A 61,072-nucleotide genomic window follows, 5' to 3' on the forward strand; every position below is an offset into this window, starting at 1 on the left:
ATTTTCATTTGAAGGAGAAAGCTCTAGATCGCATCAAGTGGAGGAACTGTTTTGGAAGAGACTGTGGACATGTCGTCTTGACAGATTACAGATGAATGAATGAATGCAATGAATGGAAAATTTCAATTTTGTATACATATCACTACTCCAGAAGTAATGTGTGTAACTGAAGTTTCTGTACTGCTAATCGCGTTGGTAGTCTTCGGCAAGACGTGCCGTGTCATGAGTGAATAAGTCACGAATGTCAGGAATCCGATTTACGTATAGCTATAATAAAAAATGCAGGGTGAAGAACAGATCTCTGAGGGACACCACAGAATATATGATGTATGGGAGAAATTGCAGTGTTCTCAGGTGTGTAACCTGTATGACTTCTTTTATTATATGAAGCTAGAGGTTGAATTATATTGCCTCGAACGTTACATGTAAAACAAAATTCAGTGTGAAACTATCATGTCACATTCCTTAGAAAACCTTTGAAATATCCCAACATAGGCCAGTGAGGGCCTCTTTACATTGAAAAGCATCACGAATTTCATGTGTCATTCTTATGGGTTGTGAACTGTTGTTGAAGGAAGCCAAACTGCTGTGCGGACTCTGTTTCTTCGCGGACGTGTTTGCGTTCCGGTGTTCTCCCAGTTAAGCTACGTGAAATTGTCGCGTTTGTTTTCCTCCACGTGACAGTTACATTACTCCAGATCAGGATAGAATAAGAGTTAATGTTTATGTAACGTACTTACAACCAGGCAGAAGCGTATGCCATTAAGGCATGCGCAGTTGAGAATTAGATAGAAACTACAAAAATAGGAACATCTATATTCTATCAGATAGTAAAGCTGCAATAATAGCACTTGGTACACACCAAATCACTTCAAAATTGGTTTCGGATTGCTACCAATCCCTCACACAACTGGCCACACATAACAGAGTTCAACTGATATGGTTGCTAGGTTATGAGGGTATTGCAGGGAATGAAACCGCAGATGAACTGGCAAGAACAGACATGAACAGCCATTTATAGGACCTGAACCAGCTTGCGGCATCTCAACTGGAGTTGCCAAGAAAGCGATCAGGGACTGGACTAAGAGAAATCACACACACACACACACACACAAAACTGGGAATCCACAACTGGACTCAAACAGGCAAAAAGATTTATAACAGGACCCTCTGCCAAAAGAACGAGGGACCTGTTAAAATTAAACAGAAACCAACTAAGATGTGTGATAGGATATTACCTAAAAGGACACCTTTTCAAACTGGGACTGACAGACGAACCAATTTGTGAAAGGTGCCTACAAGAAGATGAATCAGCCACACACATCTTATGTGACTGTGAGGCTACAGCTTACCTAAGATATCGCCACACGGGTCAGTTCTTCATGGAACCAAGTGACTTTTATGTCGCCCCAATAAATAAAGTCCTACATTTCATTGGAATTGTGGGATTAATAAAGGGTTAATCCAAAGGGGAAGCACAATAGATCATTGAAGGTCGCAGTACTAGGGCCGGTTTGTAGGGCTCACCCCTCATACTCAATGTACTTACAATCCGTAAAGAAATAGACAGCCTTACCGGAAAGGGCTTGCCTGTCCATTTGTTTCCTAGTTTGATTTTAAAATCATTTAAAACGTGCATGTATTTTAACAAGAAACATTTTAAGCAACATGGAATTTCTGAGAAATTCGAACTAGTACGATATGACGAATTAGAAAGGCGATTGGCTTTATAAGCATACGCTTTGCAGCTATTTTTCTCATTCAGTCGTGTTCTCAGTTTATGTATCTGTTTATCAGTTTCCCTCAGTGCGTTTCCGAAAAATGTAGCCTATCAGAGGCATTTCAATGCAGCTGGAATTTCAGGCTCTTACGTAAGGTCTACATATTGTAGCGTATAGAGCCGTTGCTAAGCAGTGAATCTATAAACATCGGCCTTGCTAGGTAACGTCCGCAAAATACACGCATGCAACAATGTAAGTACGGCGTTTTCTATGCGGTCTGCGCCGCGACTTTTTCTATGCCACGTCGTGGCAAACACTCCTCTACAACAATAGAGATTGTTTTCTATGCGGTCGATGCGGAGGATATATAATAAAAGTTACAGACAGAAGAGAGCCTCGAATCTGAGACAGTAAAATATGGTCATGTGTTCCACGGGACTCGTACTTGAGAATGACTGCGCTGGCGAGGACCAGCAGCAATTGTAAATGACAGACCCATCCTCTCCACAGAGAGGATGTTACATAAGGACTATAACTGCAAATGTTCAGTTAGAGAATAAGAATTCTGGTCGTGCGTCGCAAGGGGCTTGTCACCAAGACGAACTAACTGGCGGTAAACCGCCAGTCGTAAACTAACCCTGACTTTGGCTCTTACTCTGAAATCATGACGTTGAACATATTCGCATCATAGAACAAGGCGAAGCCAAGCATAGAGGCTTAAAATTGGCTTCTGTTAAGCTTACGACCGTACAAGTGCTGCCGTTGTTAACATATGATGAGCAAGATAGATACGATGTCCTTGATTGAGGACATAGATAGGAATTACGCAAAAAATACCTATAATCTATCAGATAGTCAAGCTGCAATTAAGGCTCTTGGCAACCACCAGATTACCTCAGAACTGGTCTGGGACTGCTATCAATCCCTCACACAACGGGTCGAACATAACAGGGTTCAACTGATATGGGTGTCTGGTCATAGGGTATTTCTGGTAATGTAATGGAAGGTGAACTGGTAAGGATTGGATCTGAACATCCGCTCATGGGACCTGAACCAGCTTGCAGCATTTTTTTTAATTTGCTTAGAAGGGGGTGGAGTCCAGCTGGGTCCACTCGGAACGGCGGCCACTGATTGGTCTATTGAACCTGCCCGGGTGATTATGATGATGGAGAATTTGGTGGAATGAAGATTGGCAGGGTAAACCGAAGTATCGGAGAAAACCCGCCCCAGCGCCACTTTGTCCACCACAAATCCCACTTGACCATACCCGGAATCGAACCCGGGCCGCCGCGGTGGGAAGCCAGCAACTAATCGCTTCAGCTATGGCGCAGCCTTTGCGGCATCTTAGTAGAAGATGCCAAGAAAGCGATCAGGGACTGGACAAACAGAAATTATCAAAAATATTGCGAATCCTTAACTGGACTCAAACAGGCAAAAGGTCTTATACGAGGGTTCTGTCAGAAGAGCGAAGGATTTTTGAAGTTAAACACAGACCAATTAAGATGGGTGGTAGGACTATTTATAGGACACTGTCACCTAAGAGAACACATCTTCAAATTTGGACTTACAGATAACCCTATTTGTGAAAAGTAAGCAAGGGCCACACATATCCTATGTGACTGTGAGACCATAGCATACTTAAGATTATTCATTTGGGCCAGTCCTTTATGGAACCAAGTGACCACTATAACGCCTCTATACACAAAGCCCTACATCTCATTCAAACTGCAGGATTGATAAAGGGGTAACTAGATAGTAGATCATCGAAGGTATCAGTGCATGGGTGAGATAACTGTGGTGCATCCTTTATGCATGCATGCGCTCATTCATTCAGTCCTGCCCTAACGCCATCAACATACTAATTTAGTGCAAAATCTCATTTCAAATTGCTGGTTTGAGAAGGTTTTCCTTACCTACTTTGACACTGATATCTCTGAACAACATTTTCGTATTGTATTTAGGGAATTTATCGAATACACATTCTAGTTCTTCGTTGAAGCTGTCCTACATATCATAAAATTTATTTCGGTCTTAAATACGACTTATTATATACTCAACCTTCTTCCACATTACATGGTTCGGGTATATACTGACATCATCAAGTATCTTCTATCTTGCTAAAATTGTTGCACTGTGTGTGAAAATTTCGTATTGCGTGTGAACGCGATATTTCCTGATTAAAGTAAATTTATCTTAATTAAAACAAATTAATTAACATCCCAATATTTTCATTATGGTCGTCGTCCTCTTTTCTTACGCCGTCTCAGCTGGTCTCAACTACCACCATACTATGACAGGGTCAGTGTTATTATCTTCCATTGCAGAAGGTGAATGCACGAAATTAAAAAATACAATCATACATTTCGTCGGACGAACACACCTACTTAAGATGGTGTGAGCAACCACTCATTTATAAGTTTCCTCAGTGTGCGCCTGCTAACCTGGAAACCAGTTGCGATTTTTCTCGGAAATTGCTGTTGCGTTGCAGTTGCCAGTTTCTTGGTGTGCCCTCGCCATGACAGAAATTAATACCAGGAATCTTCTGGAGGTAAAGGGCAGCCAGCTCGTAAGGCTGACAACCTTAGCGGCATATGTGAGCCGACTGTCTAGAAAATGTAGTATCCTCTACGTCCCACCAACCTATACGTCTCCACGGCCTGTTGCAGGGTCAGCTTTATCATTTTTAACTACGACCACAACAAATAACCTGACAACACCTAAAAACCTGCTTCTACTTTTAAACCTATTTAGAACAAACTCCCTAAATCAAAGCATAATTCGAGTAGTTAATTTAAAATTTTAAAATTAAATTGTGTTTTAACGACAAAACTACATTAATAACTCTATTAATATTAAATCCGAAGTATATGTTAGTATCAAAATCTTAAACTTAATTAAAAACCACATAGTATTGGAGTATTTTTGTGAGTATTCGTTAATTATATTTAACAAAATGGTAGTATTAGCTATCAAAATGAAATAAATTGTAATAAAAGTGGGTCAATATTAAAAACAAAAGTCAAGAACTAAAACTGAATTCTTGTAAATGTGCTTGATGATGATCTCGTGAAGGTCCAAACATGTCCCGCAACACCTTGGCCAGTAAACGAATGTTGATACGTCAGTATGGTCTTGTTTGTGGATGTTATTGTTGTCTGGGCGGCCAATTAACGGCATTAAATTCACTTTATTTATTAATAAATAAACAGGGCGGACGTTTAGCCAAGCAGCTTCTAGCAGATAATGAATGACGACCACTAACCTTTGCTGAGTACAAACCGACAATCGCACCACACCGCTCGTAGAACACTAAACGATTCGCACTTCCTTCGCCGACTTCTTGCTACTGACTGGCACTCCTATCCAGAGGACACTTTCAAGCTCTTGTTCATTCGATTGCGTCACCAAGTAACAACAGGGAACACAAACTTCTATATGAGCACTCACGATTGAAGCTGAAAAGCCCATGTGACATGTAACTAATTACTCGTACAATTTTACAGTGCTGGTTGGGATTATCGTAGTATCGACCTAATTATATTGTTATATGGATACTGTTAATGAAAAAAAATTAAAAATTCGCTAAGTGGGGGCTGAAGTCCAACTGGATCCACTCGGCATGGCGGCCACTGATTGGCCTATTGTAGCCTGTCCCGAGTGATCATGATGATGACGAATTTGGTGGAATAAAGATTGGCAGGGGAAACTGAAGTACTCTGAGAAGGAATCCAGCGACTAACCGCTTCAGCTATGGCGAGGCCTATACTGTTGATATATCACGCTATTAGGATTACTGCTTGTGGTAACATACAGTGCAGAATGTCTTCGATGCAACAGGGTGAAACATTTTACGTTTCATTAAGTCATCTATCACATGAACTCAAAATTCCTCGAATAATTACACTATCATAGGTTGTGGTTTATAGTTTCTGCGGCTTTGCTACATTCACACATTTATGTAAGTCGAATAATACACTCTGGTAGAAAACTGAAGTGGGGATTCGTTGCGCTGACCACGTGACTCTCTATACGCAAAAGTTGGCACTAACTTCGCCGACAAGCGGTGGTCGCTCGGTCGGTATAGTTCGCTTGCGGACTACAACCATGGAGTTTTCTTTTAGGCAAAAGTGTCCACTTCTTATTCTATTTATTGAGATGATAAATTTTCTTCGAAACTTGAATCTCCGGAACCAAGGTTTCCCCTTGTTTTGGTAGTAGTTCTCAAAAGTACTTACATCCGTTCTGTTTTCCTGATTCTCTGTACCAGTCCTCGGCTGCTGTTCTCAGTTTGGTGTACCAATAGCTCTTCAAGTCTGTGACAGGAATCAAGTACTGCACTTCAACTTTTCGAATACTCTCCTTTGCTGACGAATTTGCTGTTTCATTAAGTACAATACCCATGTGTGCTGGGATCCATACACATTTAATATCTGTATTTAAGTATCCTGCTGCAAACCTAATTAAAACGTCTATGTATGTATAACACAGTCCGTCAATAATACAGGAAATTGTTCCTTTTTCTTCCACTTACAGTTTTAACACAATATGTTTCGGCCCTAGATGGCCATCTTCAGGGGTCTTAATCTATTAAACTTTCTACACTGCATTATTATGCGTTAAATTTTTATTTTATGATATTAAATGATCTACTGCGTGTGATTTTAGCGCATAATAATGCGGTGTAGCAATTTTAATATACGTATTAAGACACCTGAAGATGTTCATTTAGGGCCGAAACATTTTTTGTTAATATTGTAAATAGAAGAAAAAGAAAATGTTTAATATCCTTTTTATATTTCTTCAGTGTCAGTAGTTTCTCTTTTATATTGAGGATTAATATTGGGTGTTTTTTTTTGTTAAGAATCTCTAGTTAAGGCACATGAGTACAATTCTAGAGTCGGAACATATTGTCACGTTTTGTGGTCGTGACTAATAAATGGGATTTGGATTGGATGATTGGACGACGGTAGGGTCAAGAATTTTCTCTTCTCCACGTCGTCCAGACCGGTTCTGGGGCCAACCCAGCCTCCTATCCAATGGGTACCGGAGTTCTTTCCCAGCGGATAAAGCGACAAGGGTGCGAAGCTGACCGTGCAACTCCAGCTAGTGCCGAGGTCAAGAAAATGTGGATCTATACAGCCACTGCCCCATACGCCTTCATGTCGTAGTGCTTAATCAGATAAGCACAGGGACAACTTTACCTTTTACCTTTTATACCCGCAGGAGTATCGTAGAGTCCGCTCCCATCCATGTGGCTCGAATGTATACAATAATTGCCATAGGTTAAACTGTACTAAAATGGATTCATATTAAAGAAAACACAGCCCAAGAACTCAGATTGAATTAAGCGGCCTCCGTAGTCTATGGGTAACGTTCCCGCCTCATGACTCAAGGTACGCGGGTTCAAACCCGGCGGAGGTCGTGGAATTTTTAAGGGCGGAAAAATTCAGGGAACAAGTCCTCCGGGAGGGACTTTAAGCCGTGGGTCCCGTGTCGTAGCTTTACGGCACATAAAAATCCTCATGTCTCCAAAGGAGGCGACTGAGCTAAATTAAGGATATTTCCCGCCCAACAGTAGTCTCTAACGCCTCTGGTAGATGGGGAAGCATCGAGATACCTCTGAGACAGTAGAGGCCGACCTTGCTGGCTGAGTAGGGACTGATGGTAAGCACCACTACCGGTAGGGTATAGAGGCTGGTAGAAGATCATAAGGGGACGCACAATAGATCAAACTGGTAGCGGTGCATGGGGAAACCCACCCCCTCCAATAACAACAATAACAACAACAGATTGAATTATTGTAAATTCGCCTGATGATGACCTCGTGAAAGTCGAAATATGTAGCGAAGCAACTTTGCCCAGTAAACGAATGCTGGTTTCTCCGAGAGAATGAAGCTGTTAAGAGTGAATCGTAGGAGTACATTAAAATACTTCCCCAAAAAATTGCATAGGGTTATTGTCCTTAACTTATCAGTGGTATAGTTTAGGCACCGGTAGGATATACTCTATTCCCTCTTACTATACAGACCCGTGAAAGTAATTCTAGGATCACGATTTCGATTTATTTCCTCGGGTTTGTGTCTGAATTACAGGACGATCTTTCGGCCATACTTCGGATTTGGCTAACCTGCCCTTGTTTTTAGTTGCCTTTAAATATAATAAATGAGAGTCCTTGAAACAGTTGCAATAGTCGCCTTCGTGTGCATTACATTTTCTACCTAAGTATTGTATCGACACATCAGGAACTAATTAGTGTCGATTATCCAGTTATTGCAATTTCACAACAGCTACTGCTAGGAAATGTGGAGCAGGCTTATCTAATAGAGGCTTAAGAATGAACTGGCAGGCCTGAGCTGTTAAGGCGTCCTCAGCACTTTCTGCGGAAACTTGCCGTAATAACTTATGGAGATCAGGAAAGGTACAGGTAAAGTTGTCCCTGTGCTTAACTAATTAAGCACTACGCCATGAAGGCGCATGGGGGAGTGAATGTACAGATCCACATTTTCTTGACCTCGGCAGTAGATGGAGGTGAGTGGTCAGCTTCATGCCCCTGCCACTTTACCCCTGGGGAAAGAGGTTGGATGGGCCGCAGAGCCTGAGTGGAAAACATGGAGAATTGAAAATTCTTGCCCCCACCGGGACCCGAGTTGCGATTCCTTGGTCGTCCAGCCCGTAGCCAGTCGCTATACCGACTGAGCTATTCCGCTCCTCATGGAAATCAGTCTGCTCCTAAATTATATTTCTTGTATTACGCCTCCTAATTTCCATCTGATTACAGGGGCCGGCTATATTTACAAGATCAGATTATATTAATTATATCAAGCCTGTCTCCTGTACCTTACTATGTCCGAGCATAAGCAAAAAAACTGCCGTTATCCCCGTGCTGCTGTTTCCCAATACACAGAACATGTAAAATTTATGTTTCCGTTTTCTTTACAAAGCTTCATTACCCAGAGTTATATAAAGAAGCGTGTAATTTTTTCTTAACACAGCTGTAATAAACATATCTTCCTTTCGCGAACAAATGTTAGCTTAAATATATATGTCTGCACCCTCTTTAGAAGCCACCACTTTGTAACTTTCGTTCGGCAAAAAGTAAGGTAAAGTACAATATGTGTATGTATGTAGGCAGCTCTATATATTTGTATATTTTTACGTATAATTAAGTATGGGCATTTTTTCATGAGTTTCACAGAGCAAATTTGCACAAGCGCCAACACTTCTGACGTCTATCAAATGTTCCGCAATATTAAAATATTATAATACATATGCATTATTATAAGGCGTATATACATTAATATTTTAATAGTTTTATATAACATCTTAACGACCAATGTGTGGTGTTAAATTGTGAATAAATATTTCCTGTTGCATTATAGACTGAACATTGTATACACTATAAATGGAACCTCAAAGCAACAGGATGCTTAAATATAACATTACTTCTGACTTCAGTTCCAGTCTCGGTCGAAACACAGACTATCCTGAGACATTTGGTGGTTTTCTCAGTCTCTTCAGGGAAATGCTGGATTAGTATTTCAAATTAGACCACGACCGCTCCCTTGCATATCCTAATTCATTATTCGTTACCACCCAACCTTTTCTATTTTATGTAGTCTGAGGATCCAGTGCTGATGTTGATATTTTGTTAAGGGGAACAGACACCTAAATCTCTTAACTGTATTTCTCTTGAAATTAAGATATGGATGACTAATGACCTTACGACGCCGGTCACGGTAGCCGAGCGGTCTAAGGCGTGCACTGTCTTCGCTCGCTCGGAAGCCGGGATCGTCGGTTCGAATCCCACTCAGGGCATGGATATTTGTGTGCGTTTTTCTGTGTTTGTCTACAGGTAGAGGCCTTATGACGAGCTGATCACCCGCCCAAGGAGTCATACCGTATGTGTAAGATCTAGAAAAAAACGAAGTGAACGTAGTTCATGGAGGTAGGCCTAGGCCCACTGGGGCTGTAGTGCCAAGAAAAAAAAAATGATCTTACGATAGGGATTCGTGATAAAACTTCGTTAATTATACAGATATGTATCCTGTAAAAAATCTAGCAGGAAAGACACAAATTACGTCAATATAATTAAGATAACGGTTATGTTAAGAAGGTTCCTGCAGAACAACTGATTGTATTGAAACCCTTGCATGACAAGCTAAGAGGAATACCGGTAAGTTGCAACACTCAAGAGCCTCAAAAGTAAACGCTCGTTGATAGTTCTGATATGTCTACGTGACTGATCACTCGCTGCCAGTATAGGAGCCAGTGAGGTGAATGATGTCATAACAAGGAAACTGGAAACCGCAACGCAACCGCAATTTCCGAGAAAAATCGCAACTGGTTTCCAGGTTAGCAGGCGCACACTGAGGAAATTTATAATTGAGTAGTTGCTCACGCCATCTTAAGTAGGTGTGTTCGTCCGACGTAATGTATGATTGTATTTTTTAATTTCGTGCATTCACCTTCTGCAATGGAAGATAATAACACTGACCCTGTCATAGTATGGTGGTAGTGGAGACCAGATGAGACGGCGTGAGAAAAGAGGACGACGACAATGAGGAAAATATTGGGATGTTAATTAATTTGTTGTAATTAAGATCAATTTACTTTAATCAGGAAATATCGCGTTCACACGCAATACGAAATTTTCACATACAGTGCAACAATTTTAGCAAGATAGAAGATACCTGATGATGACCGTATATACCAGAACCATGTAATGTGGAAGAAGGTTGAGTATGTTATAAGTCGTATTTAAGACCGAAATATATGTGAAATAAGCGATATATTAATGCAACAGGATGCTCAAATGCAATATTAGGAAAAGAAAACATTGAGTGCATCCGTTCTTCTGTGACATTTTAAACTGATGCGCGTATGTTGTTTCGAAAGAACATAACTTGGATCCATACTCCTTCGTCTCATGAGAAATTCTCTCCCAAGTCAAATCTATTTTTTCCTGACTATCACAGTCTGTGTTTTGTCATACACATATACTGGGCTCCCGCTCAGTTAACTGCACGAAAACAAAATTAGCAGCTTCGTCAAATTTTCGTGCATCTTAATAAACAAATGGATCATCGAAGCGCGTTATAGAACAGCTGACACTAGGAAACCACGCGGCAACACAATTGTGAGAAATTGACATGCTCCGTTGCCTGGAAGTTGAGTTTCTCAGTCTTTCCACGAGTTGCGTTGCCGTTTCCTCGATTTACGCTTCTCCAATCAGTAACATGTGTTCAGCTCAGGCTGATAACAAATCTCGGAATTGTGGTTCCGTTGCGGTTGCCAGTTTCCTTGACGCGCCCTCGCCCTAGGAGGCTGAGTCGACCTCAAGGCCAAAGTCCGGCAATTTAAAAAATCAAGTGACCTAATCGGGAATCGAACCCGCGACCTCCGGCTTGTAGCATAGCTCCTTAACCAACTACGCTACTGTGGATAGAAGATGGACCTTAGTGGAATAACATGGGGCGATGCTGAGTGGATGAATCTCACTAGAATAGAGACCGGTGATGGGTTCTTGTGAGCACGGTACCTAACTTCTGATAAAAGGCAAGAAATTTATTGACTAGCTGAGCAATATATATTACGCAAGGACGCCATGTAATAGTTTCTTATTTACTGGGAATGCAGCAGTTGGGACGGAGTCTAGAATTCATTCGTGAAGGGGTTAGATAGTTTGTGCACACACAAGAAATAATTATTATCCTATAGGTTTCTTCCAACAGCTTCAAAGAAAAAATGAATATATCATGAACACAACTTTTCATGCAGAGAACGCAAAAAAATGGCCATATGAGCACTAACCGATTGCTTAACAAGTATGTGTCAATTGTCACGGTTAACAGACAATAGGAAAGAGATAACAGTGCAATATTCAGTGAACCTGCTTCGAAAGGTGACTTTCTGCCCTCTCCTTGGGGGAAGTATCCACTTACCGTGTACGTATGTGTTAGTTGCGCAATTGGCCAGGGGTGTCCTGGCTGCAAAAACAGTTGTAATCCGAAAGGCCCTGGTTCGAATCGCCGCCAGTTCCTGGCGACTTTCTTTTGCATCTATAATGAACAGACCTTAAAGATGGCCTTAGCCAAAGCTGATAATTCGTTGCGGAATTAACGAAGATACATTACCAAGGTACCATCTGTAGTTGACAGTGACGATGTATAACGCTAATGACTTGTACATTAATTCCGAGGAACGCAGTTCAACTGATAGGAGAAATTCCTGTCTAATGCGATCCAAATAATCACCGCAGTAGAAACAAATCCAGCCGATGGAATCATATCAGATCAGAGTCAGAGTTACTTTATGACAGGCGGTTTACCGCCAATCAGTTCGTCTTGGCGACAAGCCCCTTGAGACCGACGATCAGAATTTTTTTTACAACAGAACACTTGCGGTTATAGTCCTTATGAAGAGACGGGCAGTTAAAAGTGGTCGTCCAGAATGGCTACTACACGAAAGAAAGAGTAGAACAGCTAAACATCCTCTCCTCTTTCTTTCGTGTAGTAGCCACTCTGGACGACCACTTTTAACCGCCCGTCCCTTCACGCCTGCGATGAAGTAACCTCGGTTGTAGCTGTGAACGTCACGTGGTCTTAGAACCACGTCAAAGGACTTGAGGGCAGGAAAAATGGAACGATGTTCAGGGTGTGGGCATGAGATTCTCTTCAGAGCTTAACGGGCCTCGCTCCGACAAAAGAAGGTTTACGGAAGAAGTCGCTGGATCACACTTTACCGATGAAATGATGTACTTGATTTATTTGACAGCACTACACTATTCTACGAGTCTTTATGTCACAGATGCAACTGTTGTGGTACGCAAGTACACAGAACACCCAATAGTCACAATGAATACAATAATTGTTATAGATACCGCACATTGAATGCTATTATGCTGGTGATGCTATTGTATTAGTACAGTGCTATTGCTATTGACTTTTTTTTTTACTGCTAGTGGGGTGGGACTAAGTCCCTTGTACTGCGGCCACATCTGGCCTATTGTACCAGCCCCAGATGATAGGTGAGGGTGATTGTGGAGCAATTGGTGGAATGAAGACTGGCAGGGGAAACCGAAGTACTCGGAGAAAACCTGCCCCAGCGCCACTTTGTCCACCACAAATCCCAGTTGACCAGACACGGAATCGAACCCGGGCAGCCGCGGTGGGAAGCCAGCGACTAACCGTTTGAGCTATGGCGCGGCCCTGCTATTGACTTACTATATGTGCTCAATCCAAAATTAGTCCTTTAAATATTCTTGGATGACGCAATACTTCCAGAATTTTCTGCGTCGAGAATTTTCTTGAAGCTTCTACACTGTTCTACAGATTGAGAATGTTCTGGAAATTTCTTTAATTGGGCTAGTGGGAGGAGTAAGCCATTCACATGCCGCACCGGCTATCAAAGATCAACCTAGTAGCTCTTACCTAAACATTCCTCGTCGCATATTCTTAGAACAGTTAATGCAAAACTGAATAGAAGTCACCTTTAGTACAAGACTGGTATTAAGTCCTAATTATTAATATTTATGAATTAGGCCGGTAGGTAATGATCGTTTACAGATGGGTCTGTCGTTTGCAATTACTGCTGATCCTAGCCAGCGCAGTTATTCTCAGGTTCGAGTCCCGCGAGACTCATGACCACATTTTACTGTCTCAGATTCGAGACGTCCCCAACCTTGAGGGCCTGGTCCCCGTATTTATATCCCCCAGGAACAGGGTGGGTCGGTTATACCCCCAGGCAACTGGTTACCTTTTCGTCGCCTCGTACGTCTCGCAGGGCTACGGTTTACGTATTCGAACCCGCCTCCACACGAGATGTCTCGCCTCCCTGAACTGTCAATTCTGTGTCTGAGGCTTATAATATGACCGACGGTCAGTCGGCCAGCGTGTCATAGAATAAGCAACTGTCAGTTGCGGGTGGGGCACTCTCTCTGACGAGAGGACAGGTCTGTCATTTACAATTGCTGCTAGCCCTCGCCATAGCAGTCATTCTCGGGCCCGAGCCCCATGAGACCCGCGGCCATATATTTCTGTCTCAGATTCGAGACTTCCCTTTTAGTTGCCTCCTACGACTCGCTGGGCTACGGTGGAGGTATTCGATCCCAGCTCCACACAGGATTCAAATGTCAGTTAAAGTTAAAGTTAAAGTTAATTTACGACTGGCGGTTTACCGCCAATCAGTTCGTCTTGGCGACAGGCACTTGAGACCCACGAACAGAGTTTTTTTCAACTGAACTATTGCAGTAATAGTCCTTACATAACAACTTCTCTGACAAGAAGACAGTTTTGTCTCTTTTGAATATGCTTGGCTTTTCGTGAATTGCATATTCCGCACATATAACATGTTACTGAAAATTCTTACTCTTGCATTACACTCAAGTCCTCTGTCAGTACAGGCTGTAGAGAGCAGATCATGCCTAACTTACGTACCTTATGCTACAACGGCAGCTTAGTCATTTCGACGGTCTTATACTTGACCACCGTCAAGTTATATTTTCTTGAACTGACGGTTCAAGTCAAAGTCAAAGTCACATTGCGACTGACGGTCGGTCAGTCAGTCATTAAGTTACAGTCTTGTTTTTGTGTCACGGTGGAGGTATTCGACCCCACCTCCACAAGGGTTTGAACTGTCAGTCAAAGTCAAAGTCACATTGCGACTGACGGTCGGTCAGTCAGTCATTAAGTTACAGTCTTGTTTTTGTGTCACGGTGGAGGTATTCGACCCCACCTCCACAAGGGTTTGAACTGTCAGTCAAAGTCAAAGTCAGATTGCGACTGACGGTCGGTTAGTCAGCAAGTCTTGGTGTCGAGCCCTATCTGGGGCTCATCACCATATATTTATTACTCTTTGACAGTTACGGTCTTGTTTTTGTCTGACCAAGATACTCCATACTGACAAATTCCCCCCAGGATTATTACCGTCCCACATAATTTGGCACATACCTAACAGATCAAACTAGTCAAATTAAAAATTACGCTGATATATTTTATGGTAACGAATATTTATATTAAAACTTGACCGAGATTCACGGCCGTGTGGATCCATAGCACTGACCACGTGACACCCTGTTTCCGCAAAAGTTGGCATCAACTTTGCCGACAAGCGGCGGTCGCTCGGTCGGTATAGTTCGTTTGCGGACTACAGGCCACGGAGTGTTTTTAATACAACACATTATGCTTACTTACTACTCTTTTTTTCTTTCATACTTGGCAAATTAAGTAGTTAACCGTTTCATAGATTGAACTGTTGGCAGTGAAATCATCTTTTAGCGGAATATTGTGTGATTGAAATTTCTTTATTTTATTCCTTTTGTTGTGCTGGAATAAAATAAAGAAACCCTTGGCAGTAATTTACAGCGTTGTGTAGTATTTCCATCATAGATGGCAATGAAGGCATTATACATGCGTGATGTCACAGAGCTACGTCACCGGACATTAGAGCCATTAGAGTGCAGTTTGCGCGTCCGTCATTCAGGTCATTCAGTTAGACCAGGGATTCCAGGTGTTCGGTGAGGTTCGGGATCTGTAGTATCAAATGGCCAGGGGGCATTGACATTTCCTACTCAAGAATTCTACCGGAAATTGAAAAAATCTTTATCCCACAAGAACACAGATATTACTGAATTGTTCATTCCGAGGGTCTTGCAAATGTAAGACAGCTGTGTGTTATCACTGTCCTATAGTGTAACTCAATTACTAGACAAAACGATTGGTATGAAAAGTAACTGTACAGTAATATGCCACATTCAGTGTGTTAGTAGTGGCAGATATCTAGATGAGTGACTGTAGACAACAAACGCAGTATATCATACATAACGAACCATAGCACTACCCTTAAGACGTTTAAGACCCTTACCAATTACAAATTTTAGCTAATCCGCAAGGGGGGTGGGGGGACAAATCCAACCGATACCAACTGTCAATGGCGCAGACGGCATCTCCAGCAGGAATGTTTCAATGATTTATATATACGTGCTTATACTAGAGCTGAAGTGATGATAAATTATTTACTTATTTCAATAACATTTTGTTCATTTCAATTGCAGGAACTCACTATCTTCTCTTCCTCCTTTCGTTGCATAGTTTATTACGGGATTTGTAGTAGGTATATGGCGACACTGATGACGGAAATAGATTTTGGTTGATCGTACAAATGGCGGTTTGGATAGTTGTGTACGAAGTTGAATTAGGATGTTGCACTGAGACTGTAGAACGTTAGCTCTATACATTCGTACGGAGTGCCCTCTTAGTAATGTTTAATTACAGTACATTGTGTTTGAGTTTTGTTCATGATAGTGCCATTGCAGAATCGATTACTTCGAAGGCGTGGTTCAGGTATGTTTGAATCGCGTACAAGGTGAATCATTGTTATGGAACTTAACGTGTACAGATTTGTGTTATGCGGTATATGCTTATGTGTAGCAATTATTGACTTATTGTGGGTGTTTTGAAGTTAATTTAAACACGAAAGCTCCATTAAACATAAAAGCTTCAAACGTGTAAATATACGAGATAATTTGTAGTGAGAGATTATTTTCGCATCATATTGAACCCTGTATGAAGTAGTTTACAATATGTACATTATTTTTCATGATTCATATCTTACCATGGCTACTTTTACATATTCCTTGATTCATGCAGTCATACCGAAACCACATTTCCATATTCTTCTTCATTCAAGTTCTCATATGACTTCCCATCCAATTCACCCCCTGAAGTTGTTTAATATTCCAGAGAAACCAGTATGCAGTATTTTTTAATTTTACGAATACTTGCCATTCGGCGTTCTACATTTAGCAGTCGTCATGTTTAAAACCTGGAGCATGTATTTTATTGGCCTTTAAAGCAGTATTGAGTAGTGAGTGATATCTGTTCGAATACCTGGTGGGTTGTTATTTTTATATGACTTGTAAGAGTTTTGATCACTGTTGTATGTATGTATGAGGACTATTTGGAAAGTAACTGGCATTTATTTTAGGCAACTAATGTAGGGGCAGGGGAGAGGTCACACATGAGGTAGCATCACATGACTCATTGCCTTTTAAACCATCACATAACTGGTCACCTAGTGTTTGTTCTTGTCTCTGCAGAGTGAATCATGATGTGTCCTGCTACTGATAATTCTTCCAGCTGCAAAATTTACACTGTTACCAACTTTTTTCATGCTAAAAACATGAGTGCTGTGAAAATCCATTGTGAATTATGTATGGCTTACAGCCAAAATGTAATGAGTGAGGGAAGTGTAAGACAGGTAAGACAATGGTGTAGAATATTCAAAGATGGGTGGACAGATGTTCACGATGAAGAGCAAAGTGGTCAGCCATGTGTAGCGAGTGGTGATCTTGTTCAAAGTGTTAACCAAAAAATTTGTGAAATATGGCGCTTCACAATTTCAGAACTTTTATGTGAATATTCACAAATTTCACCCACTGTTCTATAAAAGATTATTACAGTTAGGCTAGGCTATCATAAGTTTTGCATAAGATGGGTTCTGAAAATGCACATGGGCGCACAGAAAACACATTGAATGGCTTCGGCTTTGACATTTTTAGAGTGATACCACAAAGATGGCGAATTTCTCAATCACATCAAACAAGTAATAGGTTCAACCTTGTTTACATACAATTTTCCCATCAATAATGCAGCTATTTATTTCTTCATTCACATTTGCTTTCACTGTCAACACAACATGTTTCGGCCCCATACAACCATCCTTAGGAGTCCTGTTATGCCCAACCTGCTACACTGCACTGAGTGTTGTCCATTCCACATGCACCTAACTAAACATTTCATAATTAAAATGTTACAGTTGCACCCAACTGTTGTACGTTAAAATCATATATGTTAAAGTTCATTCCTTTTGAAATCAATTAAAAATTGTTAAAATTTTAATTATATAAAACTCTTAATTCCAACTCATAATGGGTGTCATCCACTTGTCTAAACAAAATATCCTTCTTCAGATGTTTACGTTGCAGCGGGTCACCCTTTCCATATGCGAGCCTGTTATGGTTTGTCTGCAGTTTTGCCCCTTGCTTGTCTGTTGGTCCCACAAGCCACATATGGTGTTGTCTTTGGGTGTGCAGACGTTACGGGGTCATTCATAAAGTCTTCCTACACTCAAAAGCAGGGGGAAGAGCATGTGTTAATGTGTTAAAACATGCCAAGATAGGGTGAAGAGTCAGAAAGCGATCTAAACTATGTGAAATCATACATGAATGGCTCCAAATAAATGAATAAAAATTATTATTTAACTCTTTCCAAGTCAGTGGGAGATCTCTGCTTGATGAAACCAACACAGTTTCTCAATTTGCAGTCAGATGGTTGATACACATATTCTAAGCATCTCTCAATCTTGATCTGCTCTACATTTTCATTGTCTTTGAGGTAGAAAGTATGCTTTCACTCAGATATGATATTGCAGAAGGAAGTAAACTATCCATAGCTTTATTAGCAAGGACTGGGTACTCATTTTGTATGTAGATCCAAAATGAATCCAAAGGAAGGTTATGAAACTTGAGTTTTCATGTTGTGTCAGCAGATATGTTGGTCAGTTAGAAGTAAGGCCTGCTGTTGCTCTTACCGTGTTCACCACAGGCTCTGCACACTGGCATTACACATTCTCCTCTTCTAATTGAAGTAGATGGAACGTAATTATCCAGAGCTGTTTATAAAGTCACAGATGTTTTGCAGTAAGTTTCTGTAAACGGTGGTTTTCTTTAGGATTTAGCTGACTTGTAATATCTCATAAAAGGGGAAACTTGACAAATCCATATTTTCTGAGGGTGATCTCCATGTAGACAGTTTCTTTGAGAATGGTATCATTTTGTCACTTGCTGAGATCAAATTTTGTTTTTCATCTTGCATCCTGGCATTCATGGTTTTAAGTTTTAGGAGAATATATGTTATATACACTAACTCTGCAGACCACAATGTATCACTGAACTTTTCTGAGAATTCAGGATATTCTGTCTCAGAAAATAACTGACTTTTCCCTATAGCTCCAAGACACAAGTCAGAATTCTACCTCAAGATAACCATGAAATAACAGCATTTTGTGGTTTGCACTCATGTCACTGAACAACTTCTTGAATAACCTGCCTTTCGCTGGGCAAGATTTTGTATAGTTTACCATCCTGATGACTGATGAGAACTTCTGCCAAATCACCTCTGTAAACACTTCACCATTAGAACTTGATGAAGACAGCAGTAAGTAGTTATTAAAACAGGAATTCTGTTTTTTTGCAAAGTCGAAGAATCTTTTGAATTTCCAAGCCATAACTGCTGCACCATCAGTGCCAGCTGATATGCAGCTATTCCTATATTATTCATTCATGGAGCTGAACCCTTCTTGAGAAGCTGCCAGTTGTGCATCTACTCAAGAACTTCCCAGCATTTTATGGAACCCGAAGGTTCATTACCGTGTTCACAAGGGCCCTCCACTGGTCCCTATCCTGAGCCAGATCAATCCAATTCATACCATCCCATTCTGTTACTCTAAGATCCATTTTACTATTGTCCACCCACCTATCTCTTGGTCTTCCTAGTGGGCTCCTTCCTTCTGGCTTTCCCACCAATATCCTATATGCATTCCTCCTCGCCACCATTCGTGCTACATGCCCTACACATCTCATCCTCCTTCACTTGATCATTCTAATTATACATGGAGAAGAGTACAAGTTATGAATATCCTCATAATGCAGTTTTCTCTAATCTCCTGTCACTTCATCTCTCTTTGGTCCATATATTCTCCTCAGCACTTTGTTCTCAAGACACCCTCAGTCTGTGTTCCTCCCTTAAAGTCAGAGACCAGGTTTCAGACCCATACAGAACCACAGGCAAAATTATAGTTTTGTACTTTATAATGTTTATATTTTTAGACAGCAGATGAGAAGACGAAAGGTTCTGAACAGAATGGTAGTATTAATTACCCAAGTTCAATCTTCTCTTAATTTTCTCCTGAATCAGGTTTTGATTTGTTATCGCCATTCCCAAATATATGAACTGTGTCACATTTTCAAAATCATTTGTTACCTATCTTTATGTTATGATTTTGCCCTGCATTTTGGTGATGAGCTAGCAACATATATGTATTTACTTTGTGTTTACTTCTAGACCAACCTCCTTACTAGCGTCAATTAAAGTTTATGTTTCTCTTTATGGTATATGTATTATCAGCCAGTAGATTCACATCATCAGCATATGCTAACAGCTGACATGTCTCATTTGATTTCAGTCGTACCTGGTTTTCTTTGACCTTCCTAAAGGCATATTCTAAAGCAAAGTTGAAAAGGCGTGGCGATAAAGCATCTCCTTGTTTTACACCATTGTGGATAAGAGAATTATCAGAAAAATGTTTACCTATATTTACTTTACTGTACGTTTCTTGTAAATACATTTTAGTCAGCATAGATAGTTTCATGGGTACTCCAGACTATCAGAATATTGTACAATACCTCCTTCCTAACTGAATTATAGGCTCTCTTGAGTCTACGAATAGCTGATGTAAAGTCTCACTGTACTCCCATTTTTTCTCCAATATCTGAAGAATGCAAAATATCTAATCAGTAGTTGATCTGTTACGTTGAAACCCACACTGATGATTCCAAATAGTTTAATCTACGAATGTACTTCCATGTATGGACTTAACCGTGAGAGAAGAATATTGGACAAAATATTGTATGAGGTGGATAGCAGTGATATCCCACAATAATTACTACAGTCAGTTGTATCACCCTTCTTGTGAACTGGTGCAGTAATAGACTCCTTCCACTGTTCAGGCAATTTTTCCTTATGGCAAATAGAAGTAATTAGCGTGTGGATCTTAGAACGTAATATTTTTCCTGCTGCTTGAATAAGTTCTGCCAGAATGTGATCACTACCTGGTGATTTATACCTTTTCAATTTGGCAATATCACTATCAACTGCAAAAAGTCTAGGATCAGGTACTAACAGCTAAGGTGTAGGACGTATTTCTGTCTCCCTAACATCACTGACCCTTTGTACATTCAATAACTGAGGGAAGTAGTTCTTCCGCCTATTTGAAATATTGTGGGAATCTGCAAGTATATCACCATTCTCTTCGTTCACTAAGTTACTTCTAGGTTGGTAACCCCTCTTGAAGTCATTTATTCCTCTATACAGGTCTCTTTGTTCTTACTGTTGATTGCAAGCTCATCAATTTTGTCTGCCAAATATTCCCTCTTTTTATTTCTGAAATGCCTGCTGGTTTCACATCTTTTATTGTTCATACTGTCCCCATTTATTTCGGATGGATCATCTAACCACTGCAATTTTCTTGTTTCCTTTGGTCTAGTAATTCTGAGCATCTTTCATCTAACCACGGCTTATGCTTCTTCAGTTCATAATAACCTAGACTCTCTTTGGCAGAAATTTTCATATTCTCTCTAATAGTTTCCCAAGCTTTATTAACACCCACCTCAGTGTGTGAGTTTTCTAAAGCTGCAAACTTGTTTGTAATTTCAACATGATACTGCTATTTACCCTCTACATTGTTTAATTTCTTGAGATTGAACCTCTCCCTATGAACTATGTGCATTGTTTGCTTACTCACTGGCAATCTTTCCCTAACCTTTGCCTCCACCAGATAGTGGTCAGTATCACAGTCTGCTGCCATGAAAGATCAGACATCAAATATACTTGAATACTGTCTCCTATCTGTCAAAATATGGTCGATTTTACTGTGTCTTCCCATCAGGAGATGTCCAAGTACATTTATGGATGTTACGATGTGAGAACACTACTTATGATTTTTTATTTTTTGATGTGGTAAAGTTTACTACTCTCAAACTCCATTATCATCACTAATTTCGTGCAAACTCTCATTCCCAAGCGTTGGTTTGAAAATATCTTCCCTATCTACTTTGGCATTGAAATCTCCCAACAAAATTTTCATATGGTACTTTGGGATTTTGTCAAATACATGTTCTGATTCTTCATAGAACCTGTCCTTTATGTCATCAATTTTATCTTCTGTTGGGGGCATGAACATCCAGAATGGTGATGTCACACCAGTGACCTCTTACTATTATGTATTAACGTGTTTAATGCATAGAATGCACATAATAATGAATAGAATTATATGTAGAATTAATGAAAAAAATATATAGTGCCTACTGCAAGTGCCATCCTTGGAGTAAAACCTGAACAGTCAAGACTAGAACTTAATAGAAATCCATGTCACATGATACAGATCTCTTTGAGTTGGTAACCTCATTGCTGATAAGGTGGATGCAGATGGAGAATTGTCTGAACTGGATTGGCTGGTCAGATTGGTTGAGCATTCCATACGTACATATGTGGTGTGTTCAGAAAGTATCGAGCCTTCGTTTTTCTCGCGTAAACCAATGAAGCGCGGGAGGCTCCCTTCGGTGGAGATGTGGAAGGGACATTCATGCGCAGTTGTGAATTTCTTCACGCCCGCAGAAAGCGTCAGTCGCTGGCAGTCGGCCCATGAGTGAGGATGTGTAGTGAGCGCTCATTGGATTCCAGTAAGGTGTAAAATGACAGAACAACATGAGCAGCAGTATTGCATCAAATTGTACCAAAAGCTTGGTGATACCCAAGTGGAAACCATTCACAAGATTCAACAGGCTTTCGGGGACGATGCCACGAGCAACTGATGGATAAGGAATGGTACAACCGCTTCAAAGATGGCCACACATCAGTGGACAGCGGACTGCATTCAGACAGACCCTCAACAAGCCAAAATGAGAATGTCATTGAGCAAGTGCGGACTTTGATCATGGAGGACCGTCGTATCACAGTCCAAGAAATTGCGAACGAGACAGGGGTAAGCATTGGATTGGTACGTTCAATTTTGACCGAGGATTTGGGCATGAGGAGAGTGTCCGCGAAATTCGTACCAAAACTGCGCATCTGATTCAGACTTTCGTCACCAAGCACAACATCCCTGTGGTTCGTCAGGCTCCCTACTCCCCCTGACATGGCTCTGTGTGACTTTTGGCTATTTCCCAAGCTGAAAATGCCGCTGAAAGGAACCCAGTTTGAGTCAAGAGAAGACATCATGCGGAATGCGATGGCCCGGCTGATCACCGTTCCAGAAGTGTTTCCAACAATGGCGGAAGCGCTGGGAGAAGTCACCAAGGAGACTACTTTGAAGGGGATTAGGGTTTTGTACCTCCAAATCAATAAATGTATTTCTGCTGACCAAAGGCTTGATACTTTTTAAACACACTACGTACATACATAGCTTCACAGATCTGTTGCCCATATTGGGCCAGATATTGAGCTCGTCAGATTAATTAAAAGTAGTTGCGATATACAACCAAGTCCAAATAGACACAACCTAGATGCAATAGGAATATAATACAATTAGGTATTTGCCATATATTCATCAATAGAATAGAAAGCTTTCAAGATAAAGTTTTTAAGTTTTCATTTAAATAAATTAACATTATCCTTTAAAATATATAATTTATGTGGCAAATTATTAAAAAATTTATGGATATATAATACACTCCCTTTTGTATAATGGATAGTCTAGCTGACGTGATGTGTAGTCTATTTTGTACTCTAGTGTTAATTTTATGTACACTATTATTTATAGGATAATTATTTTCATTTTCAGTTACAAACATGACCATGGCATATATAAATAAACAGGGAACTGTAAGTATCCCTAATTCTCTGAAAACCTCTCTACAAGAACTTCTAGGCCTCATCATTAACATTGCTCTAATTGCTCTTTTCTGAGCCACAAAAACTCTTTTCATTGATGACGAAGAAGAGCCACAGAAAATAACACCATATTTAAGTTCAGCTTGACAGTAAGCACAATAAGCCATTTCAACACTTGCCTACTTACTATAGGCTGTAGTTTTCTAGGCACAAAGGTTGTAACACTCAACTTATTTATCACATCATCAGAGTATTTTTCCCAGCCCAAATGATTGTCCAGGCACACACCTAAAAACTTAACATTTACAGAAAATTTAAGTGTTTGGTCATTATATTTTATATGTAATGGATAGTCCGTGGCCCTAGGGGTCATAAATTTCATTACGTGGGTTTTTTTTTTTAAATTTAGTATAAATTGGTTAGCTTGGAACCATCTATATAAATGTCTCACAGCTAAATTAAATTTGTTATTAAGGCTACTAATATCCTGTGAAGAGTCAATAAAAATGGCGTTGTCAGCATATAGAACCATACGTACCAACCCATTTAGAATTCTAGGCAGATCATTAATATATACATTGAACAACAAAGGTCTCAGTACAGATCCTTGCGGAACTCCATGTTTGCTAGTTTTCCATTTAGAAACATATGTAGTTGAGTCTTCAGTCTGTAGAATGATTCTTTGCTTCCTGCTATATAGGTATGTTTCAAGCACTTTTAGTAGGATCTCTTTTATTCCATCGTGTTTCAATTTTTGGACAAGCAGTTCATGATTGACACAGTCAAATGCCTTAGTGAGGTCACAAAAAATCCCCACAACCATTCTTATTGTTCCATGTTTTATAAATATAATCAGTAACTGTAAAAATAGCTTTTTGTGTCAACGCACCCTTTCTGAAACCGAAGTGATTATCTACAATAACATTATTGTTTGTTAAATGCTGTATTACTCTGTTATATATGAGTATCTCGAATATTTTGGAAAACCCTGTCAACAAGGAAATGGGCCAGTAGTTAGAAACTTCCATAATACTGCCTTTCCATGTGGTCCAGTTCCTTATATTTCCTATACCTGCTGTGAAACTTTTAGTTTCCAGAATCCTAGTGTCAACCCAGCCTACTCTATGACCCTCTCTGTAGGCATTTTTGGCTAATTTTGTTTATTCTGGAAAAACCTCTTTTTGATTGGGCATATGTTCACATATCCAAACGATTAGAAGTCTGCCTCTGTCGCCAATGTAGCTTCTGCCACATTCACAGGGAATGCTATAGAGACACTGCCATCTGTTGTGGATGCCTTTCCAGCCTGGTTTGCATTGGTGAACTCCTAAGAGAGTGTTCAGTTTTGCAGCTCGACCTAATGTTATGTCTGTTCCCTGTACGTTTGAACTTCTCTGAAACACCCTTTGCATATGAAATATACCCAAAGCCCAGAGGCTTTTCATCTTCATTTGGATGACTGCTGCCCTTGGAATTCATGACTGAGTCAGTGAAACCTTGGATAACCATTGAACCTTTTAACTGTTAAATTGTATATGGATGTGAATGTTCCATATAGTGTTCTTCAGGCATGTGTCATGTCCTGTTTCATTGCATTTTTGATCTTGGTAGTATTGGTATGCAACCTTTATATGAAGATTCTGGAGAAGTTTCAGACCGTAGAGATTTGTGCTCTGCTATATATATGTTTGGTGGTTTGTCTGGATCTGGAGCTGATATTGGTTATCTTGTATGGTGTGAGTGTTTTTGCTTTTGAGGTTTGTTTGTAGTTATGTAGATGGAACTTCCATAATTAGTGAAGTTCTGTGTGACAGAAATATCCGGGGTACAAAATAGTTGCAGTTGTTCCTGCGAAGTATGCAGTGTTCAGCTGTAGTTTTTGAAATTCATAAAAAGAATCAGAATTTATGATTTCTGTTTATATTAAAGTATGAACAATAGAAATAATTGCAGTGTCACATAGTACACATTTAATGGTTTTAATGCTGTGTTTTGTATTTGGGGGGGGGAATTTGGTTCATAAAATGGAATTTATTACAAAGCTGTACGAGTAAGTAGATAAAATGAAGCCATTTCAGATGTTTTCTTAAGAAACAGAATGTTTAGTTTGAGAGGGTTGTCATCCTCTTCAGGCTTTTAATTTGAAATAAGCTTTGTTTTATATTTATTGTTTCAGATAAGGTATGGAATATTAATTGTATGTCGTGAGCATTTTATTTCTGAGTTGGAGTGCCCTGATCTACTGCATTGGAGAAATTCAGATAAACCATGGAGATGCTGGTACTCCTGTGAATCTAGTGGGCTGTTTTGAAGGGGATCACGATTACCGTGACCTTCCCTATAATGTCACGAACTTGGCTGGGTCTCTGTCTGCAGAGTCATGCACAGCAGTTTGTAAGCAGCAGTTTTTCAGGTGAATCCCCCCCAGCATAATAGTGTAACTACTACTGTGTTATTTAAATGATCATGTCTGTTGTTGTTGTTGTTATTATTGGAGAGGGTGGGTTTCCCCATGCACTTAGACCAGATATTGGTCCATTGTGCATCCCCCTATGATATTCTACCAGTCTCTATTCCCTACCGGTACTGGTGCGTGCCATCAGTCCCGACTCAGCCAGCGAGTTCGGCCTCTACAGGCTCAGTGGTATCTTGATGCTTCCCCTATCTACCAGATGTGTTAGAGACTACTGTTGGGTGGGAAATGTCCTGAATTTTGCTCAGAGGTCCCTTTGGGACATGAGGTTCTTTTAGTGCCGTAAAGCTATGACACGGGACCCACGGTTTAAAGTCCCTCCTGGAGGACTTGTTCCCTGAATATCATGTCTGTTACTAGTATTATTAACATCATTTTCAAAGAGATGCAGTAAAGTCAGGACAGAATGGAGTAGTGCCTTAATTCTATACCTTTTTGTTTTATTTGCAAAACCCTCTGTACTTTTTTAATTAAAAGTAATTTACTAATCAACTAACTCTATGGAGCTGAGTCCTTCAGTTGTGCAGGTACTCCCAATGTTTTATGGAGCCCAAAGGTTCATTACCATTTTCACACAGTTCCTCCACTGGTTCCTACCCTGAGCCTGATCAATCCAGTCTGTAACATCCCATCCTGTATAAGTTCCATTTTAATATTAGCCCCCCCCCCCATGTCTTGGTCTTCCTAGTGGCTCTTTCCTTCTGGCTTTCTCACCAATATCCTATATGCATTCCTCATCTCCCCCATTCATGCTACATGCCCTGCCATTCTCATCATCCTTGAATAGGTCATTGTCATTATACTTGGTGAAGAGTACAAGGTATGAAACTCTTCATTGTGCAGTTTACTCCAAATTCCCCTCACCTCATCTCTTTTTGATCTAAATATTCTCCCCAGCATCCTGTTCTCAAACACCCTCAGTCTGTGTCCCTCCCTTAATGTCAGATGCCAAGTTTTGCACCAATACAGAACCACAGGCAAAATTATAATTTTGTATATTGTAACATTTACATTTTTAGACAGCAGAAAAGAAGACAAAAGTTCTGGACTAAATGGTAGCAAGCATTCTAATTCAGTCTCCAATTACATGGAAAAGCAATGTACTGTGTCATAAATATTGTACCATTTAATTGACACAAGTAGAGGTTGGTCTAGAAGTAAACACTGAGAAAACTAAGTATATGTTGTTGTCTCGTCTCCAAAATGCAGGGCAAAATCATGATATAAAGATAGGAAACAGATGTTTTGAAAATTTGGCACAGTTCTGATATTTGGGAACAACGATAACAGATCGAAACCTGATTCAGGAGGAAATTAAAGGGAAATTGAACTCGGGTAATGCTTGCTACCATTCAGTCCAGAACCTTTTGTCTTCTCATCTGCTGTCCAAGAACATAAAAATTAGAATATACAAAACTATAATTTTGCCTGTGGTTCTGTATGGGTGCGAAACTTGGTCTCTGACATTTAGGGAGGAACATAGACTGAGGGTGTTTGAGAGAACGGTGTTGAGAAGAATATTTGGACCAAAGAGGGATGAAGTGACAGGAGGTTGGAGAAAACTGCATAATGAAGCTTCATAACTTGTACTCTTCTCCAAGTATAATTAGAATGATCAAGTCAAGGAGGATGAGGTGGGCAGGGCATGTAGCACAAATGGGGGAGGCAAGGAATGTGTATAGGATATTGGTGGGAAAGCCAGAAGGAAGGAGACCACTGGGAAGACCAAGGCATAGGTGGGTGGACAGTATTAAAATGAATCTTATATAGGGACCAGTGGAGGGCTCTTGTGAACATGGTAATGAACCTTCGGGTTCCATAAAATGCTGGGAAATTCTTGAGTAGCTGCAGAATTGGCGGCTCCTCCAGAAGGGCTTAGTTCCCTGAGTAAGTAAGTAATTGTATACCATATGAATACAGTCAGTGGAATATTTTACGTCTTAAAACTTATTACTGTAAAATGGTAATAAAGAAATTTATTTATTAGAAAATGAACAAATGTACCCAAATGACTCTGATGGATGTTAATGATTGTTTCTCATGATGTACGTTTTCAGAGATGATTGAAGATACTTTCAGGCTCAAATCAATCTTAACCAGTAATATTCTGTGGTATTTATGTCTCATATTTCGCAACAGGCTTTTTTATGGTGATGAGTTAGCCCCACAACCAACCCTCCAGCTGGAGGACTGCCCCTTGTCAGGTGCCTGCAACTGCCGATTCAGTATTTTTGCATCTGCCCTCCTTTATCTGGAGCCCATCTCCTCCAGGTGCAACCTGAAGATGCACCATAAGGGCTCCACTTAACATGGTGTAGGTTTTGCTACCCCCCCCTTTAATTGTTCCCACAATCCAATAATATGCACCTATGCTGTGTGATGGAAAAAAGTACCGCTCGGCATCCGTATCAAAATCATCTTTATGATAGCAGAGGTCAATGAACTTTTCCTTGCTTTTATGCTGTGCAGCAGCACCATCAACAAAATAGTAAATATTAGAGAAATCTTTCAGTTTACTAGAAAGAAAGTTGCATAATTTTCTTTGAAATAAATACACGATGCATTATATTTTGAATGTAACGAAACTGATGTTCTCTGTCAGTTCATTTTGTGAATATTAAGTCACGAATGGATGAACATTTGCCTGAGAATTGTTCCAATGAGAACTTAATCTTGTATGATTGAATAATAGTTTTCAGAAAAATTTCATGTAACAGGAATTTCTCCAGTTTTAGTTTTCATCTTCAGTTCTTTATTGAAACATGGTTGCTGTTTTGCTGTAGAAGAGTGAACATGCAGGATGCGTACCTTTTAAGCAGAGAACTGAAGAATGTTACTACAAGATGGCACAGTTGTTTCTTGAGTTTATATGTCAGTAGATGTCTGCTGTCTATAGATTATATTGTCTGTGTTGTCTTCTAATCTCTGCTCAGTATTTCTGATTAGGTTCTGAGATACCAGATACATCTCACAGTCTCCCTGGCAGAAACTTACACTTTATACATTACAAATAATTTTGAAAGACAGTCAAATTTTGTACCTAAAATAGGAAATTTTATATTCTTATTAATGGGAGACACACAAAGTGCATGAATATACTCATAGCCTACTTCAGCCAATACAGAGTTTTTTAGGTGTATCTCTGAAAACTTTATGAACATTGAATTTCCCAGGACTCTGTTTCTTAACACTTATATCAGCGTCTTTTAAGTTACACAGTAACAGTCATTTTTGAAGATGGACCATCTTCTGGTGATCTGCTTGGAGATTCCCACAACATTTGAATAGATGGAAGAACTACTTCTCTCAATTATTGGTTGCACATATGGTCAGTGATGTTAGGCAGATAGAAGTATATAGAGCTGTGCCATTAGTATCTGTTCCTAGACTTTTTGAGGTTGAAATTGTTATTGCAAAATTGAAAAGGTATAAATCACCAGGTAGTGATCATATTCTGGTAGAACTTATTCAAGCAGCAGGTGAAATATTATGTTCTAAGATTCATAAGCTAATTACTTCTACAGTGCGTACAATCAAGTGCGCGCCGCGACTGCATCCGTTCTGCGGTGGTATGACTCACGGCAAATTGCAGCCGCGGCGCGCACTTGATTGTACGCACTGTATTTGCCATAAGGAAAAATTGCCTGAACAGTGGAAGGAGTCTATTATTGCACCAGTTCACAAGAAGGGTGATAAAACTGACTGTAGTAATTATTGTGGGATATCACTGCTATCAACTTCATACAATATTTTGTCCAATATTCTTCTCTCACAGTTAAGTCCATACATAGATGTACATTCGTAGATGAAACTATTTGGAATCATCAGTGTGGGTTTCAACATAACAGATCAACTACTGATTAGATCTTTTGCATTCGTCAGATATTGGAGAAAAAATGGGAGTACAGTGAGACATTACATCAGCTATTCGTAAACTTCAAGAAAGCCTATGATTCAGTTAGGAGGGAAGGATTGTACAATATTCTGATAGAGTTTGGGGTACCCATGAAATTATCTATTCTGATTAAAATGTGTGTAAAAGAAATGTATAGCAAAGTCCTTATAGGTAAACATTTTTCTGATAATTTTTGTATCCAGAATGGTGTAAAACAAGGAGATGCTTTATTGCCACTCCTTTTCAACTTTGCTTTAGAATATGCCATTTGGAAGGTCCAAGAAAACCATGTGGGACTGATATTAAATGGGACACATCAGACTAAGGCAGAGGTGGGTGGTCAATAGTAAAATGCATCTTAGAGAGATGGGGTGGGGTGGTATGAATTGGATTGATGTGGCTCAGGATAGGAACCAGTGGAGGGCCCTTGTGAACACGGTAACAAACCTTTGGGTTTCATAAAATGCTGGGAAGTTCTTGAATAGCTGCACAATTGGTGGTTTCTCAAGAAGATCCCAGCTCCAGGAGTGATTCAGTGACCATCTTGCTTTCTGACTTAACAGAAATGTGATCTTATATCCCTGGCATGATCCTGCTGGTTTCATCAGATAAATAAAATTGCTTCACTTTCTCTGGTTTTAAACTTTGGCTTGGCAAATTCCTTGCTTAGCCACTAATTTCATGGCAGCCCGATGTAATTTGAGGCCTTGAATGCGTATGGGATTTTCTTAATTGACCAGGACTATGGAAGACCCATCAAAATTTGAACATTTTTACTATTTGTGATCTGAAAATTTTCTGTCATCTGTGCTGTCATTTTATCTTCCCCTGAACCATTGCTACTATTGAAGCCTGTTAAATCGAAAAAATGATTTTCTTGGATTTTTCCTTCGGATACGAGTACTTGATATTTTGACATTTTTTTTGTCAAAAATTGGTGAGGTTTTTTAATGGCCTAAGAGAAACTGTGGGGTTCACTCAGTTTTAAAACTCTTCAAGTCTTCCTTATTTTTTCTGTCATATTCCAAGCTAGAAGAGACAGTTGTTTAATTTATAACATTTTCAGTCAAATTTGCAGAATTTTTCGTAGATTTATCACAGCTTCTTTGTCCTTTCTGAATACTAGGGACCTTTTTCTATTATTTGGTCTAACACAAGTCTTAGATTTTTTAAACTTGTGCTGATTGACATTAAAGGTATTACAGTGTTGTTTTGAAAACATTACGTTCTTTGATAGTTGTAGCACTCGCAGCCACTTTAAACTTGGCAAATATCACAATTAACCACTTGACTAAACCACTACAGATTTTGGTAGATGGGGAAATACAGCTTAACGCTACTGGCATCAGGTATGAACTGTACAGCTGAATGAATCATGATGCCGTGCAACTTATTGGTACAGTTCACAAATGACTCTTGCTTGATCACACCACCAGCAGGTAGAAAATCATATCTTATCAGTTTCACGCCCCAGCTTGATACTTTCCAAAGATGTATTGAGATGGTCACTAGGTGTTGTAGAAAAAACTTGCATAAGTCTGTTCATATGGTTTTTAAGAAACGAAGGCCAAAAATACAGTAGAATGCTGATTATCCAAATTAATTAGTGACAAAAGTAGTTCAGATAAGCAAAAATTCAGATAATTGGATTACATTTTTATCCACAAAAAAAACTATTATAGCACACAAAATGTATTGTGAAAATTAGTAAATGTAATTATAAATTAAAATTATGTAAGATTTGAGGTGAATTGGGACAAAGGAAAATTTAAGAACTTGAAATTTCAAAATGATGTATTTCTGAACTTCGTTGGTACAGAAATGTACAACTTTTGTGTGTTTGAGTTCCTAAGGATATCCAACAATCCTGCAAAATATTATTAGAATTGGAGATATTGTGACGTTTTTTTTTTTTTTTGTTCCTGAACTGTGGTAACTTGATGTGAAATGACTGTAACAAAATAAATATAATGTGAACACTCCTGGATTTTCCATGAACAGAGATTTTGTTCCTTTTTCTTCTCTTCTCATTTGCTTGTTATGTTTTTTGTGCCATTTTGGCACTGTCTCTTGCATTGCATGCCATCCACACTATTGCAGTTCCTTACAACTCTTATGTGATAGGCTTTACAAATTCTTGATTACAGGTATGCATTCTTCAAGAATGCACAAGCTTGTTATTGTGACAGTTCATATGGCAAATACAGACCTGCAGAATGCTCCAAGTCCTGTAAATCCAGTGACTCAGAATCCTGTGAAGGAAGCTTGTCTAATGCTGTGATTGACACTGGATGGATTGGTATATTATTCATATTTCTTTATTTATTCATTATTAAAATATCTTCTTGTTGACTTCTTTCCCTTGATGTCACATGGGAAGATTTATGATGTTCTTTCAGCAGTGTTGGTGATGTGGGAAAAATGGAAAAGCGGCATGAACTTAGATGGGAAAGTTTCTTTTAAGAATGGCTGTTGCGGAGTAAAATAAAAGAGCACAATATTTGAGTTTGTTTATTGATTTATACAACAATACTGTGAGACTGAGACTGAAATGAATGTGAATAGTGAGTTTGTAAGGATATCAGGGAAGATGGCAGTGACTTTATTTTCATATACTCCACAGCACTGACTGATGAGACTAAGGAGAGGCATGGTAAGTGCGATGCAGATATGTCACTCACAACTGAGATATGAAATGGTGAATTCCCAAATGTGAAGAAAAAGTTGAAGTACTACTCTGCAGCATCAGTAAATTTGTTGTGTGAGAAGGGTAGGGTGAAATAGAAAAAGATATGAGTGAGTGTGGGGTTATGGTTGGGAGTTGATTGCACAGATGGGCATAAGACAGGGTTGAAAACTGAAAATGTGTGAGTTAATGATGACTGTGGGAAAGAAGTAGCTGCAGCAAGGATACCATAAGTTAGAAAATAGTGAAAATGTGTAGGTAGTGGAGTTGAATTTCAGAGGAGTGTATGAGCCACTCTTAAATATTAGACACGAGGAATCCTCGTTTTAGAAACTTAGGAGATTATGCACAGAAGTAAAGTGCTCATGACAGACAAGGAGGAGTGCAAATATTTTTATTCTTGTATCAAAATTTCTCTATTTAATATTATTTATTAGGATTGAAATTAAATAAAATTTAAGAAAATTGTGTTGTGTACAATTTTTTTAATGATCTGACAGTTAATGATCTAATCAAATTTCTTAATCTGGGACATAAATTTTCCTACTGAATGTTAATGAAATTACTGCATTTACTTCACCTTACCTTTAGATTACAGTTGCTGTTTGTACAGCAGAAATTGGAAGGTCCTCTTCCACAATAATGAGACTTGAAATATATTTGAGGTGTAAAAATGTTGATGTGATCAATTATTAGACCAAAACAGTGGGGTCTTTTTAGTAGTAGTATTTATATCAATTTTTTTCCCCCTGGGGGGGGTGGTTGGCGGTGTACAGAGACTATCCATGGTTTTTGAAAACTGTTATAAGGAAGTGTACATAATTCTTTTCATGTTCTATTTTCCTTCTACATTGTCACTGATACTACCTAGTAGAAGTTGGTAGTATGAAGAAGATTGCCTCAGAACACACCTGTTAATCATATCTAGTGAAGAAAATTTCTGTCATTACACTGCCTTAAAAAAAGGTGTCTTTGAAAGACTTGTGTCTAAGTGTAATAACATGATTTTGTGTGGTTGGTTCAAAAATTTACAATGCGTACTGGGATGCGTAATGTCTGTTCCTAAAGGTATGAAAGTTATATTTTTCGGTAGTTTCTAATTTTCATGTTCCATGTCAGTTACAGTAAAATTGTTTTATAAAACCTTATATTGTACAGATTTTTTGATGTTATACATTAATATTTCCAGGGATAACTAGATGTTAGTAATTATGTCTTATTTTACCATTCAGATTTTCTAAAAACTCTTTACCCCTTGAACATTATTTGTAAGAATTTTGTGATATACAGTAAACCCTCATTAATCTGGTTACAATTGATCCATATGTGGGATAATACGGATCAAAAAATGAAAAATGCTGTTCACAATTGAGTGTATACTTTAAAAGACACATGTCAATTAAGAAGGCAGATGAGTCACTTGGCCATTCAGACAAAACGTGACAGTTTCATCAAACTTGCATTATTATGTCCAAAAGCAAGTACAGCAGCCAGGTCTTCTACAGATGAATAAATATCTTCGTCTTTGTATAGTTTTTAAATAAATTCTCTGCAATGTTATTTTTTATGTATTTTCATCAGCACTACTTCTATCACTAAATTTTCCATTTATGTGTGTTAATTTTTTTGGAGGGGGGGCTTTCAGGGCTACCTTTTGAGTCACTAATCTGGATGACCTCCCCCACAGTTACTCCAGATTAGTGAGGGTTTGTGTACTTTGACGTTTGCTGAAATTTTAATTTATGTTTTATTTGTGCAGTTCCTGGCCCACCTGCTTCGCTGGAACTTTTTAATGCCACAGACACCAGTGTGCAAGCAGTTTGGACCCCTCCGGTTGCTCTTAATGATGTATTCACTGACTACATTGTTGTGGCAAACTGTATAGATACATATTATACAACCAGCCAGCTGGAACCCCGACAATGGATGTTTCCAAATTATACTTTAAAAGCTGGATTACCAGACCTTCATCCAGGGACCCAGTACAATATATCTGTTGCAACCTATTTTCATGGTGTAACAGGAGTGAAGATATCACATACAATCTGGACACAGATAGGAGGTAAGCATGGCAAAGTTATGTCTGCTTACATATCTCACATCCTTACCGGCTGGTGACCGTCTCATAGCTCCTCATGCCTGCAGCTCCTGGCCATTGACTCCTAGCCATGTCTGACCTCCACTGGCTGTAATATACAAAAAATATGTACATACTTAAGCTACTTCTCACCGTAGTCAGTGATGGAATTGAAGCACTTGTTGTATTAGGAGTAAGTTTTTGTATACCTGTGTGAAAGATGTCTGCCACCTGTGGGCTCAGCCATGTTTTGATACCTTCCATCTACTCATTATTGTTGAAGCTTTGTGATCCCAACCAGTTCTTCAGGTGGGTAGATGAGTGATAGTCGCTTGGAACAAGATTGGGACTGTAAGGAGGGTGGTCAACCCACTCCCAGTTTATATGCACCAGCAGTGCTCAAGTTCAAGTAGCTGTATGTGGACGCACATTGTCATGGAGGAGCACTACACAGGATGTCAGCATTCCATGCCTTCTTTACTGTATGGCCCTTCCCATTTTGTTTTTGTTTTGCAGTACACTTCTGACATCAGTGTGGTCCCTTGTTGCATGAATTCTATCATCAGCACTCCTTTCTGGTCCTGTCCCATCCCAGAAAACAGTTTTTGTCAGCTTGCTGGCAGGCAGGCAGGCGTTTGTTTAAACTTCATTGGCTTGTTTGTTGAATGTGTGTACATCTACTGCTTTGACTGCTCTTTGGTTTCAGCATTCACAAATCAAACTCAGGATTCATCACCTGTCACTCTGATGATGTGACAGAAAAATTAATCGCCATCTTTGTGGCATTTCTGCAAAAAAGTCCAAGTCTAAGCTATTCTCTGGGTTTTGTGTGCACCCATGATCATTTTCGGAATCCATCTTATGCAAAACTTCTGATGGTGTAGCCTAACTATGATAATATTGTAGAGAACAGTGGGTGAAATTTGTGGAAATTCACATGAAAGTTCTGAAATTAGGAAGTACTGTCTTTCAAAAATTTTGGTCAACACTTTAAATAAGGTTATCCACTCAGTGCAGTTGGCCAAACACTTTGCTTTTAATCATGCACATTTGTTCACCCATCTTTGAAAATTCTACACCATTGTCTTATAGTTCCTTCATTCATTACATTTTGGCTGTAAGCTGCACATAATTCTTGATGGATTTCTCCAACACTTTTTAGTGTGAAGAAAGCGGATAATAGTGCGAATTTTGCAGCTGTCGGGATTATCAAACGCAGGACATATAATAACTCACTCTGTACAGATGAGAACAAACCCTAGTTGACCAGTTGAATGATGGTTTACAAGGCATTTAGTCATGTGATGCTACCTTGCATGCGTGAGGTGTCCCCTGCTTTTACATTAATTGCCTAAAATAAACGGAGGTTAGTTTCCAAATAGCCCTTGTAAAACATGTGAGAAGTCTTAGAAAAACATTCACAATTACAGTGACTCACAGTATATATGCAGGTGACGTGATTGCTCCCCATGTAGTCTGCCCTGGACAGGATATCACTGCCCATCTGACTCTGATCACTGTTTGCCAAATGGCGTGGGCTGTGATGGACAGCAGTTTTGTGTATATATATTGTAACATGTTTGGAGTAGATACTCCCATGATAATGCAATAACAGTGAGCCGTTGTGTAGACAATGCCGAAACAACGAACGTATTTCCCCGGAGATGAACAACAGAAGGCCGTTGAGTAACAACGGATGAGATGAAACTCGTTACCAGCGTATAAACAGCGTTCCCGAAGCAACGGATCGCTGAACACGTGAGACCGAACCTTGGCAAGAGGTGTCCTCTACCGAGTCCACAGAACACCTACATAAGCAGAGAGCTACAGAGAGCATGAACACAGTTGGAACCTAGTCGCCACACAACACCGTTGAAAGATAGCTGCCGCAGAATACAGTTGAAGTGATAACAATTGTAAGGTGTGTAAGATTGAGTGTGTGATAAAGATTTGCTGAATCCGAGACCCACGTGAATTTATTTGTTGCATGACATTCCCAACACGTGACAATATATATATAGTTATAATGGAGCACGAAGTAGTGTAGTTGGTTGAGGCACTATGCTACAAGATGGAAGGTCAGGGGTTCAAGTCTCGATGAGGTCATTGAATTTTTTTCAGTTGACCTAATCCTTCCAGCCGCACTATGGTCCTGGGGTCGACTCAGCCTCTAACAGAAATGAGTGCCAGGAATTAGTTAAATAATTTTCCTGGGGAGTTAGGCGCATTTGGCACGTAAGGCTGACAACCTTACCACTATCTTGAGCCAATTGTCTAGATCATGGGTCTCCAAAGTACGGCCCACAGGCCACATCCGGCCTGCAAAAGAATTGTGCAGAAATGCACCAATTTAACTAATTTTCCAGTGAGTACAGGTAAATGTGATTCCGAGCTTATTATACTGCAGTTCGATGGCTTAGCTGTGGAAAGGTTCTTTCGCACTTCTTTCAGCTCAGGAGTGAAACTGATATATTTCTTACTGAGAAAAACCATCAGGAACCACTTTTATCAGATACCGAGTGGCTTTGGAAATCAGCATTTTTTGCTGATCTGGTGAACCATATGAACCATTTGAATTTAAAGTTGCAGGGTGAAAATAACTTAGTCTGTGATTTATTTGAACTTATCAAGGCACTCAGAGAAAGTTGATACTTCTGGGAAGCCAAGTGTAAAAATTGTAACTTTGTTCATATGCTATACTGTGCAGAGTTTCATAAAAAGGGTGATGCAGAATTTCCTTCCTCGTTTGCAAATTTAGTCATTTTAGATTTGGAAGAACAAGTTCAGAAGCGATTTGCTCATTTGGATTCCAGTGCTCAGGAAATTAGATTGTTTCAAAATCCATTTGACTGTGATGCTGCAGATATCCCAAGTCAAATTTCAAATGGAAATTATTGAACTTAAAGAAAATTATCATATTAAAGACAAATACAAGGAAGGAAGTTTGATCAAATTTTATAAATTTCTGAACTCTAAGCAATTTCCAAATTAAAAGAAATTTGCTTGTAAATTTATCTCCATTTTTGGGACAACATNAGACCCCTGGTCTAGATAATGTGGGACCCTCAATGTCTCACAACCCTATGGGCCTTCACGGCCTGTTACAGGGATAGCTTTACTTATATGTATATATATATATATTTTGTCACGTGTTGGGTGTATAACGTGACAAATAACTTCACGCCTTATTGGATATAGCGAATTTTATTTCACACTTGCTCTTACAATCACACCCTTTACAGATTCACAGCTACTGCTATCTGCAGTATTACAATTATTTGGCCTGCAAAGGCTAGACTACAACTGACTGACTCTCTGGCTGACTCGTAACTGCTCACTGCTGACTAACTTGTCACTCGTCACTGACTTCGGCGGCAGTGTAGTTCTCTTATATAGTTGCAGTATTTGCCTGTTACGTAATGGGTACCGCTGTTATTACCGTCGTCTCTAGCAACCACTGTTTACCCGCTTTGCTTAGCAACTGGTGTTTACTCGCTTTGCATAGTGACCAGCGCGCTGGGACTCGGCTCACTTCGGCTCCACTCGGCATGTCACGGCTGGCGGGGAGGGAGGGGCGTCATCCATAGTGCAACAAGTCACAGTATATATATATATATATATAAAACATGTGAAATCAGTACTCGTCACGAGCCTCTGATGATGGAAACAGACGTAGTCTCTGAAATGGTGGACACCAACTCTGCAGTGAAACAGTTGATAATCCAAAAGGCTTTATTCCATAGGCCTCCTCTAACAATGAAGTCTTCAAATTATATATGTGTATTTATATTCCTTAGAGTGATTCAGTAAATTATTGACACTGAGACTGGAAGTGGTGGGTTTTCTAAAAGTAACTGATGACAAGAATAGGGATTCTGTAGTATTTTAGAAATGATGCTCCTGTAGATGACTCTTTAAGTAGTTGAAACATTTAAGATGATATAACAACAAAGATGAACAAATAAACGGAAAATGTATTTTCTCAGTTAATTGCATTTGACAGTGTTGATGTAGTTTACTTTAATATGGAATGCACATGCAAGGAACTCACTTTTAAAACATTTTTGTCTTTAGTTCATATTCAGAACACTGTGACTTTTTAAGTGCATTAAATACTTCAGTGTCACAGTATGCTGTCTGGAATGAAATATTTCATTTTCAGTTATTTATTGTTCTAGTTAATTATTTGTGATAGTAACATATTGGTGTTCTTATGTGAATGGCAAATAACATACCCTGCCATGTGAAATTTGATAGTGTCTGTGATCATAAGATGCCTGCAGATATCATGTGAAATTATTTGTTTAGATGTTGGAAAAGCAATAACAGAGTAGTCGCATTAGCATTTGAGACTGTGATTCCAGAATTTTCAAGTGCTGAAAGAATATAGTACTGGATAGTACATTTTAGCTCAGTTATTAGGTTCTGAGATCTTAAATGTATAATTTTATTAGCCTTTTTTTGAAACTGAGATGTTATTATTCATTCATATAGCTGTGTTTTTCATTTTTATGTTATAAGTCAATTTTATTTAACATGTTATGAAATTATTATTAACATTGGATTTGAATCTGTGTGAGTTCCTTCCCATTAATTTTCCAGAACCTGAAGAGCCAGAAGTACCTAGAATTGTTAGAAGAGACAAAGGTCAGATCTTGATTCAGTTGTCACCAATGGTAAATGAAAATGGTCCAATTACAGCATATCGTATAGTGGTGGTTTATGGTGTTGGACAAGGTGAATTCAGAAAAGACATGCTGAAATCATTTCAAGAGGCTGAATCTGAAGGTATACCTTACTATATAGCTGCTGAGTTAAATCCTCAGGTAAGATAAATTACCTTCATATCTGCATCACATGAAGTTAGAGCTTGAATAAAAGGGGCCCTAAAACTACCTGAAATGATTCTAGGATCTTATGGATGAATTTGTCGTTGGTGATGGCCGCATGTATGGAAATTACTACAATCCACCACTGCCATTGGATAGCAACATTCATGTTACAGTGGGAGTAGTAAGCAGTTTGAATAATGTTACTAAAGTGACGTATGCTCAGTTGGGCCATGTTGTCCTTAATGTAGGAGATAGTATACCAGGTAAGATGCAGTTACTAAACTAAATATGTAAATAAGCTGCAAAAAAATGTTTCAATTTATTTGAGTTGTGATGTAAATATTTGCTTTGTATGGAGATTATGTTCACTGTTTTCATCATAAGAAAGAGTGAGTTGTGAAATGTGACAACTTCAATAAAAAAATTAAAAACATACATTTTAGAAATTTATAGAAAGAAGCTGTTTGAATGACTACATTGTGTATTACTTCTGTTATAATGCACATGAGTTAGGAACAGTATACTCTGTTTTGCCATTTTCAAATATCTGCCACTTCATAAAAAGTAAATATAAAAACAAAATGAATCATGGAAAGTGAAAATGATGTACAAGGTGGTTCAAATATGACCGAGACTAATTTTTTTTAAAAACCATAATTGCCAAACACTTACTTGCACATGTCAGTCTTCAACATACTCCCATCTGGAGTCAACACATTTTTTCCAATGTTCTGGAAGCATCCTGATGCCCTTTTCAAAAAAGGCTTGTGGTTGGCGGCATATCCACTCCCGAACAGTCTGGATGACGGCTTCTTCCACAAACCGCATGCCTTGCAAGTCTGATTTGAGCCTTCCGAACAGGTAGAAATCACTTGGGGCCAAATCGGGAATGTACAGTGGATGCGTCAGAAGGTTCCATTTCAATTTCCAGATGGTTTCCATTGTTGTTTTGGCCATAAGGGGATGTGCATTGTCTTGAAGGAAGGCTACCCGCTTTCCACCTGTCTTCCGCTTGGATTGCAGCTTTTCCTTCACGTCTGTTGCCAGGAGGTCTGAGTAATAAGTTGCATTGACTGTTCTGGCATCTGTCAGAAAGTCTACATGGATGACCCCTGCCAGTCCTAGAAGAACGTTGCCATCACTTTTCCTGCTGAATGGCTCCTCCGCCCTCTCTTGGGTTTGGGAGAACTGGTATGCCGCCACTCGCGTGATGACTGCTGGGACTTGGGAATGAAGTAGTGCACCCATGTTTCATCAGTGATCACTATAGACTTCAAAAATGCATCACCATTGTCTTGAAACTGCTGTAGGAGATGACTGGCAGCTTGCATGCGCACCATTTTGTTCACGTCCGTCGAAGTGCATGGTACCCACCGTGAATTCACCTTGCAATAGTGCAGGTGGTATTTCACAATGTCTTCTACACTACCAACACTGGTGGACAGCATTTCTCCAAGTTCCTTGATAGTGATGTGCCTATTCTCACGAATAAGCGCGTCTGCACGATCAGTGTTTGTCTCAGTGACGGATGTTCACAGCCGACGATCATTTGGTTCATACTTCACGCGCTGTCTGCCCTCTCTGAAGCACGTACACAACTCAGACACACGGGTCCATGAGAGGGACTCTTCCCCATGCTGTTGTTGGAGTCTGTGGTGAATTTCAGCGAACGGGACGTTTTCTCCAACGAGGAATTTGATCACAATGCGTTGTTCCACGCTCCGCGGTACCTTCTGTTCGCTCATCCCTCTAGCAACTCCCAGACAGGACTGAACAGGTTCTAACCCAAACAGGAGGTAGGGTGGAGGTTGTGGCTTCAGTCTCTCAAGGTCACATAGCTGCTGCGCAGTGCAGCATGTTTACGCACAAATCAGTCCCGGTCATATTTGAACCACCTTGTATCATCATTTGTCAAGATGAGACCATTGTGTGGTATGTTTTGCTTTTAAATCTAGAAATGTAAAAATTTAACACTTTGGATGATTTGAAACAGGGCAGCTTTCTGACAAGGCAACTAATATGAAAAACATGTTACTGTGTGTGGGTCTACTGTTCTATGAGTAATGCTTAGTCATTGTTCTTGTAGTTACAGATACTGGCAGTTCTGGGTTGGTTATTGGGCTGTCTGTAGCCATTGGTGTATTTGGCTTTTTACTGCTACTGTCAGTAGTAGTTTATTTTTTGCTTCGCAGACATCTGGGTAGACGCAGGCAAAATTCTGATCAGCAGGAGCTTTCGCTGCAGGGTCCTATGATTGAAATTGTAAGTCAGTGCCAGAAAAAGTTGCATTTTAGTCCTATAACATTTACAGTTTTTAGTAATAATTATTATCCCTGTTTGCAGGAACCAAATGGTTACGCTCATAATGGTTTCATACCCGAAGAAGAGGATGAAAGAGTGAATCACTATGAAAACTTGAAATGTCAAGTATGGAACATACCTCGTAACTTTTTGGAAGTAAGATCAGAGATACTGGGCCTTGGACGCTATGGCAGTGTGATGAGAGGAACGGTTCAACAGAGGGGGTTTCCGATCCCAGTTGCCATTCACACGGTTGCAGACAGGGAGTTACCACCTCATGAGAAGAGATCAATGTTGCAAGACCTTGGTATTTTGATACGTCTCAGTGCTCATATGAATGTAGCAAGTCTTGTGGGCACATGTGAAAATCCTGACACATTATTTGTTGTGGTTGAACACCATCCTGCTAGCTTGAAAGATGTTCTCATAGAAAGTCGTCTCTTGGAACATTCTGTTCCACCATTCTCCGTCCAACTGTCCATATCAGATGCACGTTGTTCCCAGCAACGAATATGCTCACTTGCTGAAAGTCAGGTTTTGGAAACAGCTGTTGGAATTGCACGGGCAATGGACTACTTGACCTCCAAGAAAATTACTCATACACAACTAGCAGCTAGGAATGTGTTAATGGCAGATGGTGTTGTTCCCAAAGTTACAGGCTGTGGAATTGCTCGTTATAATAAGTATGGAGAGGTGAAGCATCATACTATTCTGGATTACATGCTTTATTTGGCAATATAATTACTGGTAAAAAACTTTGTGTATATGGTACTCGTTATGCTTTCAGAATCCTGACTACACCAGATGGACAGCTCAAGAAATATTCCGAGGCAGGCCACATGTGAGCAAAAGTGATGTGTGGTCTTTTGGTTGTGTTTTATGGGAGATCAGTGCACTTGGTGAGTTTCAAAAGTGTTCACTCACTCAGTCTGCCCACCTGACCTCTAATATGGACATATGAGAGATTTGGGGATTTTATAAACTGTGTTTTAAATTAATTCGCTTTTGCAGAATATATTAAAATTTATATTCTTTGTATATCTGTCAATACAATTTAGAATTATCTGTTATTAGGTGGGACGCCATATGCTGATGTTGCCACTAATGAAGTGGGCAGTAGGGTTATGCGAGGACAACGTCTTCCTCAGTTGCAGGTCGTTGATGATGACCTGTACCAGTTGATGCTACAGTGCTGGCAGTTAGACCTAGATGAGAGACCCACATTCCAAGAAATAGTGCACATTTTGGAGAACATGTTGGAGGATAGCACGGTAAGGGTACCTTGTAGGGAATTCCCTGTAAAAGTGGTATAATTATTAAATTGTTAAGAAAAGTACCTTATTGCATAATTTACCTGTATACAATGTATGCAATTCTACTTTTAGACAGTACACTTCAGGTAAAAGTTCAAACTTTCATCTCCAGACTTTAGTCGTACATACATTTGCATGTTGCCAGCCCTTGGTTTTTATATGGTGATGCAAAGTCCCGTGGCCAAGGTTTAGGAGATTTGTTGTGAGTTAATTTGGAGCTGTAAATAAATTATTTTTCATTTCATCACCCTTCTTCATTCATGTATATATTCGGTTATTTACTTTAATTGTAATGAATGAAAAGTTAATATTTTGAAGTTATTAGATCTCTTCACTTTGAATATAGTCATATTTAACACAAATGTCTGATTGTATAGTGGGGGGCTCTCACACAGTTCTCCATATTTCCTTCTAAGAACTGCTTAGTAATTTTCTTCAGGCATGCACACTTCACAGCGATGTCAAAATGATTGTCTGTCATGGATCATTTGTGTTGGCACCTGATGAAGGTCACAGCTACGAGAATCAAATTGATGAGGTTATCATGACCATGTACTTTGTAATATAAAATTTTTGATGCCTTGTTGTAAGAATGGGTACAGATGTTTTGGTTTCAAGTAAATTGCTGCTGGGCCTCACCAGCACAGTCATTGTTGGTTCTGAGCCCCACAGGACCCATGACCATATTTTTCTGTGTTTCTATGCCCATTGAATCATGAGACTATCGCGATACAAAGGCATTTCACACTCTTTCTTATATACACTTGATGGGTCACAATCTTCTGTTATTCTGAAGTTAATATTATTTGGGCTTCTGAAAGTAATAGTTTTATTTGGGAATATCAATACTACAGTCTGGTGCAATTTAATAAAAATTCATGGAGCCATTTTTCAAGAAAACAGTTTTTTTTTTGGTAATCAGGGGCCCAGTATTCGAATCCTGTTATGTTTAGGATGTTTTGGACTGCAAAATATTGTTTGGATCCATTGCCTTTACAGACAATTAAAACTGAATAAAAATTTGTCAAGCCATTTGTCAGAAGATTGATATTTTGAGTTTGAACTGTTAGAGGGAATACCATAATTTTCCTAAATGTACTACATTTGTAGTTTTATTTGGGCAAATGGCCCATAAATTTATTTAAAATCATAGGGCCAATTTTGAGAAAATCACAATATTGTGTTTTGAGGCCTCTGTCTTTGTAGCTGGAGGTTCATATTCACTAGTCATACTCCTCATTAGTAAACCGTGCCATCTCATTACGCTGTTATAACTACTTTGCCATGAGAAGTAATGTGACCTATGCAATATGAACTCAGTCTTGTTACATGAAGGCTCCAACATACAAACATACAGAAAAATCTGACTACAAATTTTAAACTCAGTAATTCTGAAATGTTGGTGACAGCTGTTTACATCTGTTCACATCTCAGCCACCTCCTAAGGTTTCACTGTAGGATGTTGAATGACCCTGTACGTTATCTGTTTCAGCAGACATGTGTTGAAGCATCTGAATTAATACACACTAATGTTTTTGTGAGCCGGTCACGGTAGACGAGCGGTCTAAGGCATGCTCTGTCTTCACTCGCTTGGAAGCCGGGATCGTGGGTTCGAATCCCACTCAGGGCATGGATGTTTGTGTGCATTTTTCTGTGTTTGTCTACAGGTAGAGGCCTTGCGACGAGCTGATCACTTGCCCAAGGAGTCCTACCATATGTGTAAGGTCTAGAAAAAACGGAGTTCATGGAGGTAGGCCTAGGCCCACTGGGGCTGTAGTGCCAAGGGAAAAAAAAATGTTTTTGTGAAGTATGGACATGTGGACCTGCCAATGTCTGGGCAGGTAGCTGGACATAGGTAGGGTGGAAGACAAAGTGAAACATGTTAGTGATACACAGTATGGAAGACCTTGCAATCAGTGCTGCCCATATGCTTTTTGCTGTAGGCATTTGTGCTGTAGATGTTACCAGGATAACATACTGTCAAATGAAGTTGAAATAAACACTGGGTTCTCTGTCAACTTCTAGAACTCACATTTTTTGGCAACTTAAGGCATTGTCTTATACATAAAAAATGAAAGAATTTGGAATTAAATACACCCAGTTTCTTTCTGAGTAGTCCGAACAGTTTGAGTAATAACTAGAACTAGTGATTCATGGTATACAGGATGTATGCAGCTACAGACTCCACCTCATGATTGCCCTGATGATCATTGAGATGAAATTTCAACTGACACAGTTTTCATAAAGTAAAAAGCTATCCCCAAACCAGGCTGTGAAGGCCCATAGGGTTGTGAGGCGTTGAGGGTCCCACATTGTCTAGACAATCGGCTCAAAGATGGCGGTAAAGTTGTCAGCTTTATGCGCCGGGCACGGTTTACTCCCCAGAAAAATTATTTAATTAATTCCTGGTACTCATTTCTGTTAGAGGCTGAGTAAACCCCAGGGCCTAGTGCAGCTGGAAGGATTAGTTCAACTGAAAAAAATCAAGTGACCTCATTGGGACTTGAACCTGTGACCTTCCAGCTTGTAGCATAGTTCCTCAACCACTACGCTACCGTGTGCCCCCTACACAGTTTTCAAGGAAAGTATAATTAAGTTGAGTGTGTTATTAAATAAAACACAATATGGGGAACATTAATTTTACCAAGGGGCATTTACATCTCAGTGTTCATGGAGGAATTATGTGATGGAGTCCACAGGCAGATTTAATTTTTGTACTGTATAAGTACAAGCCATTATTTGCCCTTGAAGGGCTCATGAGATTTTTATATGCATCCACAATCCTCCAGTGGAGACATATGAATAAGTTTTTTCTGTTCATTGTTGAGTCATTCCATGTCAAATGAAACAGTGTTGTCAACCATGTCATCAACAGTTTTTAATATTTTTATTTTAGAAGTAGATATCTAAGATGAATGTTTTTCCAGACTTTCAGCTTTTTATTACCCCTAGGTAATAAAATTAGGCACTTTTTATCATGTGGTGGGCTTTTTGTTTTTCACAAATTATAAACATCCCTTTAATTTAAACATTTGCTTGGAGGGATCAAGGAGAACCATAAAATATTTCACTTAGAAGAGCTGGTGTCCTGGCTGAGGTTGAAATGGAGCACCTCCCTAATACAAGTGTAGACCAACCCATTCAGTCCAAAAATCATCATCTAAAGTTTTTTTCTGACAAGGGATTCTTCTTTATGGAAGTATTTGTCAGATATTTTGTTCGCTTTATCTGTAACCTTAACTTCTAGATTAATTTGCATAATTTCAGATCCAGTTTAACTAAACTAGTCTGTGTTTGAATGTTCATTCAACAGTTTTGTAGTGTCATCAGGTACCCGCTTTAATCCTGTTTTTAACACCTTTCTTAAGGTTTTTAAATGTATTACAAGTTCTTTTTTTTTTTTTTGGAGCAGATGCTGTTTCAGTAGCAGTAATTTTCCATGGTGAAAGCAGATATATGCGCTTTTCTCTGCTTCTGTTTTAGGTCTATATCATATCAACAACAGTTCCTTGTTTTCATTTGTAATTTAGTGTAAAGAACAGCTCTTCTTATATGTGTTTTAAATGACTGTGTATGTAGTATTAACCTAAAAGTACATCTCATGAGCAGTAGTCCTACAAAGGTCTTCCATTTTTCATAAGGCACATAAAGGGAAAGTTTTCCCTGTGCTTCATTAATTAAGCATTATGCTGTAAAGACATATGGGGGAGTGGATGTATAGCTCCATTATTCTTGACCTCGGCACTAGTTGGAGGCGAGTTGTCACCTTCACATCCTGGTCACTTTACCCCCAGGGACCCATTGGGTAGGAAGCTGGGTGGACCTCAGAGCTGGTCTAGATGCTGGGGAGAGGAGAAAAATGTTACTTCTGCCAGGAATTGAACCCAAACCATCCAGCCTGTAGCCCATCGCTATACTTCTATACTGACTAAGCTATCTTGACTCACAAAAAGACACCGCGCAATGAAAGTAAAATCCTCTCTGGATTTAAAGTCTCATTTGGCATATAGATTTTAGTGTTTAACTAATCAGTTAGTACAGTTTTCAGTGAATGACCAAATTGAAAATGTATAAGTTTGATGCTCTGAGAATCTGCATGATTTAGGGGCATGTCCATGACACTCTGAAAGTTAGAACATTTTGTTTACTGACAAGAAACAAACGTTTTGGTTCATTCTTCTTCGTTTTTCTTTTTGTTTTCTTTTCTTATGAAAAAACTGTAATTTTAATGTGCATGCTGATATGTTGAAGAACTCCCACTTCCTAAAATTAGTGAGAATATCCAGTAGAGTATCCTGCGAAGTGGGATGCCTCACGATTTGCAGCAGACTGAATGAGATTGTGTGAATGAACATATGTAAGACTTGAGGTTTCCACAGCGGTGACTATAAAGGATTCGTCTTCTGGGATGTGGCACCGTGTAGATCTTCTGTGAACTGACGTTTCAGAGGAACGTATCACCTCCATTTTTAGGCTAGAAAAATCTGCAAGTGAGGAACAAATGTGAGTAGGTGGCTGCAGACTGAGCCCTACCAGCAGAGGGGCTTGTGGGAGCCAATTCAAGCACCCTCTCCTTCGAAGTCCTCCATATAGAATTTGGTGGTGACCAAAGACAGTGGTGAGCCCCTGGCCACACCATTGATTTGTTCATAGAACTGGCCATTGATGCTGAAGTATGAGGTGATCAGGACATGGTGGAAGAGTCTCAAGATATCTTCTTCAAAATGTTGTCCTAGCAGATCCATAGTATCCTTTATTGGCACCTTGGTGAAGAGCGACACCACATTGGAACTGACCATTTTATTGTGAGGATCGACTTGGAGAGAACCCAAGGTGTGGGCAAATTCCATTGAGTTTCTCACATGGTACAGAGAGTTGCCAGTGTGGGAGCTAAGTAGGCCAGCCAAGTGTTTCCCAAGCAATAGGTAGGAGAGCCAATAGTGCTCACAGTGGGCCTTAATAAAGCATCAGGCTTGTGGATGTTTGGCAACCCATAGAGTCTAGGGGGCCTGGAACCTTGTGGTCATAGTTGTTGGCAGACCTCAGCACTCTGGGACTTTTTCAGGAGAAGAACAGTCTTGCACTCTACAGGATCAGTGGGATCCTTCAACTTCGTTGTAGATCTTGTCCTCCAGGAGAGCAGCAATCTTCTGGTTGTAGTCTGAAGTACCCAGTACCATGGCCACATTACCTTTGTCAGCTGGAAGGACATTGAGTGCCTCATTGGCTTTAAAGGCCCAGAGGGCTCTCCTCATGGCACCAGTTAGGTTATCCTTGGGTTTACGGAGCCTTTTAGGATCCTGACAGTCTCCTGTCAGATCTCTCCAGTCTCTTCATGCAAGGCCCTTATTGCCTTAACCCACACAGGATATCCTTGACAGGGACAGACGCTGGAGCCACAGTTCAGGCCCTTGCTTAGGGCTGAGCAAGCCACTTCTTCCAATGGCACTTCACTCACATTGAGCACAATCTCCTTGTCAGGGGTGCGGGGTGGGTGCTGGACCTTATGCAAGTGTTGGAACTTCCTGCAGTGCCTGGCTCATAAGTCATCAGTGGTGCATAAACCTTCTCAGTTGTGATACAGTCTGTCGGGTTCAAATCATCAGCATACAGGTCCTGGGCCAAACACAGATGTAATTTAAACAGCTCTTTGGAAACAGCGTCCAGTTCCCGCCTGGCATGGTGGATGCGTTCATGGAACAGACAGAACCTTGTGTGTCTGTAGATCCTGCTAACAGTGTCAGAGTATATATGGTCCTGGAACTTAAGGAAATTAAGGATGGTGCTGTGGTCCCTGCATCTAAGGGGGAAGGGAAGGGTATACAGTAGCTTGGTCTTCTTTGTTTGTAGGGTCTTTAGTCGTCAAATGTGTCGATGAGTAGCCTCCCCATATAAGAACACTATTTTTTTTTATTGCTAGTGAGGTGGGACTAAGTCCCTTGTACTGTGGCCACTTCTGGCCTATAGTACCAGCCCTAGATGATAGGTGAGGGTGATTGTGGAGCAGTTGGTGGAATGAAGATTGGCAGGAGAAACTGAAGTACTTGGAGAAAACCTGCCCCACAAATCCCACTTGACCAGACCCGGGATCAAACCCGGGCCTCTGTGGTGGGAAGCCAGCGACTAACTGCTTGAGCTATGGCGCAGCCCTATAGGAACACTATATAAGATTTGAGGTTTTCACAACAGTGACTATGAAGAATGCCATTGTCTGGGATGTCTGCAACCACCTACTCATGATGGTACCTCACTTGTAGATTTTTATACCCTGAAGATGGAGGCAGTACGTTCCTCTGAAATGTCCGTTCACACAAGATTTACATGGTACCACATCCCAGAAGATGGCATTCTTCGAACATTTTTTTAGTTTGGTGAATTGGCTGAGGTGAACTGTTTGGTTGGCCATATTCTCTGGACTTCGTGTATGGATATTTTATGTATAGATTTGTAAAAGATGTATACAAAACACCACTAGTAACAGATTTACTGAACTTAAAACCAAGATCAAAGTGGTAGTTCACATGACATGTTTCAATTGAGTATAGGTGAAAACAGGCTGTGTGTAGGATATGTGCTGTTACTAATGAATGGTGGAAGAGGTGCAGTAATTGTATCAGAGGAACATGAAACATTCAGTTATATTGATTATGGTAAGATTTCCGTTGACTGGTAAATGCGACAATTTTATAGTTTTTTGCGTTCATCTGTTTCTTAATTGTCTTTTACGAGGGTAAATCAATAAGTAAGTTACAAATGGGTATAGAACTTAAATAAATTAGAGTACTGATTTGAAAAAATGCTTTAATTTCTCAGCATAATCTCCCTGTACATCGAGACACTTGTCCTGTTGTTTCACAAGCCCCTGAAAACCAGCAGCATAAAATTCTTTGGGCTGCTGTCGGAACCAGGCGTGTTCACATGGCATGGCCTACCTCATAATGCATGACAGGTTAGGTTTTCACAGAGTCTGTGCATGATGGGTGCCGCGCATGCTGACCCCACAACACAAAATGCAAAGAATGGGTCTGGCATTACAGCATCTCAATCACTACCACGATGAAGGACACAATATGCTAGCCCGATTTGTCACAGGTGATGTGTCTTGGGTTCACCATTACCAGCCCGAGACAAAGCGTGCGTCAATGCAGTGGAAACATTCTGCGTCACCTCAAAAAAGAGTTTAAGGTGACAGCATCCTCCAAGAAACTGATGCTCACAGTCTTCTGGGATCACAAAGGCATACTGCTCACTGCATTCCAGCCTTAAAGACAAACCGTAAATGCCAACTCCTACTGTAACATCCTCAGGAAACTTCATGAGGCCGTTAAACGGAAGCATGCAACCTGTCATGCATTATGAGGTAGGCCATGCCATGTGAACATGCCTGGTTCCGACAACAGCCCAAAGAATTTCATGCTGCTGGTTTTCAGGGGCTTGTGAAAAGATGGGACAAGTGCCTCAATGTACAGGGAGATTATGTTGAGAAATAAAAGCATTTTTCAAATCAGTACCCTTATCTGTTTAAGTTTTATATCCATTTGCAACTTATTTATTGACTTACACACCAAACACGCTACAGTATATTACCCAGGTAATGGAATGAGAGTTGTAGCACCTGCTTTTAGGATAGCACCTTAAAATTGAAGCTGTTTTATGCTTAGAGAAATAATGTGATTTTAAAGTAAAATTTCACACTGCCAGTTGCATGTATGTCTTTTAATGTGCATGTTGCAGAATAAAAATTGGTTTGAATCATTTAATGTTATTTTTGCTGTGTTAGTTTTTTATTGTCCTTCTGCTATGGGTGAATGTATGCATGTGATGAATCCAGTATGAAGACTTATTTGGTATATATCCCTCTCATTCTGTGTCTCTGGAATCTGTTTCTCCTGTCCTTGTAATCCTCTCCATATATCTTCTTTTTCCCCATTTGTACTTGATTTTATCTTTCTTTATGAGAATTTCATCCACAGTGCAGTCAGTTTACAGGCATGTGTTGTATGTAATTGGCCATAGAAAATTTTAATTAACTTCCTGTTTTCAGATTCATTTGAACTTTGAGATGTATGCTGCCTTCCATTATGAACAGTACGTACCGGAACTAGAGCAGATTCAGTCTTGAATCAGCTGTTGCAACAAATCAAAGGTGAAACACTACGTTGGATTTGAGATTTACATAACAGTGACGATGAAGAGTACTTACTATTTTCTGGGATGTACTGCTGAGTAGTTATCTTCTGGAGGACATAGCATTATGACCCAGCAGTTAGTACTCTTCTTAGGTGAAGCATTGTTTATTTTAGTACATTTATATTTCTTTTATATTGTATATGTAAAAATTCTTTTTCTTGCAAGACAGTGACACCACTCTGTTCACTGTTGTAGAGAGTAAGAAACGTACCAAGATAACATTAGGTGAAAGAACTTCCCCAATTCAGTGGAGATGTTTGGGGTCTCTATATCTCCTGCAATGGGTATTAAAATTCAATGCACACTTAAATTCCTTATGACATCTATTTTAATATTAGAAGTTTTGCATTATTCTTTAAAATTCAATGTCTTTTCCATATTTTATGAAATTAATAAACTAAAACAATTAGAAAGGCCAGTTATCAGATTTTTTATGTATGTAGTGGCATCTATACAGCCCTTACATAAAAGTTTATTTTTTGAGAAATACTCAATACTTCCAACTTTATTCTAAATAAGTACACCACTGTCATGATTGATATGATTTGCAGCTGGCATCTGCTGTTAGTGATGTACTTCTGACTCATACATCAGGATATGCAGTCCTGGCTGGACCTAATGTTTAGAAATGAAACACAATCCAAGACATTGTCCAATTTACAGTATAAACACACACAGAAGTTTATTACTGTATCATTTCACGACTTGTTATATTTTTGGTTGACTTATCGGTAAGTGTGATTTTATAGCTGTATGTGAACTCCATTTGTTCTTCCTTCTCAGTATATAGCTGCAGTGGATGAATGAACTACACACAAACTGTTTGGTGTATTACAACCTCATTGCAGAATCATGGTATTGTACGTACTATGAGATCAGTATTCATAAAAATATACCAAACTACAGAAACACTGTTGCATCTTCAGTGATGCATGTTGTGTAAGGTGAAGGTAAAATTGGCCTTGTACTTAATTAACCACCACAACATGAAGATGTATGGGTAGTGGAGGTATAGCTCCAAGTGTACTTAAACCTACAATAGCATTACTATATTTATTTTAATAAATAGTCTGTAATGTTTGTTTGTTTTTTAGAGTTCTTTATATTTATCCTCATGAATTTGTCACATGTCTGTAATGTCATTATATTTGGAGCCCCACTGACTTATGTACTTCAGAAAATTGTCAGCACTGAAATTCCACACTGTGTTTGATGCAGCACTCTTTCCCTATTCTTTGCTTTATTTACTTTTTCCCTCTTTGCTTTCTTTAATGGTGGAACTGAATGATATCTGTGTCAGTCATATGTTGGGCAGCCTGGTTGGCAGAAGTCGCTTCTCAACCACGGGCTTTGTCAACAGAACATTAACTAAAATAGTCACGTTAAATGTAGTTGTTTCTTTGCTAAAGAAACCCAGGCAATCATATTTATTTAAGATGGAAGAAATTTCCTCAACAGTTGAATAGATGCTGCTGATTTTACAGTAAACCACTCCTTAGACACACCATGGATAGTATCTAATACTGCAATTTTTCTCCAGAATTCTATCAGGTTGTCACCTTCATTGCCAGGAGTTCTGAGAAAGCCAGGCCAGTAGTGTTGTTTCATGGAAGTCACTTCCATCTGTGGGATGTATTGTGGATGTGACATGGGTTTAGAACTTTACAGTGAGTCCATTGTCGGAAGTCATTGTGCTTTCATTGGGATGAGAAAGGGCATTACCTAGCAGCAAGACTACTTTTTGTGGTAAACCTTTCTCTTTCAGAAGAGATGAGCTCTGGGAAGAAACATCTTCTGGAAGCAGTTTTCAGAAATTTCTCTACCCATCTGTGCTCCTTTCTGGTGGTAGTAATGGACTGGGATGTTGTTTGCTTTGGCATCCTTGAACCAGTGTGGGTTTTTTTGGCTGTTCTGGTTACTACTAGTTTCATTTTATGATTTCCACCACTGTTTCCACAACACATGACTGAAGACATGACATGACATGACATGCCAGGGATCAAATTTTTCTCTTTCAAAAGCAGGATTCTTCTAGGCATATCTTTTCAGTGCAATCTAGAATCATCATCATTGTAAATTTGGTCTTTTCTAGCATGCATATCTGAAATTCCATGCAGAATGAAACAAATGCCACGGCACTGGCACTAAGCGATTGCACATGTACAGCAGTTTTACAAATCATTACTTAAGCCTGGTCACCTGTTCAGCTTAGGGATGAACTCTCCTTCCACCTTTGCTTCATGAAAGAATGTTGCTTTGTATACACACATTGAACTAGAGACACATTCCTTCTGTTCATTTCTGGTTGAACTGTTGCAGTAGAGTGGCATGCAACCTTTCTTATAACAATTTTTCAGGTTCTTTTGTTATTAAGGTCCAGCATCATCAAAATTTGCTGCAAATTTCAGTAACTTCATTTTGTTTTTATTCATGTCACAGTTTATACCCTGATATCATTTTCCAGTTTTGTTGCTGATTCCGTCTTTGAATTTTGAATTTAAACTTCTGTCTTATTTTGAACATGATTTTGTGCGATTTTTCAGGCATTTCACATTGGGTTTGTACAGTTTTCAGTTATATTTTTTCAATAACTGAAATACACTGTGATGTACTAGTATTGAGAAATGATGAGTGGTTGTTGTGGCACAGCATGCACTTTGAGAAAGATCAGACAGTCATTAATGGCATATTATTACCCTACCATTCGTGATGCTTTCTCCAACTCATTGAAGCCACTGCAGTCTTCTTCAGCCATGAAGGGATGAAAGTTGAGTTCACATGAGTCTGTGTTTATGAATATGTGCAATTTTATGTTTTAAAAATATGCACGAATGAGTCTCAGACCAAATCATCGGCGTATACTCCAAATACCCGTGTGTGAATTCCGTAAACCCACAACTTAGTTATTACTAGGGACCAGATTTTAATGCAAATGCATATTTCTTTCTTGCAGCCAGAAAGTATGTTCATTTGGATATATGTATGAATTACTTCATTTCTTAAATTTTGGACATGGTTTGCTGGTGCATATAAATGCATATTTTGCCTGTTTTATGAATAAGCATCATATTTTTGAAGATATTTATTCTGCATATTTCCTTTCTAAAATGTTTATCATATATATTTTTTAATTTTATGTTCAAATTTTCAATCATTATGTGTATACAAATTTTCTTTTCCGTATTAGAATATGTTGCATATTTGACTCAACATTTCGTCATGATTCAAGTTTCTGATGCAATACCCAGGATGGGACTTCCCCGATCCCTCTACTCGTATCTTGCCTCATCCGCGTACCATCAAAGTGGCCGCAAAGAGATTAGTCGGAAGCGTTCACATATAGCCACTATCAGTGTAATACTATTTGACCGATATGGGACTACATTTATTTATTTCCGAAGTCTCCAATAGGTTTGTTACGCTTCTTCATTTGAAGCTGGGGCCATTCACATTAGTGGTGACTAGTATGTAGTTAAGTTTGTTTAGCTTTCTGTAGTCATGCCGGAAGTGAAAGTAAGTCAGAAAACTAAATTACACCTGTATCAGCGGGAGTTTGAAAGAGAGATGATAAGTATGGATAATGAAATTCTTTATTGCCTAGCGTGTGAGAAAACAGTTGGTTGTGAAAAACGCTTTCAAGTGCTTCAGAATTTGAACATTAATATACACAAAGAGAATACTGAAATTAAATACATGAAAAGTGCTCCTGTTCAGAAATTGCTTAGTGAATTTTCTAATAATAGTTTTTCACAGTTTTCCTTTGATTTATGCAAAGTCTTTTTAGTGGCAGATATTCCGCTGTGGAAACTAACCAATCCTACTCTGAGGAACTTCATAGAGAAGTATACACAGTGCAGAGTTCCGGATGAATCTACTGTGCACAAAAATTACGTGAAGCAGTGTTACGATCTTACAATTGAAAGCATTAGAAATAAGATTCAAGATAATTTTGTGTGGGTATCAATCGACGAAACACAAGATTGTGAGGGACGGTCTATTGCAAATTGTGTAGTTGGATCCCTTAATAAGAATGAACAATCTACCCCATAAAATGGACTTAAATGTTGATTTGTTGGTTTTAAAATAATGTGAAATCAGTTTTAGTATTTGGTATAAATTTTTATGTGCATATTTTAGTGCATATTTTGGAAGTTTTTCATGCATAAATGCCTACATATTTAAGGGATTATTATGGCATAAAAATCCAGTCCCTAGTTATTCTGGCTAGTAGAGCTGGTTTTATGGTCTCAGTTAATAAGAAAAGAATTTCTGTTCCTTGCATGGGCTAACGGGATGGATGTTAACTGGCCTACTGTATGGATGACACAAAGCATGTGTAATGATATCTGAAGCTACATAACTTATCATCACAGCCCTTTGATGATCAAGATGTGAAAAAATAATGCAGATATAAAGAGCTGTTGTCACAGAGTGAAGCCCCAGAATACTGAACCTTTGAAAAGTATTTACGAGATTATGCCATTTTGATTGAACTGTGGTTAATTCTCATTTCGTCAGTTGATTTGATTTTGTTCAGCATATATGCAGAATATCCTTTTCTTTTTGGCAGCTGCAGAACTATGATGTGTTATACATTGCTGTCTGCTTATTTTATGTTTGTTAATTTTTGTATATGTCTGTATCAGTACTTCATTCTTTACTTGGAAATGTAAAAGTAGCAGGGTACTGGTACTGTACATTTTGCTTTGAGATCTGCCTTCTGATAGACTTTTTGCCAGATACACTCTTACTGTATGCTGGAGTTTTTAAAGGATATAAAACATCATATCTATATGTGGCCACCTCCCAGAACAATCATTAACATTTATACTAACCAGTATTTCTGGATACTTTTTTGCCCATATGCCTTAGAGAAATTTTGTTATGCTCACTGCGGGGCTATTTTGATATTATATTTTAAGACCATCTAACACAAAGTTTTGTTTTAACCATAAAATACTTATGGTGTATGTATGTATGTATGTATGTAATAACATTAAAAAATAATCTCATGTTTATGCTAAGGAATGCATTTTTGTATGTTATACACCATTTTCCCATATGAATTTATTATTATTATTATTATTATTATTATTATTATTATTATTATTATTATTATTATTATGGTTACACCAATAGCTGAAAATTCATTTGTACATTTTGCTGTTAGAAACTGAATGGACTTGTGTTGTACTTGATTTGTATTATTAACTAACACTATGTCTACATTTATGTTAGCATTTTTTTACTTTTATAAAATTCTGCAAATAGCAAGATGCTTCTTGGATTTGAGGTTCTGATGGGAGTGACTATGAAGCGTTTTGTCTTCTGGGATATAACTTGGTGTGGTCCATTGAAAGTCAACTGATGATTCAAAGGAATATATCACTCTGAAGGTGGAGGCAATATGTACTTGTGAAATGTCATTTGATTTTCACTAGACCGCATGGTGTTTTATCCCAGAGGTTAGAATTCTTGCATAAATCTAGGTATAATTTTTCATGATTTAAAGTCAATGGTCACAATGTTAATGTGCCAAAAAATAATATGGGTGGTATACCAGAATGGGAGCTGCACTTAAGAGCTGTCAGTTGATACAAGAATGAGCTCTCTATCTTAACTAGGATCAGAGTTATAAGGACTTAGTGATTTAGAGTGTGGTAAACATTTAAGGAAAACTTAAGAATATAAAATTCAATTACTTTGAAGTTAATTGAGATAGGAGGAAAAAGTACATATTTGTTACTTACCGATCAGACTCTGTAGGCTTACAAACTTTCATTAAAGTCCAAGGTGGTCATGTCATCTGCTACATTAATTTGATAGAGAATGAGCCTAAGGTGATGTGTGTTATGAGCCAAGATTATACTGTTCAGAAGGGAGTGAGCTGTGAGTTGGCAATGAAGGCGGTTGTTTTTACAGGGAAGTAGTTGTGTTCATACAGATATAAACATAACTGAATGATATATTAGTTCAGTGAATTTAAATGTGAAATAGTGAATCGGCAGAGTGATCAAAGGATTGGGAACTTTCTCAATGTTAATGTGTATAAGTGCATTTCTTGTGAATTAAAGAGTGATTATAACAATCTGGATTATACTACAGCAATTCAAGATGCTCAGTCAAGTATTCGTTCCAAACCATTCATTCCTGCTGTGCAAATACGAAGGGGGCCCCAAAAATAACCAGAACCGACCTGTTGTGCACGCATGCTTTGTAGTTACGAGTTGTGCTGCTAGGTGGTGTTAGCTGGGGGTCTCCCGCGACTGTTAGTGAGCTGGCGTCAGTCTGAGTTAAGTGGTTGGTCTGTGGTACTCTGTTGTGTGCGTTCCTGTTTCAACCCTTTGGCGATTAGTGAGATGGCCGACCAGAAGGAACAAAGAGTGTGCGTGAAATTTTGCTTTCTGTTAGGGAAAACTGCAGCCGAGACTGTTGGGATGCTTCAGCAAGCCTTTAATGATGATGCTTTGGGGAAATCACAGGTCTACGAGTGGTTTTCCCATTTCAAATCTGGCAACATGTCAACAGAAGACATGCCACGCCCCGGGCGTTCTTCGACAGGAAGAAATGACGAAAACATTGCCAAAATCAAACGTGCAATTGATGAAGATTGTCGAAAGACCATTGACCAACTTTCTGAGGAAACGAACATCTCATGGAGCACGGTCCAGCGAATTTTAACCGAAGGTTTGCACATGAGACGGGTGTCTGCAAAATTTGTTCCTCGCTTGCTCGGAGATGACCAAAGAGAAAACCGCGTGAATGTTTGCCGCGACTTGAAGAATGAAGTGCAGAACGATCCAGAATTTCTTAAAAGAATTGTGACTGGCGATGAGTCTTGGTGCTACGGGTACGATCCAGAATCAAAGCAATCATCAAGCCAGTGGAAAACTCCAACTTCACCACTTCCAGCACTGTTTTGAGCAGTGGCAAAAGCGTTGGGACAAGTGCATTAATGCACATGGACAATACTTTGAAGGGGACTAATATACAGTTCAATAAAAATGCAAAAATAAAAAATAACAAAAATAAATTCCGGTTATTTTTGGGTCCCCTCTCGTATATCCTCACCTAAAGCATGTGCCACCCTGCTGACCTAGTACTTGCTTGAAAACATCATTGTGAGGGTGACTAAGGGGTCACACAGTATCTTATTCTCAGCACAAATACCTGAGTATTATATAGCCTTCATTTAAAATCCAACTTGGTCGCTGTCCCCAGAGAAATCTTAAATTGAGATTTCACTACACCTATATAATGATAGTATTATAATCACTCATTGTGTTTTTAAACCAGGCCTCAGGGCTGTGTGTGAGGAAAAATATGGCAAGAAATATTTGGACAGTGTTTGCAGTTCTGTGGAAGGGAGGGTAACACAAGGTAATGAAGACCCTCATGTAAACCATACGCATCTTGTAATCCTTATTTCAGTTAGTGTACTTTGTCAGATTCACTGCAAATTCTGTCAAGAATGGCCAGGTATAAAAACACAAGACGGTACTTTATTCTGAAGGAGAGACCTGGATGTTTAAATTAATTGTAAACTTGAACAATTTTATAGGAATGGATTGCCAAAATACTCTGTTATCAAACAATAGTTACTTTCCAGCTCTGCCACCAAATGTACTTTATTTTAAAATGGCATTGTATGGTTACTTGGTGCATTATTTGTTTAGCAGTGTCTCTTGTGATGTAATTTGGATCTCTTAAGATATACAGAGTTGCTACAAATGATTCCATTTCAAAACACTATATTGGTCACTCCGTGCTTTTCCATTTACACAGACAACCAGTATCCTTAAACTGCTGATACTACCGCAGAATTCTCTGTTTACATGGTGGTTCTTTTTTGTGCTTTGCTCTGAATGCATGCTGCACTGCAATAACAGACAAACATCTTGCATATTCCAACACACAAACTCTTTTCCAGCTTCATCACCATTTTATGAGGCACTGCACACATGCTGCCAACTGGTGTATCACAATGCAAACTTGGTGAGTTTGCGGTTCTTTTCATATATCAATCATATTTGTATGTATAATACTTTGGAAAATATAGTGTTTTGAAATGGAATGAATTATTTGTAGTAACCGTGTATATTACTGGGTTGGTACTTAACATCGATGGAAACTGCAGTTCTGTACTGATCATAAATATTGTACTTTAAAGAAATGTACCTGACATCAGAATACCTACATAACAATTATTGGAAACAAGTGATGTTATAGTTTTTGTAAGATGTTACTGTGTTGTCTATGTCGTCATGGGGTTACCACTGTCATTTTCAGCACAGAATGAAGTGAGGTAGCTTTCATTAATATCCAGCCCACTATAAGTTTACTAGACTAAAAGATATGTCTTTATTTACTTTTATAATTTCTGTGTTTCTAGTTTTCAGTTTATATGACTAAACAGTTGAAATTTACATGATTTTTGTGCCAAAGGTACTGTGATATTTAGGCAACCTTGTCAGTTTCATTTATGCCTTATTCTGTGTTTAATATGAAAACAAAATAGTAGGTGAGTCAATAAGTAAGTTAGAAATAGATGTGGGTACTACATGTTTGAATGAGACACTTGAAGGTATCACCACTGGATGGCATCATTAGTCTGGTGGCAATTGATGACATTCGACACGAGACAATCAATGTTTACAAAAGCGAAACAGCAGTTGCAAAATGGCGGTGCCTCTGAGTGAGTGTACAACCCTTGAGCAGCGCTCTGTTATGTGATTTTTGTGGGCAAAAGGTATGGAATCAAAGAATATTCATAAAGAAATGCTTCCCACATATGGTGAGAAGTGCCTGTCACGTCAAGCTGTTTACAATTGGGTGCAGAAGTTCTCTGAAGGGCGACACGAATTGAAGACGAACACTGTGTAGGCCAGCCAATGGAGATTGCCACAGAGGCAAATGTGTAATGGGTTGAAGACTTAATCCAAGCAGACAGAAAGGTTAACTATAGACACTATAGCCACTGCTATTGGTTGTTCACATGGCATGGCCTACCTCATAATGCATGACAGGTTAGGTTTTCACAAAGTCTGTACACGATGGGTGCCGCGCATGCTGACCCCACAGCACAAAATGCAAAGAATGGGTCTGGCATTACAGCATCTCAATTGCTACCACAATGAAGGACACAATATGCTAGCCCGAATTGTCACAGGTGATGAATCTTGGGTTCACCATTACCAGCCCAAGACAAACCATGTGTCAATGCAGTGGAAACATCCTGCATCGCCTGCCAAAAAAAATTTAATGTGACACCATCCTCCAGGAAAGTGATGCTCACAGTCTTCTGGGATCACAAAGGCATACTGCTCACAGCATTCCAGCATCAAGGACAAACTGTAAATGCCGACTCCTACTGTAACATCTTCGGGAAACTTTGTAAGGCCATTCAATGGAAGCGACCAGGACTCCTCACCAAAGGTGTGTTGCTCTTGCGTGACAACTTGTGTCCCTGTATTGCCAACAAGACAAATGAGACACTGAAATTTCAAGTGGTAAGTCCTTGACCATCCTCTGTATAGCCCCAACCTTGCTCCAAGCAACTTCCATTTGTTTGGCCCTCTTAACTCTTTGACTGGCGCGAAGGGTATTTAAATCCCACCCCTGTCCTGGCAGGCCCTTTAAACCTTATGTCGCTAAAATGCATGTTGTTACTTTTTCCTAAACAACTTCAACAAAAATTGGTTTTTAAAAACGAAATTTTTAGGAACTAATTAAAATACAATATTTTATGCAATAAATGCTTTTCCACACCTCTTTATTTGTTTTTCTTCGTGTGATAAACATTGAAACATGAAAGTTTGCAGAGAGCCACACCACAGCCTGCACACATGATACTTGTTTCTTTTCTAACCTTGTAATTAGCACTCACGCGACACTTTCTCAGGGCACCATTCTTCTTATT

General features: G+C 39.2%; 2 protein-coding genes across 2 annotated transcripts in view; one reads left to right on the plus strand and one right to left on the minus strand.

The window, feature by feature from the left end:
* The window catches only part of LOC111870098 (hydroxymethylglutaryl-CoA synthase 1), a 36,496-nt gene extending 31,407 nt beyond the window's left edge, over nucleotides 1-5,089 (minus strand). The window contains exon 1 of the mRNA XM_023862099.2: nucleotides 4,984-5,089. The gene's annotated coding sequence lies outside the window, so the exon portion shown is untranslated. The remainder of the gene's footprint in view (nucleotides 1-4,983) is intronic.
* A 17,401-nt stretch (nucleotides 5,090-22,490) lies between these two features.
* Nucleotides 22,491-51,571, plus strand: LOC111870103 (putative tyrosine-protein kinase Wsck). Its single transcript, XM_033753683.1, has 12 exons — nucleotides 22,491-22,538; nucleotides 24,945-25,122; nucleotides 25,583-25,799; nucleotides 31,902-32,053; nucleotides 34,200-34,502; nucleotides 39,120-39,343; nucleotides 39,429-39,612; nucleotides 41,436-41,611; nucleotides 41,693-42,343; nucleotides 42,438-42,549; nucleotides 42,725-42,921; nucleotides 51,008-51,571. Exons 1-12 carry the CDS (start codon nucleotides 22,491-22,493, stop codon nucleotides 51,083-51,085), a joined length of 2,520 nt encoding a protein of 839 aa, XP_033609574.1. The 3' UTR covers nucleotides 51,086-51,571.
* Nucleotides 51,572-61,072: the final 9,501 nt, after the last annotated feature.

This window comes from Cryptotermes secundus, unplaced genomic scaffold (genome assembly GCF_002891405.2).
Source record: "Cryptotermes secundus unplaced genomic scaffold, Csec_1.0 scaffold545, whole genome shotgun sequence".
In the NCBI taxonomy this organism is placed as follows: domain Eukaryota; kingdom Metazoa; phylum Arthropoda; class Insecta; order Blattodea; family Kalotermitidae; genus Cryptotermes; species Cryptotermes secundus.

Coding starts and splice junctions, on each gene's coding strand:
- LOC111870103 (XM_033753683.1), top strand. CDS start 22,491: ATGGAGGACCGTCGTATCACAGTCCAAGAAATTGCGAACGAGACAGGG. Junction 25,800..31,901: donor TGTAAGCAGCAGTTTTTCAG/GTGAATCCCCCC, acceptor TCTTGATTACAG/GTATGCATTCTTCAAGAATG. Junction 42,550..42,724: donor ATGGGAGATCAGTGCACTTG/GTGAGTTTCAAA, acceptor ATCTGTTATTAG/GTGGGACGCCATATGCTGAT.